General features: G+C 35.8%; 6 protein-coding genes and 3 pseudogenes across 9 annotated transcripts in view; 2 read left to right on the forward strand and 7 right to left on the reverse strand.

Annotated features, from left to right (window-relative positions):
* The first annotated feature begins 2,715 nt into the window (after window positions 1–2,715).
* LOC103331207 (copper transport protein ATX1-like) lies at window positions 2,716–4,900 on the forward strand. Its single transcript, XM_089051549.1, has 3 exons — window positions 2,716–2,871; window positions 3,668–3,743; window positions 4,504–4,900. Exons 1-3 carry the CDS (start codon window positions 2,860–2,862, stop codon window positions 4,710–4,712), a joined length of 297 nt encoding a protein of 98 aa, XP_088907675.1. The 5' UTR covers window positions 2,716–2,859; the 3' UTR covers window positions 4,713–4,900.
* A 2,844-nt stretch (window positions 4,901–7,744) lies between these two features.
* LOC103331211 (IQ domain-containing protein IQM3-like) lies at window positions 7,745–11,310 on the reverse strand. Of its 2 annotated transcripts, none has more exons than XM_089051552.1 (9): window positions 10,678–11,310; window positions 10,472–10,586; window positions 10,315–10,380; window positions 10,146–10,234; window positions 9,622–9,709; window positions 9,078–9,224; window positions 8,888–8,977; window positions 8,548–8,649; window positions 7,745–8,314 (listed from the first exon to the last, which is right to left on the reverse strand). In XM_089051552.1, exons 1-9 carry the CDS (start codon window positions 10,848–10,850, stop codon window positions 7,841–7,843), a joined length of 1,344 nt encoding a protein of 447 aa, XP_088907678.1. In that variant the 5' UTR covers window positions 10,851–11,310; the 3' UTR covers window positions 7,745–7,840. The 2 variants fall into 2 exon arrangements, with proteins under 2 accessions (XP_088907678.1, XP_008232045.2); XM_008233823.2 differs by having other exon boundaries at window positions 8,888–8,980.
* LOC103331210 (serine/threonine-protein kinase D6PKL1-like) lies at window positions 10,680–13,974 on the reverse strand. The gene is made up of 3 exons (XM_008233822.3): window positions 13,422–13,974; window positions 11,336–12,841; window positions 10,680–10,793 (listed from the first exon to the last, which is right to left on the reverse strand). The coding sequence occupies exons 1-2, from the start codon at window positions 13,949–13,951 to the stop codon at window positions 12,046–12,048; spliced, it is 1,326 nt and encodes a 441-aa protein (XP_008232044.1). The 5' UTR covers window positions 13,952–13,974; the 3' UTR covers window positions 10,680–10,793; window positions 11,336–12,045.
* Window positions 13,975–16,166: 2,192 nt separating this feature from the next.
* On the reverse strand, window positions 16,167–16,678 carry LOC103343693 (anaphase-promoting complex subunit 11). Its single transcript, XM_089051553.1, has one exon. The coding sequence runs from the start codon at window positions 16,622–16,624 to the stop codon at window positions 16,370–16,372; it is 255 nt and encodes an 84-aa protein (XP_088907679.1). The 5' UTR covers window positions 16,625–16,678; the 3' UTR covers window positions 16,167–16,369.
* LOC148916954 (pentatricopeptide repeat-containing protein At3g61360-like) lies at window positions 16,670–20,207 on the reverse strand (annotated as a pseudogene). The gene is made up of 4 exons (XR_016126636.1): window positions 20,146–20,207; window positions 19,215–19,288; window positions 17,363–18,535; window positions 16,670–16,770 (listed from the first exon to the last, which is right to left on the reverse strand). The product of XR_016126636.1 is annotated as a pentatricopeptide repeat-containing protein At3g61360-like (transcript).
* Window positions 20,208–22,104: 1,897 nt separating this feature from the next.
* Window positions 22,105–26,979, reverse strand: LOC103331208 (neutral/alkaline invertase 3, chloroplastic-like). Of its 2 annotated transcripts, none has more exons than XM_089051550.1 (7): window positions 26,707–26,976; window positions 25,312–26,141; window positions 24,292–24,457; window positions 23,977–24,188; window positions 23,144–23,637; window positions 23,010–23,058; window positions 22,105–22,744 (listed from the first exon to the last, which is right to left on the reverse strand). In XM_089051550.1, exons 2-7 carry the CDS (start codon window positions 26,017–26,019, stop codon window positions 22,418–22,420), a joined length of 1,956 nt encoding a protein of 651 aa, XP_088907676.1. In that variant the 5' UTR covers window positions 26,020–26,141; window positions 26,707–26,976; the 3' UTR covers window positions 22,105–22,417. The 2 variants fall into 2 exon arrangements, with proteins under 2 accessions (XP_088907676.1, XP_088907677.1); XM_089051551.1 differs by having other exon boundaries at window positions 22,574–22,757; window positions 26,707–26,979.
* Window positions 26,980–35,528: 8,549 nt separating this feature from the next.
* Window positions 35,529–37,253, reverse strand: LOC148916955 (uncharacterized; annotated as a pseudogene).
* A 1,245-nt stretch (window positions 37,254–38,498) lies between these two features.
* LOC103343573 (uncharacterized) lies at window positions 38,499–39,803 on the reverse strand (annotated as a pseudogene).
* Window positions 39,804–54,066: 14,263 nt separating this feature from the next.
* Window positions 54,067–70,407, forward strand: part of ABCD1 (peroxisomal ABC transporter 1) — an 18,830-nt gene continuing 2,489 nt past the window's right edge. The window contains exons 1-21 of the mRNA XM_089053678.1: window positions 54,067–54,304; window positions 54,866–55,145; window positions 58,677–58,901; window positions 60,393–60,590; window positions 60,733–61,187; window positions 61,409–61,535; window positions 61,620–61,698; window positions 62,982–63,220; window positions 63,354–63,658; window positions 63,754–63,862; window positions 63,954–64,112; window positions 64,682–64,781; window positions 65,148–65,256; window positions 65,848–65,938; window positions 66,199–66,323; window positions 66,525–66,674; window positions 66,764–66,836; window positions 67,507–67,687; window positions 67,778–67,936; window positions 69,438–69,614; window positions 69,709–69,945. Coding sequence (XP_088909804.1) covers window positions 54,243–54,304; window positions 54,866–55,145; window positions 58,677–58,901; window positions 60,393–60,590; window positions 60,733–61,187; window positions 61,409–61,535; window positions 61,620–61,698; window positions 62,982–63,220; window positions 63,354–63,658; window positions 63,754–63,862; window positions 63,954–64,112; window positions 64,682–64,781; window positions 65,148–65,256; window positions 65,848–65,938; window positions 66,199–66,323; window positions 66,525–66,674; window positions 66,764–66,836; window positions 67,507–67,687; window positions 67,778–67,936; window positions 69,438–69,614; window positions 69,709–69,945 — 3,640 coding nt within the window. The 5' untranslated portion in view covers window positions 54,067–54,242. The remainder of the gene's footprint in view (window positions 54,305–54,865; window positions 55,146–58,676; window positions 58,902–60,392; window positions 60,591–60,732; window positions 61,188–61,408; window positions 61,536–61,619; window positions 61,699–62,981; window positions 63,221–63,353; window positions 63,659–63,753; window positions 63,863–63,953; window positions 64,113–64,681; window positions 64,782–65,147; window positions 65,257–65,847; window positions 65,939–66,198; window positions 66,324–66,524; window positions 66,675–66,763; window positions 66,837–67,506; window positions 67,688–67,777; window positions 67,937–69,437; window positions 69,615–69,708; window positions 69,946–70,407) is intronic.

Below are 70,407 nucleotides of genomic sequence, written 5' to 3' on the forward strand. Positions count from 1 at the left end.
GTTGGCCATTCTATTTAATGAGTAGCAACGGCAATTGCGACACCGCACCTCACCGGATTTATTTTTTTATTTTTTATTTTTTTTTCTGTTTCACTTCTTTTTATATAAAAAAAAAGTTACATTTGAGAGAATCGAATCTTGAGCGTATTCTAATCCGAACTCATTACTCCATCATATTTCGTCACTAGGCTAATCACAAGCTTTAGTTAGTACCGTTATGTTCCGACACTAAGTATGTGAAGCCGACTATATATCGTTTAATAATCTGAAAATGTGTATTAGTATAGGGGGCATAGCAAAAATATCCCTACAACATTTGATGTGGCAACATTTAATGTGTTAATTATTTCACATTTTCAAACCACATAATGTGGTTTTACTAATATACCAAACGTTTCTAGGGATCAAAGAGGTAAATAAGTAAAGTTTTTGGGAAAGTTGGGATATAATTATTTTACTGTGTACTGCAAGTTCTTGATGCATGTACGATCCCTTGTACTGTTCTGCCAAGTTGGTGGTTCCTCTCCACAAGTTGTTGAACTAACCATTTTCTCTCCAAGACCCCTAAATATTGGAATCGACTAAAAAGCTTAGCCACTAAACTAGATTGCAAAAATTGAAAAGTTTAGGGTATGTAATTGTTAAAATTAAGAATATAGGGGCAAAAATACCTTAAAGGTAAGAGTTCAGAATGCTAAATTGAAATTAACCCAACTAATACAATACATATCTTGTTTTTTTTAGGAACTGACAAGTATAATAAATCATTCATATGTTCTTTTTTACTTTTTCTTCGAAAACAGAATCCCCATTTTTGGATGCTTATATAAACTGAATAGTATAAAGAATCTCAATTCTCTCCACACCAAAAAAAAAAAAAAAAAAAAAGGTATAAAGAATCCCCATTTATGTATACATGTGTGCTTTTGGGTTGTTGATTCAAAGATTTTAATAATTTTTTGGGTTATGCGTATTCTCTACAGATCAATTCAACTTGTTGCTTTTGGTCACCAAAAAAGTTATATCTATATTCGACATTTTAGTTACTTTGTACTTATTTTTGGTTATATATCTTATCAATAAAATATTATCGCTATTTTATAATAAGAAAAAAAAAACAAATAGAAACAAATTTATAACCTATTAACTTCATGTCAGTCGATTATCAAGTATCAAGCTCATTTAATGTTGTAAAGGAATATTGAGGCTACAGCTAGTTTCTACCAAATTGGTGGAGTCTTGTGTGATGTTTTCTATATCCTTTCCTAGTTGAGAGTTGAGACAAACAAAGAAAAACAACTGTCCTCAGATATTTTTAAATTGTGGCTTATTGGTGGTTCAGGATCGATATATTTAGTATGGTTAGCATCAAATGATTGGACTCCAGAATTTTGAGTTGTGTTTCTTGCCATGAGTTTTTATTTATTTATAAATAATATTTTTTTTTTTTAATAATCAAAGTCAACAAAAAAAAAATATCTTAGTGATAATAGAATGGTAACATTGGGGAAAACAAAAAAGAATCCACCACTCCTATGTTTTATTTTTGCCAACCCACAACTTCTATGTTTGGTGGATGGAATTGGATTGAATTATTTTAATAAATTAGATAAGTATCATGGCCGTTATTTGGTATGTTGAATTGGAGTGATTAAATTGGACAATATTGCAACATATTGTGTCTTATAAATCTCACTTAGAAGGCTGAGACTCATAAGAACGGACTTGGTCCAATCCAATCTAATACGTAGATAGACTAAAATTGAAGGCTACATGATATGTTTTAACGAAAAAATGAATGAAATCTAAAGCATAGGGAAGTTACTTACAACATTTTAAAGAGTGCAGGTGGTTAATAGTAGGAAGTAGAAGTTTAAGTAGGCACACACATTCCTAAAAGTTTAGATGATATTAATGCAAATTTTTCTAAAAACGATTAAAAAAAATTAAAAATATAGTTAGAGCCAAGTTAATTGATATGGCATAAATTCCCGTTGAGCTGGGTTCCCATCAGGTCCCCGACCCTAATGGGGGGAGATTTTTGGAGATAATTGGGGGCAGGTATTGTTAACGCCATCTCCAAACCCAGCCAAATAAGGAATATGTCTATTTTTAATTCATATATAATATAATATAGCCGTGTATGATTATGATATAATATAATATCTTAGATTATTTTGAGTTGTTGAGTTAAATTTTATAATTTAATTGAATGTAATTAAGTTGGAAGATAATTTAAAATGAAATTTAAGTATTATAATGTTGGATAAATATTTTTAATAAAAATTCGGAGATTCAGGCAGGTTTGGGAGATAGTCCCCTTATGGGACGAGGATGGGAATTCCTCGAAAAAAAATTCAAAAGACAACCCTATCCCGAACCAGCCTGTTATCATCCCTAATATGGGGATTGCCATATAATGTGTTACAAAATTAAAGTACTAAAATGTGAGAAAATTAGCATTTTATATAAGCAATATTAAGAAAGGGGGAATTGAACTCTGGGGTGAATGATAAATACTATTAGGAGAAGAAGAAAGAAAAAAAAAAAAAAAAAAAAAAGGATTCGTTGATGGCAAATAACAGTAATATAAAAGTAAAAAGTAACTGAAAACAACAGCTTTGCTTTTACGTTACGTCATGGGTGATAAATCCAAAAGTGCGGGTCAACCTTTCCAGAGCCTGTTTCCACTTACCCACCGCCTACAGCATATCGTTCCCTCAACTCCTTTTCCTTCCCTTATTATTTTTTTCTTCAATTCTATTATAAAAGGACCTTCTGGGTTTTCAGTTGCAGAACCATCCACAACAACAAATTTCTCAATTTTCCTCAGCTTTCCTGAAATCCATATACCCAGAGATGGCGTCTCAGGTACCTCGCTTAGCTTTTCTCCTTTACTTTCATACCAATATGTTATTTGGGCTTTCTTCTGCTTGTTTCAATTTCATATCTGGGTTGGGATTTTTGGTGCTTGATGTCAGTTCAGGCCCCTCTAAGTCAAATTTGATTGAGATTGTACAGAAATTTGTTGAAACTTATTGTTGGGTTTAATTTAAAATTTTACTCTCTCTCTCTCTCTGTTTACAATTAGTATTTTCAGCTTGTGTAGAGAATGTTATTTCAGTGGGATTATACAAAAACTTTTTGAACAAAAATTTTGGGATAGTGCAACAAATATTTCTCAGTTTTTCATAAGGAATATGATTCTTGAAGCTTGAAGCTTGTCCAAGCTACAATGATTTTGAAGTTTTTCTTTTGCTTATTGAATTTTATCACTGAGTTAGGTTTTTATTCTGACCAAAAGCAATTGAAGAAACACAGGTATTTGGTTCAATGGTCTCTTGGTTTTGTAGGAATTGTTTGATTTGATGATATATAAAGGAACATTTGGTCCACTTGAAAGCGTTCTGCATCTTCCAGATGGTGTCAATTTGTTTTATTTTGTTTTGGGATGGGATGTGATTTTCGAATGAACTACATAAATTGAGAGAAAGAAAAGAAACCATGTCTTGAGTTGGAGGATATCTCCAAAAGTGATTGGAGAGTTTGTAATTTTCATTAGAATGCCAATATGTTAGCATAAGTTTGATAATGTAAAGTGGGCATCTGTTGGTTCTTTGTTTTCTCTAATATCAGTAATTAAATCCTGGATTTGTTTTTGTTGCAGACTACTGTCCTCAAGGTTGGTATGTCATGCCAAGGCTGTGTTGGTGCTGTGAAAAGGGTTCTTGGAAAACTTGAAGGTTTGTTGACAGCTTTTTCATTTATGCAGTTCCATTGTCTTGCTCTTCTTCTTCTCTGAGACTGTGCTTCTTTAAATGTTTGTAATATATCATAAGAATAGTATTTGAACAATGCCAAATGCAATATTGATGATTTCCTGATTTGTATTTGTATTTGCCTGCCTAGACACACATTGACTTAACCCATTTTTATAATTACTTCTATATTGCAATTGAGTACGAAATCGTGTGCATGAATGTTAATTTTAATTTTGCAATGCTACTATCTTGTGAAGTTTGCTATATCTTTGTGTTGTATGTTGAAGCTGAACCTCTGTACACACTGGTTATCACTTTGGTGTCCCAAAAAGCACATAGAAAGAAAGAAGTAGGTCATTGTTCTTACATTTGACAGCTGGGTGTATGCATCACCTTCGGTTGAGAGACCATGAAAATGTTCCTGTTCAATAGGTGGTTTAGTGCTTTGAATCGTGTACCAATTCCCTTATTAATACTCATTTAAAAAGTTGAGGTAGAGATGTTGCTCTCCACCTGGATTTAGGTTTTAGATAAACAGTAGAACCAAGAAAAGTAAGATATCGCAGAGGAATATAGGTACCACCTATATTATGTACTCCAAAAATCGATGATTTAGTTAGTGCTTATTTGGAATCTTGCTATTAATCAGTTTTCTAGCTGTTAACAAAATGTAGAGTCCATACTTTGTTGATTTCATATTATCTTGATAATGATGGGACATGTTCTTTCTTATTATCTTCAGGTGTAGAATCATATGACATTGATTTCGATGCACAGAAAGTGACGGTGAAAAGCAATTTACCACCCGAGACAGTCCTGCAAACCATTTCCAAAACTGGCAAGAAGACTGCCTATTGGGAAGCAGAAGCACCAGCAGAGCCTGAAGCAAAGCCTGCAGAAGCATCAGCAGAGCCCGAAGCAAAGCCTGCAGAAGCTGTGGCTGCCGCTTAGTCTTTCCCTGTTTAATGTGGTATGAGTCATTGAATATGTCCAAGAGTAATGAACTTGGTATGGTGTCCTGTAAACTATCAAGTGCTCTTTCAGCTTTTGCTTGTTTGTAAGCGACAATGTTTCTGTCTGAACTAGTTGTGTGACTTTCTGTATAAATAAATTGAGGAGAGACATTGTGTTGTGTCGTGGATTCTTTAAGATCCTATTTTAGGCTTTGTTTTTCATTGAAATACTAATGCTTGCGACTTTTTTGGTTAAGAAAAACCTTAACTACATGGAGGAAAAGGCATCAGGGGCAAGGTGTTATGGTTATTAGAACAAGTCCTATCAACAATACAAGCGATTTGCAAGACATGGTCAACATTTGAATACAATAATTGCTCAAAAAAAAAAAAAAAAAATTCTGTTGTTGAAACTCTCTTCTTTGCTCTGTTTTAGGCTGCTCCCGGCTTGTTTGTCAAGTCCCATGACAAAGGGCTCAACCAAATATTCATAGGAAATGAAGTTGATTTTTTCTCAAAATGTGGGCTTCTAGGAATCTTATTGAACCAACAGGGTTTAGCTCAGTTGAAATAGGTTTTGACTTGCAAACCAATGATCTCAAGTTTGAACTGCCATGTGACCTTAGTAGCGTGTGTGAGAGAAAATTCTATAATGTGGCTGCCATATACGGACATGCTAAAATATGAATATCAGCCAGCATGATGTATTGTATAGATAAAGACTCAGGGACGGACCTATGCACATGCTAATTTAGGCTATAGCCTAGGTGATATGATCTTTTATACCCCAACGTTAATACCTAGCCCACCCAAGTGCACCCCACACACCCCCACTTAGGGGTTGCTTTACTCTCCTCATCATAACTGCTATATCTACTCGCTCATCAGCGCCCATGCACTCAACCAACCTTTGCTCATCCAATGGTTGGTTTTTAAAAAGTAATACTCACACTCATTGAAGCTACTCAAGCATGATTCGATACTGTTAGTGCAACTAATACTAATGGAAGAGCCCAATCAAAAAAGCATGAGTATACATGACAAAGCAAAAGAGGCTATTGAGCCGGTGATAGGCATGAATAAAGGAGGTTATTGAACCCCCTAATAGTATCATAACATCCATGATAGAATCTGGTAGTATTCTTGAGAATTTTTTTATAAGCATAAAGATAGCCTAGTGTCAGCCACATTTGTCAAGGAAAATACCAATAGTCGATATTTTCTCCAAGCCTTGACAAGAGAAAAATTCAAATTCCTTCGAGATGGTCTTAAAAGCCATATTATGAAACTAGATTATGAGAAGAGTACCTCTCTCCAACTAGCCATCTATCTCTTTCTTTTCCATCTTACAGTACTGTATATACAGCTCTTATGAATATGACTGAGTATAAAGAAGTTCATTTAGAGCATAACAAAAAGAAAATTCCAATTGCTCCAATATTTAAAACTGTGGACAAATATTTTAGTAGAAGTTAAAAGAATTCCTCCTGAATGGTTCGAAGACAATATATATCCGGAAAGAGCAAGACATAATATTATTCTCTCTCCCAGCCAGCAGTTTATTCCAGAACTAAAACCAGTAAATATCACTCCGGCGAAGCAAGACATAGAAAGACATAGAGGAGCTCAAATGGCATTTCACCAAGTAGCCACTGACGAACACCTCCATCTTCTTTATCAAAACAGAGTCAAGAAGATTTACTCTAAATTTCCAATAAAGAAGCCACAAGACTCAACTAATTTCAGGATCAGCAGAGCAAGAAAATAAATCTATGAAGTACTCTACAACTAGCTAACTGATTACATGGATGACCAAGCTGACAACCAAGACTATTGGGATAATTTAACAGAGGAAGAATTGCACAATATTGAGAACATGATGGAAGCCTAAAGACTATCTTAACAGCTCGAGTTCATGACTATCACTTATGCAAAGAAGACAAAATCCAAAAGGCAAGAATATGAACGGCAATGACTTCCAAAAGCAAGGATGAATTGACATCATACAAAAAATTCAAAAAGGGACTCCATTTACAAATAGCAAAAGCTTTGGCTCCACCGAAGAAGCCCCATAATATTTTTCAAAGACTAAAACAAGTATATAATGGTCAGTACAAAGAAGTTGGCAAGATCAAAATGATCCAACGGCTAAAACTAGGTCCACATATAAGTCACCCTTATTATAGAACGGCTCTGTGTGTGAGAAACCCCCCCTCTCCCTTGTATTTTAGATTATCGCTTGTATTAAAAAATAAAATTAAAAAATCTCATTGAAAGCCTTTGTGGAAATAAATGAACATCATGGTGTGACATGAAATGCACTGATAGTGTTGAAGCCTTTCAGTTTGAAAACCACATGCTATTTGAAGGGTTTGAACAAAGCCATTCACTCATTCCACCACGTTTAGTCATCTGCAGTGATGGTCCCGGCCTTAACACATGCAGAATTTGCTTTTTTCAGCACCCATTTAGATCACTATTGATGTTCTAAGCTAAAAACATTAACGTTTTATACTATAATGTAATGCTCCGTTTTGGATGAAGAGATTTGAAGGAAAGGACTTGGATTTGACAGCATAGCTAAATTTGGTACAAAATCAATAATCACTAGATTCAAACCCCCATGACACCTTGATAGTGTGTATGAGAAAACCCTCATCCCCGATAACGCATGTATAAGAATAATCACATTGGATTGAATGTATTTGAAATAACTACGTGTAGTATATTTAAAATGACTATATGCAAGGAATCATTTGAAATCCAGTTGTGTTTTTCCTTTCCTTATTTTCTAGATCTGGCCATACATGGATTGTAATAGTCTAAACAAACAATTTTACCACATTATCTCATCTAAATTCATAGATTTGGAATCCTTCCATTTAAATGAAGCCTAAATGAATTTCATTCAAGCAGAGAAGTTAAACGTTTTCTGAGGTACTTTTCCTTTACAACATTCCAAGTTTACTTTGTCTTCCATGAGACTATGTATCCTAGCACATGTGTGAACTCAAAAGAAAAACCAGGGTGTTCAATCCAGTAAAGTACCATTCATATATTTTCTTGTGCTTGAGTGCAGTGGTTTTACAGTCACATTCTTTAAGAAAGACAGACAGACAATGCCGGTCACATTATCCTGCAAGAAGTTGTAAATGATGTGAGACCTGATGGAGGTTCCGATGGGGATGCCGTGAGGGAAACCTTAGGCGAGAGGCTTACAAATTCTAGTGCTTGTAGCCTTAACTTCAGAGGGTAGTCTGCAACAGACCCAATCCTGGGGCCTGCTCCTGTTGACCACTTCCAAGATAGTTGGTCTCCTAGTTGACATGAACTTGCTTCCTTCTTGGAGTTGATCCTTTGCAATATTTCTTTCTCATGGACACTTGTTCGGAGGTTGAAGAGATTTCTGGATATGGTTCTTTGGTAACTACTTATTCTTTTTGTTTCTGAAATTGTACATGATTCAGACTGTTGATTGCTTTCTTTCACCCTGGAAGCATGAAGCTCAGGGTTTTCAGCTTTTGTTTGTCCGTATGTTCTTCCAGGTTGAATTGATTTGCTCAAACCATAGCTCTCATTGTCTTCCATGGGAGAAAGTACCTGCTTAAATGGCTAAAGCTCAGACGAAACAAGCCTAGCTAGAAACACAGATAAATGTCCATACATTATACAGGTTTTCGATTATTAATGGAAGCTAAAAGGTCTCTGTTTGAACCCTTCTTCCTTAAATTCTGAAGAGCTATGTCCCCTGGAATGTTTCAACTGCATCTTTATATTGTAGGCAGAGTAACCTGGAACAGATACAATAAAATTGAATAGGATGAGTTCTATACCTGAACTCCATCAAGGGCAACTCCACTTTCCTTAAGAAAGGTGAGGAAGCTGCCAAGGTTCTCATTGGTTGGACGGTAATGTCCGCTGTATGCTGATACAGACTGGAAATCAAAAGGACATACAGAATTCAGTTGGAAAAGCTGCGGGCTTTTCCTTGATCTAAAATAACACTCAAAGAAAGGAATTCTACAAATATTTTCTTTGTGGTGTGTGTGTGTCTTACAAAGTGGGTGCTGAAATCTTTGCAAATATACATATTCCATATCAGTAAACTATGTCTTCAAGAAGCAGAGACTATTTTACTGAGCATGCAGGTTGATGCATTAATGATTAATATACCTTGAGCTTTCCATGTTCTGCTCTAAGTCTTCCAGCAGCCAAGGTGGCCCCTCCGGCAAGGAAGCTGGAATGATGAAATAATCCCTTCTTCTTCTTGAGGGAAGAAGAAGAAAAGGAAGAGAATCAGTCATCTGCAAATTAAGATAGGAGACTGCAGCCTTAATGGTCTGATGTCCATATCAAATCTTACCTCGCCAGCATAAAGTTTCTTCGATGTGCTCATCACGAAAATCCATTTGGAATCTTCCATTCCTTGATTTGTATCAAGAAGATGTCCTGTTCCTTTGTGCACCAAGGTCCCTTCACAAATGATATATTCGAAGTGTTCCCTCTCTTGCTTATTTGCATGAAAGGTCACCACAAGATGAATGTGAACAAGTTAGCATACATTTTTCATGCAGAGTTCAGAGGGCTCTCTGAAGTCTGGTGTATAGTAATAAATTTCTCAATCAAATGTTCTCATAAAGGGAATTGGAGATGCAAATATCTTAAAAAAACAGGGCAACAATTAAAATTGAAATACAAATGTGATGGTGGCTGGAAATTATTATATCAGTAATGTGATATTTCATTAGATTCTAACACTAGGAGGGGTAGGTGGGATTTGAAGTCGAGACCTCAGGCATAGGAGTAAATGCTCGTAACCATTAGAGCTACGAGCCTCTGCAACAATTGGATTGCATTTTGACCGTGTATTGATCCTATTATATGTATGCAGCACAGAAGTATGGTACCGGTCCAAGATACTTGATGCATTCTTGTTGCAGCCTTGATCTTGGACAATCCTTGAGATCAACTTCCTTGCCATCTCCAACGTCCAACCTACAAAAGGCAGAGGTTCTTCTTTCTAAATCATCTTACCAAGTATATTAGCAAGTCTTTCTTTTAACTAAGTTGATTTTGAAATATCCATACTATTTTCATGGGATGTAAAGCTAACACAGTAATTTAGTAACCCTTATGGGAGCCCTTGAGTAAAAGTTCATGTTTTGATGTACTCTGGAATGCTTGTCTTCCACATATCTCTCCTCAGTGGACAGATGTTCTTATGTCTTACTAAAAAGTAGATATGTAATTACAAAAATAGGGAACTTTTATTTGCACCAAGCCAAAAACTCAAAACACCCGAAAAATAAGAAGGTATCACTTCATCTGCAGAGAAAATAATTACAAGAACGATGATTTTGACTGAAATAATTACAAGGTGTGCAGAGAAAATAGTCACCAAAAAAGAAAGAATGAAGACGGTAAATTGTACCAGTAGAAAAAGGGCTGTCCTGCATCACCTCTACACCACTCATCATAGTAATAGTTCAGGTTATGGCCATACCGATGTCTTGGATCAATCTGCAACAACCAGCCTCATGATGAGGATGAATACAAGGCACAACAAGAAGAGTTAAAGTCTAGATCGATTACGAGCTTACTGCTTCGATCCAATGTTGGAAAGCTAACTTTTGTGCCTTAGCATCCTTTGATAATCCCTTCCCCAGCTACAAAAAAATAATCAAATTCATGAAACCTTTGTTTTTTTTCTCCTTAATTTTATAAAAAGTTTGTGGTATGAAATATAAGCAAACATGCCTTGGATGCAAATAAGCTGATCCTACTCCACCGTGAAGCTGCGGTTTCAGATTTACGATAATCGAAGAACGAAATCGCACTATGATTCAACCTTGCATAATCTATAGCTTGCCACCTCCAATCCAAACATTAATCCCATAGATAGAGAATTAGAATAATATCAAAATGTTGAAGACTAGACGAAAATTAATTAACGGGGCACCAACCATAGCTCCTCAGCAACCACAGCCGAGTCTGCTAGCCTACGCCGGGTTCTATAACTCCTGTACACTTTCTGCAACTTCACTGCAGCCGTTGATTCATGGCCATGACCTGTATGCTGCTGAGGAACCATCACCGTCGATGCACCGTCATAGCAATCCAGAGATAGCTCAGCCATTGTAGAGAAAAATGTAGTAACAGTTTTTAAGTGCAGTGAAAGAGATTGAAGGGATCAAAACAAAGCCAATATGTAAATTTTATGTCTCTCAGCAATATAGTCTCCGATTTTTTTTTCATGGTTCTTTTTTTTTCCCCCCCTTTTAATGGATAGATGCAGATTTGGTCACAGCATTAATTGGTGGTACTACTGCAGTGACAACAAAAAATACAAGTTGTTCAAAGTGTTGCAGAGAGGTAGACAACAGTGGTCTCCACTCTTCCACCAAGAGTCATGTCAGGGCTCAACTTAGTCCTGGTTAGGATTGGACAGGGCTAATCTAACTAAAATGGAAAAACAGGCATATCCCTGCTGTTAGAAGAAATTCAGTAAATGAATTATAATATTGATCACTATATTAATGCAAGAAGCAATAAGTGTAGACAGAAACAAAAATACAAACTTGTATAAATGTATAAGTAGAAATTTAAGTGCAGAACACTAACGTTTATTGAAGATAGAGGCTTGCGGATTCACAATGTCCTAAAATCAAAATTTCGCCTGGCTTAGGAATTGTGGTTTTATAACACAAGTGCACCCCTTTAAAATAGTAGTTAGTATCAGTTATACATGTTCAAATTCACACGAAATGATAAAGACTGCTGGTTTTAATTGAACTTCTGCTATAAGAAACCCAAAAAATAAGAAACCCAAGGCCCAAGTCTTGATTAATTAAATATTATTAATCAAACCAACCATGTATAGCCTTTACTACCAACTCCATCAGCCCACCAATCTTATTTAATCGGTGTAAAAGTATCGTGCTTATAATGCTTGTAAAACTATTTGTTTCCTCCGATGTGGGATAATTTGCTTTCAAACTTCCAACACCTGTTTGATCAACTTAACAATATTTAATGCATATTATTAAATTTAAGTAGATTTCAACATTTCAGAAGTGAGATGAGAGAATTTGTGAAGGGCGATTCTTGGAGAACATAAGTAGATTTCAACACTTTGGGTGTTGGTAAGTCAATTTTACATGACCCAGAAAATTGAAAGGGTACTACATGACTGCAAATGGAGGGACTAGAGTTCTTCAATTACAAAAGGGAATTGAAATGACATAACCCAGAAAACAACTTCACAGCATCCAAAATTAAAAACCACATATATACATGAAACTATATTACAATTGTATTAAACAAACTCGTTGCTAGTAGTATTCTACTGGAGTGTCCTTACCTTTCTCGGCTTGCACAAGGTCCCGGTGAGCAACAGGCCGAGGAATGTTGGGTGGTCTGTTACATCTTAATAATGCCCAATTGACCCCATCAAAAAATGGATGGTGCTTGATTGCTGTCGCACCCATTGTGGACCCCAATCTTCTTGTGGGGTCCTTGATCAAAAGATGCGTGATCAAATCTTTAGCGTGTCCGGACACCGTAGGCTCCTTAGGGAACTCAAGGGCCCGGGCCACAATGTTAGCTAGAGTTGAGTCATGGTTCGTTCCTTTAAAGGGTGTGACACCGTAAAACATTTCAAATATAAATATGCCTAGAGTCCACCAATCCACTGCATTGCCATGGCCTTCACCTAATACCATCTCCGGTGCCAAGTACTCGTGGGTCCCGACAAATGACATCGATCGGACGTCGATTGGCTCCGCCACGATCTCGAGGGACACACGGTGACCTGATTTCTTTTTGCGCTTGCCTTTTGGGTGCATGCATGATGCCGTCGGAACCATACAACTAGGCAGGATGCATGGTGATATTCCAAATTGTGGTTGCTTGGTGGAATAAGAGGATCGATCGGTGTTTGGTGAGTCTTGATCAGAAACAAGCTGAGCCGTTGATGTTGAAGTGCTGCTTCTCAATGAGAGATCAAAGTCGGTCAACATGATGTGACCGTCTGATCTTATGAGTACATTTTCTGGCTTCAGATCACGGTATATTATTCCCATCATGTGTAGGTACTCTAGAGCAGCAACCACTTCAGATGCATAAAATCTTCAAGCACCAAAAAAGACTAGATTGTAAATTTGGAAAAAATAATATTATATCAAAAAACTTAATGTAAAATTACAAGGAAGATCCTCGACAGATCTTATAACCATACATATCAAAGTAAATGAGGCCTAATCGATTTGGTGATTCTTTACCAATTATATCACATAATTGAGTAATTCAATATCAATCCTAATTCATGCGTAATTAGGCAATAAACAAAAAAAGTAATCTAATCAAAATTTATCCTAATCGAGGCCTATTATAGAAACTTGCATTGAATCATGATGATCATGATCGAGTGCATGGCACTTACCAAAAGCATTGTGGGGTTGCAACATTCATAGATTGTCCCAGTCTCCAGCTATGGAACCCACACAAAATAATTCTCAAGCAAATATTGGAACCCCACTTATTATGACTCGTTTTATATTGTACCATTTTGCAAATTTAATCAACAATTTTTTATTTTTTATTTTTTATTTTTATGAAAAAGAAAATTCAAACACACATATGTATATATGTCACGCGTATGATCATGTAGTATAATTAAATTGCAAATTTATGTTCAAATTGTACGCACCGGACGGCCGCTCGACTGAAGCGTTTGTCCGGTTGGCATTGGCGGAGGACATGGAGGTCACCGCCAGGGCAAAACTCGGTCAACAAGCAAGACCATCTGTCCGACTCCAACCAGCCATAGAGCGTGGGCAAAAAAGGATGGTCCAAAATTTCTAATATTTCCCTCTCTATCCTTGCCCTATTTCCTTTATTCCTACTTGCCAAATCCTCCTTGTCCATCACCTTGGCAGCAAACATGCACCCATCACTGCCCTCTAACTCTACGAGGTACACGCTCCCTATGTCGCCGCACCCGAGGCGACGCACGAGGCCTAGGTCGTCAAGGCTGATCCCGGTGCCATTGAACTTCTTGCCTTGGATCGCGTCCCAACATGGATCGCGTGGCCGCGCGTGAGGCTTACTGGCGGATGAGATGTGGCTTGAAGTGGTTTTGACAGAAATGGCGGTGTCGGTGTCGGTGGCGGCGGTGGTGGAACACTCGAGATTAAGGTTGCCTATGTCGTTGACAAGTTCGTCGACGCATTGTTGCATGATTGTGGGAATGGTGGTGGTGAGTTAAGGTGGAGACACACTTCAAATGAGAGTGGAAAATAATAGAAATGAGGCATTTTGAAGAGGGGTGGAAAGGGCCGGCGGAATGGGGATGGGCCATGTGTCCGCATATTGTATTATAAGGGCCCACAGTGGGCCCAATTTCTGGATTTCCTTTCTGGCGTTTTGCATTTGCATATTTGGAATTTTGGATTTTATGCCTTGTTATTTTTCTCTGGTTATAACTGTTGCGTACGCAAATACACCTAATAAAAAAATTACTAGTTTTTTAAGTATTCATGTAAAATACCAAATCCTAAGAATAAAAGAAAAAGGGTAGTCTAAGAAAAATAAATATGGTCAGACCCAAAAAATTAAAAATTAAAAAATTAAAAATGGAAATTACTGATTTGCTATCGTGCTCATTAAAAAGTGGGCAAAAAAAATTACTGTGACATATAGCATATAAATTTAAGATCCGGTTTTTATTTTGTTCCCTTTTTATTAAGCATGACAATTTTTTTGGGATTCTGAACCTCGGCATTTAGAATTTTAGGGTTTGGGATTTGTTTAGGGATGGCACCTTTTTTGTTTGATTAGCTAGAAGATCATATGGTTGTAATCTTTTATTACAGTCCCATCTAAATTAATAGGAAAAATGTTGGTATTTATCAATTATGCTTAGATACCACTGGAATATACTCCCTCAAAAAGAGAGTAGGATAATAATAAAATAATACCAAGTTAATGTAGATTTCTTTTCATATAACCGGACCAACTGGTGATTACATACAACAATTACAAAATATTTAGAGAAAGATTATCAGCCGCAAGATCTTGGATAGCATGATGGATTAGCCCCGGAAGAAAAAAAAAAAAAAAAAGATGAATATGCAATTAGTAATTTGGTAGTAGCTTCTCATTTATCGTTTCATAAACCCTTTTGAGGCAAAGAGGAAAGGGAAAACAGTTTCTCAAATGCCACTTTGTCAACAAGAGAGAAGATGCTTGAGAATTCCTTAAAATTTTAAAGACATGATTACTTACCTGAAATTGGTATTGATTCATGATTTTACTTGATTTACTAACATGCAAGAATCAAAAAGTACATGGGTTTAACATTAAAATTCGTAGTCTAATGTGTAGCGACCCGCCCCACATTTTTTGTTTAAATTTCAAAATTTTAGCGTACTTCGATGAATTCGCCCATAGGATTTTGACTTTGGATATTGAGGCTCTTTTGTTTCAAGACTTATTTTGGAATTTTCTTTACACCGTGAAGGAGCTCAATTCCATGAGAGCATAGGAGCAAACGATAGGCAAATCGGAGTTGTAACGAAAAGTTATGAGTGTTTATTTATCAAGGGCATTTTTGGAAAGTGAAATTAGAAACCCTAACAAACGAAACGAAAACGAAATTGGAAAACGAAAAAAGTTACTAGTGTTTGTTTCCCAGCACCACTTTGCCGTCGAATGCCTGTTCCAAGCAATGACATCAAAGTAAGTTGCTCTGATACCATGAGAGGTGTATTTGTCATCAAAGTAAGTTGTGGTAATTGCATCTCATATTGCTTTTGCCGTCGGAAAGCGAATAAAATTGCAAATCAATCTTGGCTCCATATAGTTGATCACACATCCTTTCACAATATGTTCGCCATTTGTTGAACTTCAGGTCCGTATGGGGTGTTGTGGTAGTTCTCCATGGATATATCCCAATTTGTCTTTGCGTGAGATATGCATCTCAACAATTTGGGACCATAGGGCATATTTGATGCATACATATCAGACTGTGATTTGTCAGCAAGGAGGCTTAGCTCCTTACGTAAAGAGCTAGTAGTTTCCCTCAATGAGGCCTGAATTTTTATGTCATTTCTTTCTAAAGGTCATAAGCTGGACCCTTTTCCTTCCCTTTTGCTAGTGTATATAGTGTGTGTTCAGATTTTAGAGACGGGTAGTCTTGGAATGGTCTTTTAGGCCTGTAAATGTTTCCTTTGGGATGTAAGAATGAAGTCAGCTTCACTGCTAGGATTCACAATTTAGTTCTCAATTCAAATGCTGAAACCGATCTAGAACTTTTCTCTGAGATGAGGACAACAGCTGAGTAGGTCTCAAACCAAGTCAAGCTGGAAGAGCTTGCCCTTCATTGGCGTATCATTAAAAGCCTTGGTGATTGGGATTCTAAATTGTGCATAGTAAAATGATCTAATTGAGATGGTTTGCTAAATGTGTTATGGGGAATATAATAAATGATTGTAGCTACTGTTTACATCAACCAATACAAAACAAATACAAAGGAGGTGCTTGACTTTACATCAACCAGTATATAATCAAACAATTGCAAGCCTGCATTGGCAACCCCTGCACTTGAAGAAAGAGAAAGCAAGCAGGAAAACCCTAAGAGTGATTCCAGTTTTTCTCTCACCCTTTGAATTGCCACTCCCTGCGGCACATGGGGCAATGCGCCTGAGAAGTCTGTGAATTTACCCATTTTAAGATGCAATGAAGATGGAACGCATGGTTGCATGCACCCCAAATTAGTGGGCAATCATCCCCAGGGAGTTTACAATCAGGACAACAACCATCAAATGCCATCCTGCAAATCCCACATGTTTCATCTTGTGCATCCCATGTCCATGAAGCAACAGCATGCCACTGCAAGATGTTGACTTTCATCGTCTTCTCCTGCAACTGAGACAAACTCCTCGTTCTAAACTCAATGGCGATCTTAAGAGCAACCGGTATGGTTATCACTGCAACAGTCTGATTCCGGTTCTGGTTCCCCTTCTTCTTCTTTTGTCTCTGTATCTGCAAGCCCTGTGCTAAATCTGTTTTGGTTAATGATCCAAAGATGGTTTTCAAACAAATGCCAGTGATATCTGCATCTGTGTGAAATGGAAACTACATGTTCTTATGTATGTGGCTATGCATAGGCGCACCCATAGTACTGTATATGTGTGTATGTACCTTAGAATGAATATACTAAAAGCAACAGAAAAAAGAAACCTTGAAGCAGGAAGAGAGGTGAGTGTGGTGGTGGGAGGCGAAGGAAAGAGAAAGAAAGGGTAGGTAGGTGGTGAAGTGATGGTGGAATGTGGAAAGAAGAAATAGAGGTGAGGTTGGTGGGTGTGGTGATGGGAAGTGTAGCAGAATGAGAGGGGTGATGGGTGGGTGAAATGGTGGTGAGAGATGAAGGGAGTATGTTTCATTATACTAAGTGAAACCAGTCTAGTACTCTAGTCTCTAGTTAGCACTTTTGACTTCACAAGAGCATAAAAACAATAGTGGCATAAACATGGACAAACAATATAGTGACAGCACAGGTGCAAATATAACGAAGAAACACGGACAAACTGCAGTTTATATGTCAATCAGTTTGCATTACAAAAATAAGGTCAAACAACTTGTGCATACTTCACTTTTTTTTACTCCAGAGACAACTGGAATAAGGTGTGGGTGCATGGTGTAACTGAGATAGCCAGGAGCTGCATCGTGTTAGCTGGATGAATGAGTTTCTTTAACTGTGGGTACAAGGTCTGACTGGATAGCCAGGAGCTACATAATGTTAACTCAGCTGGATCAATTAGTTTCTTCTTATAAGATTGCAAGTAAATACTGAGAATAACAGAATCTATGACTTTAAGATCTCCTATATCCCTTGAACTTTGAAAGTAGATGCACATACTGCCCCTTCTCCACCATATGTGTTATCACTTCATGAGCTTTGGCAAGCTTTCCAGCACTTTGCAAATAACTTACTAGGGTGCTGTGTACGGTGAAATTTGGATTACAGCCTCTGGATTCCATATCCTTAAGCATGGAGCATGCTTCCTCTAACTTTCCTGCTATACAAACCCCACGGATCATAGCATTGTATGTAAATACATTCAGAAGCTGCCCATTAGTGATCATCTCATCAAACACTCCTTAAGCCTTCTCAAGCTCCCCAGCCTATACCCCGTGATCATTACACTGTAACAAACAACATCCGGCAAGCACTCATGCTTTATCATCTCATCAAAAAAATACTTGCAGCCTTGCAGGCATCCAGATTTTCAGCCCTGCTCAGTCCATCTATCAATGTTGTGAAGTGAAGAACACTTAGATCGAAACCCACTTCCTTCATGTGGTTCAAAAGATTAAGAGCTGCAAGTGGTTTGTCTCCCTAACCAAGGACATGAAGAAGAATGTTTCAAGTATGAAAATCTGGACTGAATCCACTTCTACCCATTTCCTCAAGGAGTCTCTGAAATTGATCCAATTTCCCCAATCTATATTTTGCATGCATCATAACATTATAAGTTAGAATATCTACACAGTGACCATCTATCAACATCTGTTGATAGACCCACTCAATCAACTTGTGCTGCTTCACCAAAAGAAGGGAGTGCAAAATTGCATTGTATGAGTATTTAAATGGCCTATAGTTAAACGTCTTTGATTTGACGAATCTTTCCACAACTTTTTTAGCCGGGCCTGCCTCACCACAAGTGCGTATCAAAATGTTGAATGTTTATGCTGTAGTTGGATAGTCTTTCTCAATCATCTCATCAACCAGCCTCCACATTGCTTTAAACTCCTCACAATCTGCAAATATCCTCATCATTAAATGATATGTGTTTGCTGTGTGTCTGTAATTTTCAAGCTGACCAGACCACATAAAAAACTTATACCCCAACTTTGCACACCAGATTTTACTCAAATAATTTGTTTGTTTCAAAATTTTGAAGAGAACTTCTCTCACAAGAAGACCTGAAACCTCTATATGCAACTCATCCAAAGCCGCTTTCGTATCAAACCCAGGGCCATCTTGTTGAAGAACTTCAAGAACCCTTGTGATATGAACTTCGAATTCTTGAACTCCGTCTCAGCGAGAAATACTCCCGGGGATGGTTCTCATACTCATAAACATTCTCTTTCTCTTCTAACATTGAGTCTAAATCCAAACTTCTCCATATAATCAGTTAATTTTCACGCTATGACAACATAACACGGAATTTTTTGAATAGCAAACAGGGATATACAGTTCATGGTTGGTACTTATTATCTGTGCAACTTTGCAGTACTTAATAAATCTATGAAGGACACCAATTAAACGAGAAGTAAACGCACACAGGACATTAAAAGCTCTGTATTCTCAAATTTAGGGATGCCCATTAAAATGCAGGGAGTAAATTGCACAACAAGTAGTGAATCGAACAGAAGCAGTTTATTGAGTTGGGTATCTCCAAAGTGTGAAAGAAGATGAGGGAGGACTGCGAGTTACCTGAAATTAAGCAATCTGATGAAGGCTCATCAATCTCTTGCAGCTTGGCTCCAAAGTCCTGCCAGGTGTACTTACTGCATATAAAATTATCAAACGAATTTTAGAAACTAATATCCAACATTAATCATTTTGGACCAAAATGAATACAGAAAACCATAGTAATGCCAACTAGTTGTGACTATATCCATAACAATAAAATAAAATTTTAAAATTTTAAAAACAAAACAAAAATTTTGGTGAATGAAACTTTAAGGCCTGGCGGTCTAACAAACTCTATGGCCTGCCAAGAAGCCTAACTGAATTTGAAAACGGCAACTTGAGTTCCAATTACATAGGGTTTGATTTGTGGATGGCATTGTAGCCAAATAGAAAAGGAAATTTCATTTGTAATCTTATCAGGACTTTGAATAACATAACAAATCATTCCACAGATGGTTGCATAATCATAACTAGGAGAAGAACTCTCAGATGAGTAAGGCAAACATCATATCTGACCAGAAGACCACCAACAGCAATGAGCTGGGCACTCAAACAGGAACAGTTATCTGCACACCTATTTCTTCATGGTCCTCCGTTTAAATGATATTGAGAAAGAAAACAAAAATGGCAAAATATCAAAACACGCTACGACAGTCATCCAAATGTACTCAGCATTTAATCAAACACTTGATGGGCAGTCACAAGAGTGTATCATTGCTTCAAATTTCAATTTCCTTACTGCCATCTCCACAATGACAGAGGAAGATAGAATTTAAATTCAAAACAATGCACAATCAAACAGCAAACCTACCTAGAGCAAAAATGAAAATGAGCTATAAATTAACCAAAAATAAATACAGAAAAAGGGAGCTACAGCTTAGAGCAGAGTGACATTCATATCAAGAAAAAACCAAAAAAATTTAACTGTAACAGATTAAGGGAAAAAACTCACTAGATGAAACCCACTCTCCACTTTATGAACGAGAAATCGAAACAAATGAGAAAAAAGATTAAAAAAATAATAATAATAAAAAAAACCCATTAATCCCAAATGTCCGTTCTTATAAATGAAAAAAGAGATCTAAGAACAAAACCCAGGAAATAATACCTGCTGTGCCTACAAATGGACCTGAGGAAGCTTTTTTATTTTCTTATGATTTTAGGAGGAAGAAGGGTATTGTCTCTGTCAAAGGTGGAGTTCTTTCTTCTTTCTATAAAATAAAAAGAAGATTGTCTGCTATTAAAAAAAAAAAAGTAAATTTAGGTTTTAGCCAAAAAAAAAAATTCGCTTTTGGAAAAAGTCAAAACTTTTTAAAAAGATGAAAAACCTATTAACTTTCAAATTAAAGACATGCAAATGTAAAGGATTAACTTTAGGAAATTCAAAATAAATAAGGATAATTTTGTCCATTTTGGCTTCTTTTACAAAATTTCTCTATCCTTTGTGTTTTTCCAAAGTCTCAGTTAATTAACCTAAAAGGAGCAATTTCTCTTTACGAACGGAAAAAATATATATTCTATTTGCGTTTTTAATGTGTTATATCTCTCTGTCCAGTTTTATCTGCTATATTTACACTACAACAAAATATATTTAAACTTTGTTACATGGGGCTTGTAGCTCAAGTAGTACAATGCAACAAAGAAAAATTAAAAAACGTCCGTATACTCAACATTGAACTTTGTTGCAAGCGACTTGTAGCTCGAGTAGTATAGTTAAAGAGCACTTACATAAGGTCCTGTGTTCGAATTATCACTTCCTCAAAGTTCTTTGTATCAAAAAAGAACAACCCTTTGTTGCTTAAACAGCAATTGCAAGATTTTGTGCTTTGTGAAAGATGTAGCACCAATCTGAAAGTCTCAGCAGACAGTCCTTTGGTTGTCACATGGCAAGATCAAATTCTGCTCTTATCAAGTTTAGAGCGATTCATATTTTCTTCCTTCGGGCTTCGGATTGGATGGGATGAAAGAAAAATAGTAAATTTAGGTTTTAGCCAAAAAAAAAATTTCACTTTTGGAAAAAGCCAAAGTTTTTTCAAAAAAGACAGAAAACCCTCTCAACTTTCAAATCAAAGACATGCAAATGTAAAGGATTCATTAGAAAATCCAAAAATAAATAAGGGCAATTTTGTCCATTTTGGCTTCTTTTACAAAATTTCTCTCTCCTTTGTGTTTTTCCAAAGTCTCCCAAGAAATGGGCGTTGGAACAAGTCTTCCTTGAATTCTCAGTTAGAGCATCCCTAATGGTATGGTCGAGCAATCTCCCGCTGGTTGAGTGCGAAACCCTCTGCTTGCGGAGATCGAAGGCAGGATTATAAAAAGTTTTCCAAGCTTTGGGTTAGGATTATTCTCTCGAGACCATAGTGGGAATTCCTTAACAACAACATTTTGTGTAAACATGAGGTTACGAAGTAAACGCAGTGAGGTGGAAGTGAAGTGGGCAGTTCACTTACCAGCGCATCACACTAAGAAGTTGATTCAACAGTTCATTTTTTTGCAAAGCTTTTATCCAAAGATGGAAAAACATGAGAAAAGCTTGTATTCCAGGGGCATCTAATGAAACCAACAGTAAAATAGTGGCAATTTACAACAACAAATAAACTGACAAATGAAACATCATTCGATTTTGTAACTCTGAGATATATATATTTACAAGGGATATTTTGGAAAAAGCAAAAGGAGAGAAATTTTAAAAGAAGCAAAAATGGACAAAAATGCCCTTATTTATTTTTAGATTTCCTAAGGAATCCAATACATTTGCATGTCTTTGATTTGAAAGTTGAGTGATTTTTTTGTCTTTTTTGAAAAAGCTTTGGCTTTTTCCAAAAGTGAAATTTTTTTTATGTCTAAAACCTAAAAAACCTTATTTACAAATAACTGTCTCTAGAGTTCATAACTTCATACCATAAAAGGATGCTTCAAATGGGTAACTGTAAATTTAAAGTCACCTTTCCACGAAGGTAAATCTTTGCCTGCTAGGCAAGAGAATAGCAAGTTACAAATTTTGTCTAGGTAAAAGTACATAATCTTTACAACAGAATTTAGTGTTACATGAATAAGCTTATGAAATATATCAGCTTATCCAAACGGAACAAGCAAAGTGCTATTTGACACTTAGCCAATTCCCAAATAATCACCAATATAATTTATTAAAATCAGAATAATACTTGGCCGTACGTAGACAATCGAAACTAGCAGTCTGGAGCTGAATCATAATGGAACCAGACTCATACAATGTAGGTCTGCTTCAAATCCTTTCGACCACGCTTTCTTCTTGGGTTAGCACTAATCATGCAGGAGAAGGCGTTGACCAGTTCAGAATCCTCTTCAGTTGTCAAAATCTTGGCTTTACTAGGATCAGCAAGCAGGAGCTTTGCCACAAGGTATCCTGCAATTGACCAGGTCTGGAACAGGCGTGCCTGTTTTCCAATGAACCTACCCTTTTTGGTGTCATAGTATTCTGGCCACTTATCTCGCGATATCCGTTTTTCAGCAACCTCAACAGCTTTTGCTGCAATTTCGGGTCTATTCATCTTTATGGAAGCGACAGTGAGCTGTGAAATACATCTATAATGTGTCATTATTTCGGACTACCAATACTCTAACAATATCAAGATGCCGTATGCGTTTGATAAACAATTGAAATGATATAAATTCCGCACAGAGTTCCAAACAGCCTTACACACTATTATACATTACACAAACTATTTACCAATACAGTTCTAGCCACAAATGGGTATTTCAAAATCAAAAGTTGATATATTGCCTCTTGGGTCCATCTATCAGTTAGAAGTACCTAACAACACAACATTAACTAACCTGCCATAGCAGAGTCGGCCAGGAACCTCCATTATGGTAGGACCAGGGCCTGCATAAAAAATATGAAGTGTGAGATGGAAAAACCAAAAATAACAACCCAAAAAAATAAATTATTACTAAGTTCGACTTATTACGTGTTCTTAGGATCACTTCCAGTGATAATCTGCCACTCCTGGCCTTCAAGAGCAGGATAACAAATCTTAAATGGCATGTCCGCCACCAAATCTCCCCATTTGGATTCAATTAGATCCAAAATAGCATGTGACTGATCTGTTGTCGCAATACTGCTTATTACAGACCACAAGTTTCCCAAAGAAAAAAATCGGAAATCCATATGAGCTGGTTGCAAATTTCCAATTAGATAGCCTCCTTTATTGGGCATCCATTCCACGAGCCATGAAGAAATTTGATCTGGGTAAATGTTGAACTTATTAACTGCATCATATGAGTACTCTTCAGTCTTGTATCGGTAGATTTCATTCAGTTTTTTCAAATCAACCCAATAATACTCTCTGATATGAAATGACAGAGCTACCAGACGGTTATTGAGTGCTCGAATAAGATCGACTGATCCATCCTCTGGAGCAAGCATCTCTCGTGCACAAAGTAATGCTGAATAGAAAAGGGACTGCACAGACGAAAAATGCAAATCACAAGATACAAAAGATTAAACTTTTTCATTCCATCTTGATTGTGTTTTTGGATCCTGGCCCATCATTCCCCTTTACTACAATCTCATACTTTGTTTTCTGGACCCGATAGATTATCTCTTCCCATCATTAATTAGTCATTTTCAACTTGGATAAATATGCTTGTTTCTTAAAACATTACTCTAAATTACAAGTTAAAACAAACTGGCACAGAAAAATGGTTCCTGGAAGAGGTCAACAAGACTGACTGACTACTTCTGTCCCCTTCATATTGATATTTCCTTGCCACATAAAATGACTGTTCAAGAATATGATACCTGGATTTCCAGTGGGTGACCATGAATTCCCATACGTCGATCTATCATACAAGAACCATCTGTTACCAATAATGTAGGGAACATATCAAAACCATCAGCTAGACATAACCTTAGAATCATCTTAATCCCTGTCTGCACATCAACTCTCTCCTGAACTGAGAGATCACCCGAGCATTTTCCATATGCACGTAACAAGATTATCCACCATAACCCTGAAAATTACGTAACAATATGAATAAGACTTCACCAATGTAACAAGTGGTAAAGAAAAAGCTATCTTTTTAACTTTAAAACACTTGATGATCTGGCAGATACCAGAATCTACCGGGGCAACACGGCCAATTGCTGCCTCTCCAAAGTCTGGATCCAGCACCTCTTCTGTTGCAGATTCATCACCATCCAAAGGAACAGTACGCACTTTAAAACTAGCAGGCATCAAACCCTGACCAGGACTATGACAATCCATTGTTTTCTCCCAGCTCTGAAATATAAGGAATACGCTTACTAAATAGGATAACAAGTACAGAAAACAAATTTACAAATGATTCATGATGCTAACAAACAAGAATACAAACATAAATGATAAAAAAAAATACACATGATATGATGTATAATTTGAATAAGTTCGGCGGCGGATCACGAAATCTTTGTGATCTTCTTCTCTATCTAATGAATGGGTGTCTGCTTTGAAATCGAAACGTCCTCTTACAAGAATGTAGTTACGTGGACAGAGATCCAAATAAGTTAACTCCTGGTTGCATATAACTGGACACACACACAAAGAAGCCTCAAGTAAGAGATCCTTAAGACGTAAGGAAAACATGGTGGGCCCCATCCCACAATGCAGTGCAAAAATCCAGATTGTCTATTTTTAAGGATCATCCTAGCAGAAATTAGCTAAATCAGAACCATTTAGACATCTAATTGGGATAAAATAAATACAGTGTTTTCTGATTAACACTGAAATAATTGTGATGATAATCACATGGCTAAATGTTTTCCAATTTGGATTATTTTTGCGAGCATTATTCTTCAAGTGGACCAAAAAATAGACAATTCCGCTCATTAGACACCATTGCAGGGTGAGCTCAAACATTGTGTCCCATATTTGAATCCCTCTCCGTACATATGCACGCATGAATACAAGCATAGACACACATATACATGAATTTGATCGAGAATCTAAACCGAATTTGATATATACAATTGCATACCACAAAAGTTAAACTAGGCAATGTTTCTAGTCCACAAAATTTAGTAATATGAGAATGCACCATTTAGTAATATTGACTGTGGAATAACAGAAGGTCTTTATTACCAGATTACAAACATTACCTGCAACTGAAGAGTATGAAGTATAAAGTTCCGAACAATATCATACTCCCCCTTCAAGAGGAAAGCTATGCCAGAAGGTACGAAGTCACGAATAAAGACTTGATCATAATTTAACACATTGGAACTGGTAGGATCCTTTGCAGCAATGGTTCCAACAGGACTTCCGCAATAATAAACCATAGATTCACGTAGTAGATCCCACGCTTCATCCTCGAGCGAATCAACACTAATCTTGTCAAAGGCATCTCTAACTGTTCCATTTATTCCATTAGGTGACAAGCCCTCCTTTTCCTGTTTCAACTGCTGAACATCTTGAAATTCCAAAGCATTCGGCACATTCACCATGTTGTTGATTGTGTTCAATTTCTTTGCACCATCCACAAACCATGTCCCATTCTCATTTTCTGTAGTTGCCCCACTAATACTTTCAGCTTGTTGGCACTTGCAACTCTGAATCCAAGTATCTCCTACGTTCATATTTCCAAACAAACCACTCCCTATCCCCCGAAATCGATAATTTCCTATACGACTTTGTTGCATACCTGAACAACTGAGCAATTGCATGTATCTTGAGACCCTTCTCTTCCGACATTTTAATTGATATTTAGAAGAAAATATAGGATCACATTTGCTAAAACATGAATCAGTACTACAAAGGCGTGGTACAGCCCCGCAAAAAACTTGAAGAACTGCTTCAGAAGTGCCCATCAGCTTAATGATTAACGAATTCACTGGCCTGTATCAAGCTGATAATCCTTTAAATTTTGAAATAGTCAAAGTGAATCCAAGACCACCACTTCAACTTACGGAGAAGAATATACACCTTAAATCTGAAAAGGAGAAAACTTATTCAAATTTACTTCAACAAAAGTGTATCAATATTAGCAGAACTATAAAAAATTAAAAAAAAATTAAAAATAAAAAGGAAATGGAAGTTGGATTATGCATTGTCAAAATAGCAATCACTGCAAAAGTAAAAAGCTCTCCTTTTTCTTTATATTCCTTATGAACCAAATTTCTCTAGTTCTTCAATCTCTCTGAATTAAGCATGCAAAATAAAATAAGAAATCTACAATTCACATCAAAATAGAAGTTAAACATATCAAAAATATATTAAAGGAGAAACAAAAGTTCAACCAACCAAACTCATAACTATTCAAGAATGTACAAGATTTTCAATCAACGCTACTAGATACAGAGTAAAACCCCAATAGGAAGCAACAAATATATAAAATAACTTATGCAAGCCGGTACAGAAAGAAAGCAGCGGATTAAAAGTAAACAAAATACAATAACAATTAAAGTTTTCAGGCAAAAGAAGACAGTAAACGAAAGCCCAGGCAATGATTTTCAAAATCACAACAAATTTAAAAGCAAACCAAATGAATTGCTTACCAAATTGCAGCTATTTCCCTGGTTATCCACAGAAAATCGAAGACTTTAAGCAATTGGGTATGTGGTATTTTCCCAGGTTCCAAATGAGAAAAGAAAATGAATGGCAGTTCTTCAATCTACGAAAGAGAAATGGGTTTTGTTTGTTCAAAACAGCAAACGTATCATGCTAGGAAATCACATGTACGTTCTCCTACGCTTCTGCTTTCTTTTCTTTTTGTTGTCCTCGCGTGCTATCTTTTTCTTTCTTTTCTTATATTTTTTAGCTTTTGGGGTTATTATTATTGAGGTCTCCGTTTTTTAACCTCTTCTTTTTCCTTGTACGAATTTTTTCAGCCTTCTATATATTTTGCTTTTCTTGACTTTCTTTTCTTTGTTCAACTTTTCTTCCTACTGTTTTTTCTTGTGGACAACAATAGAACATCGCAAATGTTATCTACTGAAAATAAGTAATAACGATATGGGGTTGAAGACATTGGGTTATTCACTTTGTTCAAATCCTGCTCTTTATAATTTAAATTAAATTAAAATAGAATATTATTTATATAAATAATAATAATAATAATGGATATGGAAAACATCTTTTTTTTTAAAGCCTAAACAGTTTGAATACGATATTTTATCTAGGTCTCCGTTAATTAACTTCTTCTTTATTTTCATATCCAATTAGGAGTGGGCGTGATGCGGTTTCTCCTCAAAATTGGAATCATAACTACAAATTTTTTTAGGTGCGGTCCGGTTTGGATATGGCTAGATAAACTGCCAGTGCGATTCCATTACAACACTGATGCAATTTCGCCGGTTTTCGATTCTCAAATGGTTTTAAAAAAAATTTCCAAGTTGTTTCAACATCTGGGTGTGTGAGATTCAATGCACATAAAAGAGAAAAGAACACAAAGTGAGATATATATATATATATATATATATATATATAATTGTGCTTCTTTGATCTCGGAAGATGGCTGCTGAAAATAATGAAGAGGTTAGATCGGGTGGTCGTTGGGCTTAGTTAGGTAAGGTATGTTAGTGGCGGATCCAGCATCTTGTCAAAGTGTCGGCATAAATATTATATAATAATATTATAATATTTATTTATGTAGCAATATTATATATTTATATAACTATTTATTTTATGAACACAAAATGCGTGTGTAAGGGAGGACAAACTAAGTTATTTCTTGAACTGGGCATTGATATTCTGTCAAATTTGGGGCCTTGATATTTTGAATATGGGAAATTTGAGTTAAAATCTTGAAGGTTTTATTTATTTGTTAGTCAAATGTCTTATTTATTGTAGCCTACATGGTTGAAGAAGAAATTAAGTGTATGGAGTTGCCCGCACTAGGCTCTAAGTAGGTCCGCTAGTGTTGTAGGCTTCAACCCTAAAAAATATATGGATTTTGAAGTTGGGCTGCTTAGTTGGGTTCAGAAGAGTTGAGTTGTATGGGATATTAAATATAATATATATAGTCCTTTTTTATTGAGAGACACCATTTGGGGTCATTTAGAAATATTTTTTTCAACGATCCAAACAATCTAGTTTTTAAGTCTACATTCATAAATCATCCTTGTAAAAAATTAGACAAATTGGAAATTGTTTCGGTATCCAATTGTGTTCGACAAAATCAATGAATACGGCGCTTCAAGAAAGTACTAAAATTGCAGTAATTCAAATGAGTGGTCAAATAATATCAGATTCAAGTGATTTTTTGTAAAGATGATCTTTGAATGAGTATCTACAAAATAGATTTGTTTGGATTAGTTAAATACAATATGGAGTGAGTCATACAAGGGTGTCCCTCAAATATGATCTCTTAACTGAAGCTCCCTATATATATATATATATATATATTAACTAAATCGATCCAGTTCAATGCAAACCGGTTTTTTAAGATGCAGTTTGGATTTGGAATTAGAATCGGGTTGAACCAGTTTGTTTTATTTATTTATTTACTTTCATTGACTTTTTAGTCAACTAGGTTTTTGACCCCGCCCCCTTTTCCAATATGGTTTCACTAAGTTTTCCGATTTTCCTGTCTCAATGCTTATCCCAAAATCTAACACCATATTGAATCTCTATTGAGGTTATATGGTTAATCAACTCAATATAATTTTTTTAAATTTCTTTTTCCCTAAAATGAAACAATGACTAATCAAGACACAATGGCAGTTTCATTATTTTAAGGCTAAACTAATTATTTTCCCTTGAAATGTGAAAAACTCTCACAATAAAAGAGAGTAGAAAAACTCTCACAAAAGATAGGTGGAAACTAAGCAGAAAACTCAAATAGAGTTTCTACGACTTATTCCAAGAATATAAAAACTACACAAGTTGGATTGCGACTTCGTTGTCACAAAGCCAACTTGTCCACAAACACCAAAAGATAACATATTCGCACCAATCGACTGTCCTCTTAGGAAAATAGAGCAAATACACCGAAAAAGGATAGATTCGCTAAGATTGTTATAGAATTAGCCCATAAACAAGCCCACAAAACAAAGAGGGAGGGACAATGTGGAAGGGGGAGGGAAAGAGGAGAAGGTGGAGAGGAAAGAGAGAAAAAAAAGAGGAAGACATGCAAAAAGTATGGCAGTCACCACTGTGGGAACACATTTTCGACAACCACTAAAATGGTGACACATGGAAAAAGGAATATTTCTTAGCTCAACTAATTGTGCTAATTAAATCTCATTTAATTAGGCAATTATCCATGATTTAATATAGAAATATCTCCCCAAATCAAGGATTTGATTTCAGCAAATCTCATTGATTTATCCTATCACCTACTTTTGGATAAAAATAATCCTAATTAAATAAGGATTATTCTTCAAACCCTAGCAAACAAGGAAGCTATAAATAGATGGCATCTCATCACACTTGAGGTAATTCTAAAACCCTAGAAATCTCTCTCTCTCTCTCTCTCTCCCTCCCTCCCTCACGGCTCTGGCCACCCAAACATAGACGGCTATGCGTCACCTGACTCTCCTTGTGAGAGAACACTCCGACCTTTCCATTATTTGTTGCATCTTGCTAAGAACCAATTAACTGACTTAGGCATCGACATTCTTCTTCTCCAACTCCTTGAGCTGAGCAAAAGAGGGGGCAACAGTAGACTGAAGGAAACATATATATTTTCTTGGAAATGAATTTTGCCACAACATATAACACACAAAAAATCATAATGGCAGATTAATTTTGCTTATTCTAATTGAGTTAAGCCTTTTTCATTTAACCCAAGTATCTTATGATCTAGTCTCTTTGTGCACAAAATAGAAAAGAAAGAAAGGTTAAGCTTTTACCCTTGATGACTATTTCCTAGAGAAGACAAGAATGAGTACCTTTGTGAAAATGTCTTCTTTTCTTCCTATTCTTACAAGCTTCTCAAGCCAAGACTCCAAGAGTGAAGTCTTCTACCTCACCACACTAAAATGGACTAGTGATAAAGAGAAATCAACCTAGATGACTTAGATGCTAAACTTTCTCTGGTTAGACTGATTTTTGGCTAAAGAATATGAAAGGGAGGATGTCTCATCTACACATCAAAAACTCAAGAGTGGAATGCCAAAAACCCTAACTAGGTTTTGAGTCAAGTTTAGCTTTCATAGGAAAAAATGAATGAAAGGATTTGTGTTGTCATACAACACTTATCCTTGGGCCCATTTGGCTTTTAGGTATTTTGTCACTCTTTAAATCATATTTAAAACACAATCCAATTCTTTATGTCAAATTTAATATCATAATTAACTTTAAATTGTGAATTATAACTTAACCATTAAGTCATACTTATAGTCTTGCTATTTGACTTGGTCAAACTATTTGACTCGGTCAATTGATTTGGTCAAACATGTCGATTTTGACTTTTGACTCATAGTTTCTTTTCTCTTCATTTGTTCCTCTAATCAAATTTCTCAGTGTGCAGTCCGTAGGTTCCTTTTAGCAAGATAGTGCTCAACTTCTCTGAATTAACTTGTGAATTAAATCTTACTATTTAATTCTTCGTACTAGTGAAGGTTAATTTATGATTGAACCTTTCAAGACTTCCACAAACCATGGTTGACGCCTAGCAGCATGTCATGGTTATCCGAACTAAATATGATGTAGGGAAGAACCTATTCAAATTGGAATGACCGAGGCAATTGAATCCTTATCTTATACAATACTCCTTTCACATTATTAGATAATGGAATCTAATGTCGAATATCCTAATATGAACTATTCCTTTATATGATTATCTTGGTAAGATTTGATGGCTTCTTTTTTCAAATCTTATCCACTACTCTGCACAGAGATTTGATTAATCGTATCCTTGGAGCATTCTTTTTCTTTAAGCCATGTCTTCTTCAATACAACTATAAAGTACCCTAAAAAAACAAACAACATAGCCACAAGACATCTATGATGTCTCATGTCTAAGGATTAGTTTGCCTCATTACAATTTATTAGTTCTAGGTTGACATGTGAGTAAAGACTTCCATTCTATAACTCATGTATTTGATTGCATTCAATGTACTTGTTCTCCTACAAGCACCTACACACATATCTTAATGTCACTACACTTAATGACCTGAGACCTCGCCATTCTCTACATATAGAGAAGATACTATGTGTATTAGTCTTGGCGGAAGATCAATGCCCAATTGTTATTCCCATGACCATGAACATATTTAGGATTAGGGATCATGATAAGTCTCGATGTATGCAATCTCATTACTTAGTTCTCTTATCCACACACACACACGCACACACACACACACACACATATATATATATATATATATTCTTAGGACTGTAGTTGTTTTACTGTTATGATAATAAATAGAATATCATAGTTGAAAACAACTAGTCTTGCTCATGAATAACTTAATAAGTTATTACATAAGATGTCCTTAATATTACTAACTCATATGAGCTCCAGATAGCCTCAGCAGTAAAAATCACTCATTTTTGAAGTAAAATGATAACCGCATCCTTCTGCTTCTCCAGAGAAAGGATAAAAAAATGGGCTAAGATTGTTAGCTTGATGTAGATGACCAACTAGTTTGGCACAAATAGATCAGCTCGACGAGAAGTTCATTTTGAGGAGATCAGACACGCTCACGTGCCCAACATAGCTAGGCTTGTCAACTTTTGGCCCATCAGGTCGTGCACTTGTTAAACTTTTTGCCTGAGCAAACAACTCTTTGGCCTTCTTAGCCATAACCATCCTCGCCTCGAAATGAGTCAACGACGTTGGATCAACTCTATACTTGACTTCTTGTAACTCGACAGATGGCATACACTTGCTAGATAGATGAGCAGTCTTCCCAGTTCAATCCTTATCCCTTGACTGATGCAGATGACTCGAGCTCCTGTAAGTAAAGTCAACTACCCTCTATTTCTCGATAGAAGAACCAGGTCTGGAGTAGACATCTTTATAGGGAAGATTACAAATTTGAGCTTCTTAGTTGATGACTTGAGCAGAATATCTTGAATGTTTTTAATGCCATTAATCTTCTTGTTGTTTAAGCCTAAGAGGTGCTTAACCAAGCAGACGACGAAGATGAAGTTCCATCTTTAGTCTTCTCAGCAGACGACATCTCTTTTGAAGAAGACTTGATCACAACAGAAGGAAGTCTATATTCTTTCTTAACAGAGACACATTTCTTGCTCGTGAGGTCGCAGCTTCATATTTGGAAAGCATGGGAGCAACATTCCTCTTCCCATTCGTCAAGCTGATCATCTGAGTCGAGGTTATATAGTTTCCACCTCTCAACATCTCCAGCCGAGGGCCAACCACATGTTTTCCTTCGATACTCACTTAAGAGCCAAAGTCATTGGCGAAACTTTGCAGGAATGTTCATGGCTTGGTGAACATTAGCCATGTCTGGATTGAGATCAATCTTTTTGCTGATGACATCACCTGAGAGCAAAGGTAACATGTTAGTTAGCTAAATAACCAAGAGAAAATCTAGTAAAGAAATGTATATCAACAGATCGTGGCATACCATGGCAATATGTTATAGGAGCCCGCGAATCGTCATTTACGTCGCTTTCCCATCTTCCGCTGACCTCCAACACATCCGTACTCCATGCATGATCACCAGCACTAAGGCTATTGAATAGCTTCTTTTTATGTGCAAGAAGTTGAGCGTACTTCTCATAATGCCTTACTTAGAAGAAGTAGAAGAACTCTTTCAAATTCAAGCCCAGCCGGAAGAAACGATTCAAATTATCGAAGTAAATTACAGCAAGGTAGGAGTTCGGGGTACACTAACTAGGAGCACACTCAATGGCATGAAACACTTTATTGAATAATCTTGACTTCAGGAATCGGAGGCCCAAAGGGAAGTAGAATGGGCGAAGCATGATGATCCTCGCATTTGGATCATTCGGGTCCGTACGAGCCACATCATCGTTTGAAGGCTTTACCAACTTAACATGCACGTCATATGGCATGGCAAAATCAAACGGGGTCCGCCACTTTTGGAAGTGTGCCTCGCTCGTGAGATAGTGCAAGTGGGCTACAAACCTCTTCTTATATACCTGAGAGCCACCCCACAAATACATGGGTACTTGTGAACTTGATGACCAACTTCCCTTGTCAGATAACATGATGGTGGAACAGCTACAAAAACAAGGAAAATTGCAAGTCAAAAACCCTAATTTGCAATTGAAAAAGAAAAAATAGTAGTGGCATCAGCTGCCAGTAGCTGCCAACAACAATCATCTCCATTGCTCTAGCTGCCATGTCAACAAGCAGCCATCCCCAGCCAGCTAGTCCTTGTCGTGAGAAAAATAAATAAAAATAATAGTTGCCAACAGTCTTAACGACAACCAGCTAGCTGGCCACTTTACTAAGTGGCGGCTAGTCCTCGCGAGAAGCCCGAAAAAATAAAGACGACAAAAATTATTTTTCAGCTTACCTTGGTGTGCACAACTCTTCTCCTTGACAAGCGATTTTCTCCTCCAAGATTCTTCTCACAAGTTAGAAAATAGAGGAAAGCAAATTTGCAAGATAAAGAGTAATGAAGAGGAAGCCTTGTACTTATAATGGTTGGGCATCATGGCAAGAGTTTACAAGATTGTGAAGAAACCCAAAAAATAAAATAACCTTGTCTTGGATGAAACTCTGTGCTCTTTGTCAATTGCTCCTCAACAATGGCGCCAAAATTACTTGGTCAAACTCAAGTGTAGGTGTCGTAAGCCATATAATGCAAAAGTTGATTGTTGAATCCACAAGTAGAGGAAAGAAAGAACACAAGTGTGTTAGAGTTTGAATATGAAAATAGATAAATGTGGATAAGATTTTTCTTTAGAATTACAATGGTTTTAAAACACTAAGGCATTGGGGTTGCACTTTCAATATAAACATGCAACTCATATTAATTTGATCCATAAAAGATGATTCTCAAATGTAATTGTTCAAACACTTAAAACTCTTTTTAATTTCCTTGAGAAATATTTTAAGCACAACATGTACCATTTGGCGATAAACTATCGAAAAATAATCTTCACTTATTATTTGGACCAAAATTAGCAAGGACCCACTCCCAAGCTATTTGGACAAACTATCAAAAAACAAAAAATTATTTTTATCTCAAAAAATACCCAATTCATTCTTGTTCCAAATTTCATAAACTAACAACCAATGTTAATTTACGAAATACGTGTCTTAAAAGAGAAATCAGGATGTTGCTCCAACACTGAAGCTTCATGATTGGTTCCGAAAAAGGAAATAGCTTGATTAAAATAAACAGAAGTCTAAAAGCATGTTTAGTTGAAAGACCTCATCAGCATCAACTTGTAAGAGCAAGCTAAATCACAAAAGATTAAGAAGAAATTTAAGGTCTGTCAATCTCGCCTGCAGAGAAGGAATTGGTACATAGTCAAAGCATTCCCTTACCAAACATGCAAAGTTAAGGAGCTAGAACCGCTATAAATAACAGCAAAAGATTTGATTCAATGGACAACTAATCTTTTTCAAGAACAAACAACTTATTTGAACAACTTTTAAATACACTAGACTTAAAAACCTTTGTGCTTCTCACAGCTAATCAAAGCCAAGACTTGAATCAAATCCTTTCCTACTCTTACCGTTCCCAGTAGACAACTTATGATTGGAATTCTATTTTTATTTTTTTCAAATACATACCATGTCTAATTCCCAGTTAACAACTCCGGATTGGAATTACATTGCTATTAACCCTTTTTTCACTAACACTTTCGTAGTTGACTTTGTAGTCCATGACTGATAACGTGATCTAGAAAAAAATATCCACATGTGGTATTGTTTGACCTTGAGATTTATTTATAGTGAGAGCAAAACTCAACTTCATTTGAAATTATTTTCTTATCAGTTCAAATGGTAGCCCAACAGTCTCAGTTGTCTTTAGAGGGATGCGTGGTAGAAAAACCATGCTCCTAGCAGATTATGCAGTTAGAATTTTAGCATCAGTGAGATTTTGGTATGACCCACCACATAATAATCCTGTACCATTATACAATCCAAATTTTGGGTCAGTATTTCTAAGAAACATGATTGGAGCACCTCTCTTCAAAGTTAACTTATGTGGTGGCAACCCACCAATGTAGATTGACGCTTTTTATGCTTGCACATATTTCAACATTAATGTGGTAGTTATACCTCAACAACAACCAAGGATTATATGGAATAACCCAACTGTTATCAACTATTATATTTCTTCGTCAACTCTTATATTTTCTCTCCTTCGATAAACTGAATATGAATCATTCCCTTGAATAGTGGTTGCAACAAATGATTTGGGGTACTTTCTTTTACAACTTCCATTTACAAGGAGATTATGGGTTTTGAATTCCACATGAATCATGAATCATGAATCATATGCTTTAATACCACATTGCAAAGTTGAGGCTCTTCATTTTCGTTTGGTATTTCAACTTTAACAATTCGGTAATAATAATCTGGGATATTGAACTTATCATTTTTATCCAACACAACCAACATATGCACATGTGGAAGACCCTGTTTTTGAAACTCAATAACATATGCATAAGCAACAACATTACCTAATAACTGTTTTTCATTGATATCTTCTTTTAGTTCCTCCAATTTTGCACGAAATACTCTAGTGAGTAAGTGGGGACAATCTTGCAACGTTTTTCCAGGGAGTAATTCTCTCTTAATTTCTTCCCAAATTGGGTTGCATGTCATGGTCATGAAAAGATCTAGCATGCCAAATTTTTGATATTGTAGTCGATCATAGAAGCCAACATAATCTTGGACGTTCCAAAGTCTTCTACTAATTGTCTCAACAATAATATTTCTTCCATTTCGATTCACCATATCATCCCCTCCTACTATGATTGCAGCAACTTGCGATACCGATGGAAATTGTATTGACGTCAATCAGAAGGTTGCTATTTTATAATGAGCCTGCATCTTGGCAAATCTTGGAGTTGTCTGAGACTTCTTAATGTATGCATAAAAGGATTGTGTTGATTCAAAATTCGTTGTATCTTCTCAACCACATGTTTATCTAAAACTTCACTTTGAGTAATCCGGTTTTCAACTTCATACTCGGTGTCGTATATGTAAGCCTATAGAAATCATTGCGTATTACCTTCATTGGGTAAAAGTCCACCAATCTTATGATATATTGCACTTTGCGCACAAAAGGTATAAATCCCACGTCCACCAATATTTATTTTTTCATCAACATGTACACCCATTGAAGTAAATGAAAAAAATTGTTCTAGACCCAAATGTTTTATCTGAAGAGTGTGCCCTCAGTTGTTTAGTCAGAAAAAAGAGCCAGCATTTCTGGGGGAGATTGTATATGAGGTAGAACAATTTTTCCACCTGAGCAACACATACTAAATGTTTCTCTAGGAATAATCGCACATTGCACTTTGAACATGTGGTTGAAATAGGTAATTAGACAATCTCCAACCCAAAGGGTGGAAACTCAAATTTTGAGTTTAGCCTCCAAAAAACTTCTCCAACCCATGTATTTTGGGAGGTGAAATTTTGAGAAATCTCAAAACTAGACTAGAATTCCAATCTGCATTCTGCCTGGATTGATAAATTCGTGAGGCCCAAATCTGCTTTAATTTATATTTTTTCTATTGAAAGCTAGAAGCCCACGTAATGGGCTATTGATGTTGGGCCGCTGTGACAAGTGGGAAAGAAGATTCACATTCCTTTATTGAGCACCAACAGCTACTTCTTCAAATCAAATGTTATGCTGTTTTTTATTATTATATTTCAACAGCTATAAAATCAACGATTCTGATTCATTTTAGGCAATCTCAACGGTAAATTTCACATCCAACGGCTCAAAATTAAATATTACGGTTAAATTAATATTTATAATTAATCTAAGTCAGATCCAACCCGAAAACTTATTCCAAATTCTATAAACAGCCATTCATTTGGTAAATAATCCACCAAAAATTAATTTTTTTTCCTTTCTCCCTTTGTTTTCCTTTCTCCCTTTGTTATAATTTTTCATTCTACATTCATTCTTGCTGAGAATGGCCCCAAAACTCCAAAGAGGTGTGAATGAGAAACCACAAGAAGATGAGGCATTGTGTAGAAGGTGGGTTTCTGTATCGAAAGATGGGGCTATTGGCACGAATCAATCAAACGATTCATTTTGGCTGCATGTATACCAAAATTTTTTGGAAAATGATCCAGGCATGAGCGGAGCCGGGGTATGATCACCGCAAGCTATTGCTTCTCAGTTCAAGATCATCAACCAACAATGTTCTCTTTGGAAGGCATGTATAACAAAGGCCAATGCAAGGCATGTGAGTGGCTCCAATCCTAAAGATGTGGCGAGTACCCATTTTTTCAATGCTTCAATTTATAATTTTAATTGTTTTCAATTATTAACTTGATTTTTATTTTATTTCATGGGTAGGATATGAATGCAAAAACACTTTTCTTGAATGATAATAAACCTCCAAATAGGCCTTTCAAGTTGTATCATGCTTGACAAATCTTAAAAGATTGCCCAAAATGGAACGATCTATGTGAATCTCCCACACAAACATTCAAAGATTCTTCTCATAGTGGCAATACAGTCAATTTGGAGGAAGATAAAGATGATGTGGTCATGCCCACTCCAAGACCGTTGGGAAGAGATAAGTAGAAGGATGAAAAAAAGAAAGAGAAAGGTGTTGAAAGTTATCTCAACCAAAGTGGTAAGTTCTTGTCTGAATAGGTTCAAAAAGGAAATTAGGCAAAAGAAGATAGGAGGCGAAGGTTAGAGCTCCTTCAAGAGCAACATACATATCAAATCCAACAAGATAAGGAGGCCAATGAACAGAGCATAATGTCCATGGACCTATCCAAATTTACTCCGAGAAAGAAGAAGTATTAGGGGAATAAGCAAGATGAAATTATTGAGGCCCAGATGAATACAAGCTCCCCCCACAATCCAGAAGACAACTCTAGAGACTATTATCCAAGCCCTCCATATAGTGGTTATTAATTTACGTTTATTTGTGATTGTTGTTTATCTTTATTTATAATTGTCGTTTATCTTTATTTCTAATTGTTGTTTAGCTTTATTTTTAATTATCGTTTACCTTTATTTGTAATTGATGTTTATCTTTATTTATAATTATCGTTTATCTTTTTTTTATGATTGTCGTTCATTTTTCTATGATTAGTTTTTTCTTTAAATTCAATGATAAACCATATAATTCGTTAAAATCACACAACCACTTTTTTAATTTAAACACACTTTCATAATTTAAACACACAACATAATTTAAACACACAACATAATTTAAAACACACTTACATAATTTAAACACACAACATAGCTCATTGCCCATCTCCTTCGCATCTCCAAATGTGGTTGATCAAATCATTTCTAAGATTGTGATGTACTTGTGAAGCACAAACTCTATTATGACGGATCATGTAGTCTGAGATAGTTTGTATGTCTCGGTTTATATCGTACGTGATAGTTGGCTCAAGCTCACAAGCAAGTCTTGCTCTTGCTCTTCTAGATGTTCGTGGACAATTGTCTTCATCATCAGATTCTGCATCTAGATCCTCATTCTCATCCTCAACAATCATGTTGTGCAATATTATGCACGTCATCATGATTGAATGAAGTTGTTCTTTGCGCCACATACGTGCAGGTCCCCTAACAATTGCCCATTGAGCCTGAAGCATTCCAAAGGCTCTTTCGACATCCTTCCTATAAGCCTCTTGTTTTTGGGCAAATAGTCTTTTTTTTTGGAGTATCCGATTGGGAAATCGTCTTAACTAATGTAGCCCAACGAGGGTAGATACCATCAGCCAAGTAATAACCCAGATTATATTCATTTCCATTGACAACATATTGGATACGGGGAGACACTCCATTCACTACATCATTGAACAACGAGGAACGAGCTAGAATGTTGATATCGTTGTTCGATCAGGCAACTCCAAAAAAGGCATGCCATATCCAAGTGTCAAACGAGGCCACTGCTTCTAGAACGATAGTTGGCTTATGCTTGTAGCCGGTAAACTGGTTTGCCCAAGCAGTGGGGCAATTCTTCCATTCCCAATGCATGCAGTCAAGACTGCCTAACATACCTGGGAATCCTCTACGACTAGCCTTGTGCAAGAGCACTGTAAAGGTCGGCCGGATTTGGGGAATGAAGGTACCACTGACCATACACGGCTTCAATAACATAACAAAAACTTTCACAAACATTCAAGGGCTGTAGATTCACTCAATCTACAGTACTCGTCGGTGGAGTTTGCCGAGCATCCATATGCGAGCATTCGACAAACGGCTGTTAGCTTCTGCTCTGGGATAGACTTTTTCGTCCACAAGCGTCTATTTTCTGGGTAAAGTATGGCTCATTTGCAGATCCGCCTGCTAAAGTCCACTGGGGGATAAAGTGGTCTTTCACAGAATTAGTCCTTAATAAGACTCTTATGATGTTTTTCTCTCTTCCGATTCTTGTATTCGCGCCCTGCAACAGAACCACCATGTTTGGATTGTTGAGCATATTGCTCCAACAAAAATGTATGGTGTTGAATAGCCATTTTAACCCTCTGTTGATAAAGGTCATGATCATCATAATCATCATTGAAGAAATTTTGTATAGCATTCTCACGTGAATTCATTGTAAGAAGGAGAATTGAAGTAGATTGTGTGGTCAGTTCAGTAGAATAACACTTCTTAAATAGACAAGAGAATGAGATGACCTACATGTTTAAAAATAATTGAAGGAAGATAGGAAAAGATAGGGAAAGATAAGGGAATCCAATAAAGTGAGATGAACAAAGATGAGCAATAGTTCAGAACGTGATTGAAACAAGACATGATGGGAAATGGTTCATAAAATAATTGAATGAAGATAGGAAAAGATAAGGAAAGATAAGGGAATCCAATAAAGTGAGATGGACAAAGTTGAGCAATGGTTCAGAACATGATTGAAACAATACAATAGGGGATGGGAAAGAGTTCAGAAAATAATTGAAGAACACAAGTGGAGGTGGGCAAAAGTTCAGAACATTATTGAATGAGAATAAAAGAATCCAATGAAGTAAAAGTAAAAGTAAAAATAGAAGAAAATTATGGCTATGGCTTCAATCAATCAAATTATTCCGGGCATACGTATGGGGTTGTACTTGTTTTTATTTTTAAGTGAAATTCTATTATGTTTTGGAATTTTAATTTTTTTAGGTTAAAATGTTTAGAAAATTAAATCACGAGTATTGAAACAAAAATAATGTCAAGAAAAAAAATATAGGGGTTAATCATTCTTAAACAATTTTATAAAGTTGCGGACTCAAATTATGAGTCTGCAAGGTTGGAGGGAAATTTTTTTTGAGTCCTGAAAATACATGAATAGTTGTATTTTGGAGGGTGAAAATTTGAGTTTAGCCCCAACATGATCAGAGATGGTCTTAACATCCGAACTAGGGCTGTCAATGGGTCAGATCTTGATCTGAATCCGATCCAAATCCGATGCAATTAATAGGAGATGGATCTAGTGGTAGAATTCCATGACCCAATTATGTGCCAAATCTGTTAACTCGTTAAGTTAACAGGACACATATGAATTTAGCCCAATCTGATCCTATTATATATATTATCACATTATACATTTATATAAATATAATATATATCACATCATACCCAAAAAAAGAGAGTAAGAGATTGTCTATCACGTGTGTTAGTTTTGTTTTGAAAGAAGTTTATTTATTTATTTATGATAAGTGATAGAATATTATTGATGTAGAAAATGTAATACAAGAAGTTTGAACTCGTATCAAGAGCAAAGGAAATTCCTTGGTCACAAATTGCAATCTTTGTACAGTACATCATAAATAAAATTAGGAGGTTCCTCGAACCAATATAGAGAACCCCCGATATGCAAGGCAAAATGCGCTAAATGATGAGCCACATCATTAGCAGTACAACGAATATGGGTAAAACCTTCCCTAATGATCAATGTCAGCAAGCTCTTGGTATCCTCCACCATAGGTCCTATGACGGACCTATCTATGGAGTGACTTCGAAGTGCTGTAACGATCTGGAGAGCATCACTTTCAAAGACAACATTTTGATAACCCCTTTCCATCGCCAATATTGTACCTGTTCTTGCAGCCAAAGCCTCTACTTGTGGTGCAGAGAAAACATTAGTCAAGTTAGTTGCACAACCCGCCGCAAATTTGCTGGTGGAGTCTCTCACAACCACACCAACGCCACCCTCCGTGGTCCTTGGCTTCCAAGCACCATCCACATTTATTTTAAGAGTGTTCTCATGTGGTGGCCGCCACATTTGTTTCATTTGACCTTGCTTACTTTGAGACCCCAAGCAATTATTAACTCGCAAAAAATCATGTAGCCTCAGAGATGCATGCAAGCTGACTTGTTCATGCCTACTTTTCTTATTATTCCATAGCAATCCATTGCGTGCTTCCCAAATTGCCCAACCCACTATGAGAAAATTTGCAAAGTCATGACAGCTTAGTTGCTCTGCATAGCGAAATACCCAATCCTTGGGTGAATAAGCATCATTGTTCCACTTGCTACTACTTAATGTCGAACTACGCCAGGCACAAATTGCAAACGGGCAGTCACGAAGGATATGAATGGAAGATTCAGTTGGGCCCCCACAGAACATGCATTCCTCATCTAGGGACACCTTTTTTCGTGCTAAATTTGCCTTCATAGGTAATATTCCAGAGATAACACGCCACCAAAAAGTCTTGACTCTGGCTGGCATGATGGCTTTCCAAATTAGAGACCAATTCCTAGCGACTGCATCCGGATTCGAAGAAAATGCCCTGCCAGTGGGGGAATGCAAAGATATGGCTACGTGGTAGGCACTCTTAACTATGAACCTACCTTTTTTTTAAAATCATAATGCCACACCAACATATCGGGTGTCAAATGCAGACTCAGCGGGATAGAGCGAATGAGCATCACTTCTTCAGGAAAGAAAAGAGTTTGCAGCAGCGGAACATTCCATTCTTGTGAGGCACATGAATTAAGTCTGATACTTTTGTGATAGCACTGTTCTCAGGCTTGGGAGAAAAGATCCGAAAGCTATTGGGTTGTGGCAACCACCGATTCTCCCATATGCTAATTGTATCACCGCATCCCACTTGCCATCTGGAGCCTTGAATAACAATTGTTCTTGCTTCACAAAAACTTTTCCACACAACAGAGGCATGAGGACTTATTGCAGTTTCAAGAAAATAATGATTTGGAAAATATTTGGCTTTAAGGACTATCTTGATCAAGGAGTCTGGATTCTGGAGAAGGCGCCACCCCTGTTTGGCCAACAAAGCCAGATTAAAAGCATGCAAATTTCGAAAGCCAAGGCATCCCTCTTCTTTTGGGGCGCATAACTTGAAAGAAGTTAAAGTATATTGAAAGAAACATCAATTAAAAGAAACACTAATGTTAGTATATTGAAAAAAGCTAATCTGGTTTTGGTTAAGGATATAGTATTGAAAGAAGCTAAAGTGACCCAAATTGCGGAGCCTTTGCCTACCTATTTCCTGCTGGTTTTATCTCCCACACTTATCTTCAGGTTATTTATTTATCTTCATTCTTCTTTAATCTCTCACACTTTTATTCCTAGGTAAGATGGTTATCTTCACTCTACATTTTATCTCCCACACGTTTGTTCCTCTTCATCTAACTCTTCTCTTACCCCTTTTTCAAGTAATTTTTTAGACTTGTAAGATAGATGAAGATCAGGGAAAAAATGATGATACCTAAATTGTTATATAGGTGAAAGATTCTCCTTCAAATTCTCCAAAGAAACGGAAATTAATATCTAAGGCATGGAAAGACTTTGTTAAATTTAAAAGGTCAGATGGTAGTGAACTTGTAAGGTGTAACCATTGTCGTAAGCAATTTGTGGGAGATAATATTAAATGAATTAACCACTTATAGAAGCATCTGCTTAGATGTCTAAAGATAAAAAGTAAAGACATCAGTCAACAAATGTTAGCCATAGCAAAAAATACTTCAAGCTCCTTTGCTATGGTTAAAAATCATAAGTTTGATCAAGAGAAAAGTAGAACTGATTTTGCTAGGATGGTTATTTTGCACAATTATCCATTCAATATGGCTAAGCATGAATACTTTGGGATATTTTTGAATGGTATTCAACCAATGTTTAAACTTGTGTCTAGAAATACAGTGAGGTATGATGTTTTTAAGGTTCACAAAACAAAGAAGAGAGGTTGTATAAGTACTTTGAAGAATTTTCTGGTATGATTATTCTTACTACTAATCTTTGGATTGCTGATCATCAAGATATTGGATATATTTGCTTGACATCTCATTTTATTAATGATAATTGGGAATTGGAAAAAAAGATAATTGCTTACAAATGTATTGAATATCCTCACGAGGTAGAAACATTGTTTAGATATATTATTGATTTGATTTTGGATTGGAAATTTGAAAAGAAATTATTTTTCATGGTTGTTGATAATGCTAGTGTCAATGATGCGATGACTAGAAAATTGAAAAGATTGCTATGTGACAAGTCTTCAATATCATTGTAAGGTGAGTTATTTCATGTGCATTGTAGTGCTCATATTCTTAACCTAATTGTACAAGATGGGTTAAAAGTGATTAGATATTTTGTTTACAAGGTTAGAGAAACTGTGAAGTACTTGAAAAAGTCTCCCTATGCAACACAAAAATTTAATCAAGCAAAGACTCAACTTAAGTTGAAGGATAAGAAAAAAGTGACGATGGATTGTCATACTAAATGGAATTCTACTTTTTTTATGATTGAAAGTGCATTTGAGATGAAAGATGTGTTTTGGCATTAGCATAAACTGATCATAATTATATATTTCATCTAAGTGATGAGGAGTGGAAAGTAGAAAAAGTGATATGTGATTGCTTGAGAATTTTCTATGTTGCAACTAATAATTTTTATGGTTCTTATTTTCCTACCTCTCGTATATTTTTTCATGATATTTGTAAGATTCAAATGCATTTATCTGCTTGGGAGAGTAGTGAGTATGATTTTCTCTGTTTGATGGCGACCCCAATGAAGTTGAAGTTTAATAAATACAGGGAACAATATAGCTTGATATTAGCAGTTGTATTTGTTTTTTATCCAAGATTTAAAATGAATTTGGTTCATTTTTATTATGCTAAGGTCCATGGGTCAGATGCTTGTCCTTATGTTGAAAAAGTTCGTAATGCTTTATTTGATATTTTAATGAGTATGCTGAGGATTCATCTCAAATGAACCCAAGTCAAGAAGTTGGTGATACTAATAATGAGCAGGGTATGGCTTTCAAAGATAATGACTTGAGTGGGTTTGATTCTTGGTATGGTGGGGCTTGATCTTCCAATATCAGTGCGCATAAAAAGTCAGAATTAGATGAATATTTGGATACGCTATTATTTCCAATACGCTATTATTTCCAAGAAGTGAGCCTTTTTGTGTTCTCAATTGGTGGAAAGTAAAAAATGTTAAGCTTCCTATTTTATCAAAAATAGCTCATGACATCTTAGCCATTCCAACAACTACTGTTGCATCTGAGGCAACATTAATGTAGGAGGAAGAGTAATATATGAATTACGTGCTTATATACTTCCAAAAACTGTTGATGCTTTCGTGACTACAAAAAATTGACTTCCTTCTAAAATATGCATGTAAGAATATTGATTATTTATGTGTTCAAAATAATTGGTCATATTTTCAAGATTAGTTATTATTATTATTATTATTATTATTATTATTATTATTATTATTTTTAAGGATCTAATTTCGGTTCTCTAACACAAAAAATGCAAAGAGCAAGATGAAAGTATTTTGGTGGAGTTGGAAGATTTTGGTTCATGTTGAAGTTAAGTTGAGTATTTTGGTTCATGTTGAAGTGTAATTGAATATTTTAGATACATGTATCATATTATTTTGTGGAAGATTTAAGTTTATATATGTATATATTCTATGTTAGTTTTTTTAGTTTGAAAATGTATGAGATAAAAGAATTCGAATCGTATTATCGAATCTGGTATATGATAATCCATCATATTGTATATGGATCTAATTATTTAGAATCCGTCGGATTATCGAATCAGATCAGGTTGCAATGTTTTTCATTTTGGATTGGATCGGATATAGATGGATTTGCTCCATCTTCGATTCGTTGACAGCCCTACCTAGCACACCCATGTTCTTGTTATAATTTCAGGCACAATTGTAGTTTCTCATTCCTCTCCTTATATGTTGCACATCATTGTGGTATTGTTGTGTTGGCCTTCGCGATGATGTAATGTATCGTTATTCACTTATGTTTTGTATTAATCAATATTGGTTTTTCAATATAAGATTTTAGTTATAAACTTAAAATTATTTATTACTTATGTGTTTAAAATAGGTATCTACTAAGCTCACTATTAGAAGTAGTAATTAAATGAAGACCATCAGAAAATTGCAACCTATTCGAACGTGCCAACTGTTTTATATGTGTTAAACGCATTCTAGTAGATTCTTCACCAGGATTGTTGATATGCTATACAACCGTTAAACTTGTACCTTCATGTTGAACTTGTTCTATTCAATTTATTGAATTTAAGTTTTATGAGTGTAAAATGTCAGTATTTGTATTAATTATATTCACTACTTGTCTCTAATTAGATACCATTGTATTAATATTGAAAATACACTAAGCGCACAAATATTATTTTGATCAAACCAATAATAAACAATGTACATGATGGTCATACTGAAGTAGGCCCCAGTAATAGAGCAACATCTAGGTATTTCATGCATTAACGGGTTGTGTGCACGCTCCATTAATAACTACAATATTTATTACTATAGTTGAACATTCAATGCTTACAAAGTAATTATGTTATTACTACTAGGTAATTAACAATAATTTAATTATTATATAATAATTACCTATGTATAAGATTTTAATTAGTATATAATAATTAACCATTTATAATATTTTAATTAGTATAAATACCGTTGTGAGTTTTAGTCACTGTTTTTTGATTAATTTGAACTTGTTACTTATATGTAAAGTTTATCATTCTTAGTGAAATATCTATGCAAGGCATTTATGCACCGTTTTATTTTTCAAAAAGCTTCCATGCAGCCTTTTGTGGCCTAAGATACTTACAGAAATGACCTGAAATTTCTTATATATAAGTATGTTTGATTTATATTATCTTTGAATATATTTGAAATTTACGTGGTGACATTTTATATCTCCTTAAATAATAGCAATGCATTAATATTTGATTTATGTTACAACAAATATATTTTTTACGTACAAATCACTTTCAAGCATTAATGTTATTCAATTATATTTTTAGAAATCACTTTCAAAATGGTTGTATCTATTTGTTTTGGGCTCTTTTTTTTATTCTTTTCTTAAAATTTGAAGTTAATGAATTAACTCATAGTTCAAAATGAACATCAAATAAGGGTACATCCATTATTAATACAAACAAATGATTAATTAGTTACAAATAATCAAATGGTTTGTGTAATAATAATCTAATACAAAGAAGGAGCAAGCAAGATGATTTTCTCTATTCAATGTTTTCATTGTTCTTCTTTTAGTTGCTTGTTGCTTTATTAGTTAAACTAGTATAATTAGCAAACAAAGAAAGTAATGTAAAGTTAGGTGAATGTGGGCGTATACCCATTCCTAGTAATGGATAAATCGTTGGAAGAGAATCTTGCAACATGAGATTAGGAGCAACATCAAAATGACAGTAATTTAAATTCAGAAAAAATAAAAGAAAACAAAACTAAAATAAATAAATAAATAACATATAAGCAATTGGACACATTTTTGTTTGGGTAGTGAAGATTAGGCAAAGCACTAAAGTAGAAGCAACGTTTGTCAGACAATATAAATCGAAATACTAAAAGACTCATTTTACAAATTTATATGAAACCATTTCCTTTGTGAAGTTTTTAACTTGAAGGCCTTCTTATAATTGTTTCAGTCAGCTTGCATTGTCTTCTTATATTTGTCACTCTTTTTATATTAAAAAAAACCTAAGCCCATTTTTTCAGTCACTTTGCATGAAAACCAACACCATTCTAAGTTAAATCAGATGGAGAAAAAAAAAATCCAAAAGCAGCCTGTAAGTCAAGCAGAAAGTATAAACAGCCACGAAGATATATAACAAATTTCCCAACTTCAACCAAATAAGAGTGGACATGATATCCATACTAAATTTACACAAACACTGCATAATTTTGAAGATAAAACTCATAGTTATCAACAAATAGGTACAAACTAAGAAGAAAAGAATATTACAAATACAAAACTGAATAAATACCCATGGGTAAAACCCAAATGCATACCTGAAAATTATAATTTAATCACCACAGCTTTGTTGATATGAAAAAATTGTGGTATAGGTGTTTACTACGAAAATGAAAATTCAAATGCAGTAACAAATGGAAGAAACTCAATAAAAAAAGAGGATGAAAACAAAGATAACTAAGATTTCGCTTGTGCAAGAGAAAAGTACTCTAAATCTATTTGAAACTGAACTGCATCCCATTTTAAGGAACAACGAACATTATATGAGTATTTGGATATGGTCACCAAATTCTAGCCAAGTCAAATGGTCTCAATTCCAAGCCAAGTCAAGGAGACCAAATCTCAAACCAAGTCAAGTGGAAACCCAAAGGCCTAGCCAAAACGAAGATATAGTTATTTATAATAACAATAGTCAAATAATAAATAAATTGAATGGCAAGACCCACAAGCTTGACTTTGGGTCAGCCAAGGGGTTTAAGGTTTGATTCCAAAAGAATTTTGAGGTAGCAGATGCAACAGGTAAAACATATGCAACAATTAAGGGTTTTCCTTCAATAACAATGGTAGGTGGAATGGTGAAAGAAAAATGGGTTACCTGAGCTAAGCTTTTACCAGAATAGTTGTTGAGTTCCAATAAATGACCAATCGGCTGGTGTTTTTAGAGCTGTGGGCATACTTGGGAATTTTAAACAATACGAAAGACCATAAAAGATCTTTTGAAAGAAAGATAAGGCCAAGGTTGGCCCACGTTGATCCTTGGTTGAAAAGTTTGCTATTTAATGTCAACTTTATGCAGATCGGTTTTGGTTTATAACTGTTGGACAATTCATATTAGTAAACGAAGAACAGATAGAATATGAAACTACCAATGAAATTGACTATAAAGATTGGAATATCCCCAAAGTCCTTGGTCAAGAAATTTATAAGAAAAAATTGTCACTTTCAAGTTTCAAGTCAACTACCCATGTGAAAACAGTCGAATCAATGGTTTTTTTTAATGGTGGTTGTGAAGATGGCCAAGTAGTTGGCTGGAACCAAGTCAAGGTCTTGGCCTCTCATGTCAGTGAGTTGGCTGGAGAATGGACGTCTTGGTTGAAGAGATGGTTTGGACATGAGAGGACCCACATAGGTTTACCTTGGTATTCTCAAAGTTGGTTCAAATTGGCATGAGTATTAAAAGGCTATGAGCAATATATATGTTGCATATTATACTTTGTATATGTATGTGATAATATAATAAAATTAAAGGCCTATGGCTTGGGAGGTTGGGGATAAAAATGAAAGGCCAAATAAGTGGCCCACGAACTCCCTTTCTCTATCTAAATATATTTAGGGTTAACTATAATAAACCCCCCAACTTATAGGGTCATTTACGAGTTCATACCCGATTTTGGAGACATTTATGGGAACATACTCAACGTCGCGAAAACTTACAGATCGCCCCCTCCGTTAGCGAATCCGTCAGGAAATTCGTTATCTGCCTATATGGCATTTGTGGGACCCTTTTTTTAACTGACGTGGACTCCATATAAGACATAAAATTAATAAAATTAAAAAAATATATAAAAACCCCAACAAAAAAAAAAAAAAAAAAACTCGTGTTCTCTCTCTCTCTCTTTCTCTCTGGGTTGCTAGGAACGCCTTGTCTTCCTAGACAGCGAAGAAGAAGCTATAAACGATCCATGGAGCCTCGACGACAACGCCGCCAATCCTCCACTGACCTACGCCAATCGCATCGAAGGCGGTCCTTCAATCACTTCGTTAAGAGATTCGCGCGCAAGTTTGAAATTGACTATAGACGTTTCTCAATCTGTAGCTTCATCAAAATGGTCATCAATCACAGCTGTGGCAACCCCAAGTTTCTAAAAATCCCCAGGATTTGCTGCTACTACGTGAACGCCACTGAAAAAATACTGGAGCGAGAGAGTCAGATCTGGGTTGGAGAGAGTCAAATCTAATAGAGGTGGGGCGGAGCTGTGGGGATGGTGGGTTGGAGGTCTCTCGTGTTCTTATTTCACCTTAAACTCTCTTTCGGCCGCCACTCTCTTGTTTCTGTCTCACACTCATACGGTGATTTGGTTGTGTTAAGAGGATTTAGGGATGACGCTGGGATTTGGTTGTGTTACTGTTATTCTTTATTCTTTTTCTGCAAGTGGGCTCTCAAACTCTGCTCTTTTTTGAATTTCATTGAATTTGGAGAATTGGGATTGTGTTTTTCCTCATGGGTACGGGTTCTACTAGGTACCCATATGGAATTACTTGCCATTACTGTGGAAAGTTTAGGGCTTTTCCTCAATAAGTAGAGTTTGTTGGCTCTAATTTTCCCCTTCATCTGGAATTTTTGAGAAATAATTTGTACCCAAGTTTTGTTTCCACCACTCCAAGGTAATCAGTAGTGCCTCTATCTTCTCTTTTGTACTTGCTTCAGAAACTGAGGAAAAGAAGAAAAAAAATGGCAAACAAACCAAATATATGCTTTTTGTTTATGGGTTACAAAATCTGTGCTATGTTCTGTGAAGTTAAAGACCAATTCATTCAATTTGGTATCTTGCAGATCTTTATTGAGTTGGGATGAGGGGCAATGTGTGGTTGTCGTTATATGCTCTGAGATGAAGACAATGTCGGTGGAGTCCTTGTTGAGGACCTTGAAGGCATCACGGAGCTAGTGTTGGAAGGGTTGTGAGCTTCTCCTCGGCGACTATGGATTTGAGTTGGGCTTGGGTCAGGGTAAAGGGGCGAGGAAGATGGGGTGGTGGGCGCACGACGAGGGTGGGGGTAGCTGCTGGAGCAGAGGTCGATTAGGGGACGGCTGGATCTTGGACCCAGAGGTGAGGTGGTGGGGAAGGGGAGGCTGCTAGGTTTTGGTGTTAGGGGAGGTGGGAAGGGAAGATGCAATCGATGAGGGTGGTTGGGGTTGCGACGGAGAGGGGTTGGGAAGGGGTGGGCAAGATCGTCGGGGTGGTTGGCTGGGTTGGTTTTTGTTTTTTGTTTTTTTGTTTTTGTTTTTTTGTAATCAATTTTAAAATAATTTTAATAATTTAAAACTAGTTTTGAAAAATATATAATTTTTTATTAATTTTTAGTCCACGTGAAAGTCCACCTCATTAAAAAATAGAGCCCACATTTGCCATGTAGGCAGATAACGGATTTCCTGATGGATTCGCTAACGGAGGGGGGCGATCTGTAAGTTTTCGCGACGTTGAGTATGTACCCATAAATGTCCCCAAAATCGGGTATGAACTCGTAAATGACCCTATAAGTTGGGGGGTTTACTGTAGTTAACCCATATATTTATATATGGTAATAGTGGCATCTTAACATATAATTATTTTGTCATATATATTAATATTGAAAACTAAGAAGTCATGTAGACCTTAGCCAAGTTTCTTGGATGGACTCATTGGAATTCCAAGTCACCCAACATCGGTGGATTATGTTTAATCAAAATTAGAGACTCTGGAACCCACAACGTCTCACCAGATGTTAAGCCCAAGTTCTCGGAGGTCCAAGCCCAACCCATGAAAGTAGGCCCAAAACCTCCGGATGTTTTCATGCATGTGACGAGATCCATCCAAGGAAAGCAATCAAAGAGAGTGATGTCAATTTGGAACGTTCCTAAGGAAGAGAGAATCAATTGATCAGATTTGCAACCGATGATCTCATTTGAATCAATTCCATGAATTTAGGAAGCCACACAAGGAAAGATTTTGAATGAAGTTGACATTTGGCCATTTAATGGCCAACCCATGGGCTGACGAATGACCCTATATAAACTACATCAGACAAAGAGCAAAGGACCCTGACATCAGACACAAAAACCTACTTTTTGTCTTTCAATTTTCTATCCCTAGACTAGGTTTTTATTTTCCAAGCAAGTAGACTAGATCAGTTCTTCACTCTCATTAGTGTAAGTTTAATTTCTTGTGCTTTCCTTTACGTTGTTTTAAAATTCAAGTTTATCGCTTTATTTTTAATTGTTATCGAATTCTCTTTATGTTTAATTTAATTTCAGATTGGTTTATTGTTTTTATCGTTTATATCGTTCTTATTTCGTTCTTCGTTTAATTTACGTTTATCTATTGCCTTGATTTACTTTGTCGCACTTTAATTCTTGTCTTTAAGTTTAATTGTATCTTTTAATTTAATTTACATCATTATCATTAAAAATCTCAAAAATACTAAAATACCTATAAAAAACCTAACCATCCTCGACCCCGAGGGAGTGAAAGAACCTAGGCCAAGAGGAGGTTCCTTGCTTGGCCGATCAATCAGCTGGTTAGAAGTCAGAAGCACGAACACAACAATTCAACTTTTTCCATTCAAGCCAGTCAATGGTTTGGTGGTGGCACGCATATGCAATCTAAAAGAAGAAGGACCAAAAAACTCCTTCAATCAGCCTACTCGGCTGAAAAGAGGGAAACAATGAGATATACCAATGCAACATGAAATGTGATATAGACGCAGGTCTAGTATTCCCAAAATGCAAGTACTTCAAATTGTAGCCTTAAACATTACATATAATATATTGATTCTCATCCCAAAATCCTACCAGAGCAGCAAACAAACATTACAACAACAAAGAAATCAGTACAAAAAAAGAAAAGAAAAGAGGATAAGGAATAGAGAGACAATCATAAATCATACCTTTCAAGTGAAGAATGGTTAGAAAATTTGGGTGAATGACGACTTCTCATATTTGGATTTCGTACTCAATTGCAACGAATAGTGCATAAGCTCTACTAAGGTTTCAATTAAGCAAGACAAAAGTACAGTAAATCTGTTTGAAACTGAAATGAACAGAAAACAAATTATCCATGCATAAAATATAAGAATTAGAAAAGAAAACACATCAACAAAAATATGGCAAAATATTTAACCCCATAAGCTCAAACTAAATTTAGTTTACCAAAATCAATGTCTTTTGAAGAATAGAACAAAGCACTTGATTGAAAATACCCCTTAAGAACAATTAGTCATATGCTATTGTGTTATTTACACATCATGGATAAACATATCATTTTTATTATAAAAAAACAATAATTGACAAAGCAAAAAGCACATAGTAAAACAAATTTCAGAACAAATATTGAATTGAATAGCATCCAATTCACTTAAAAGAACAATAAAAATAGATTACAAGAAATGAGATCAAACATTATATAAGGCATACCTATGCAACAAGAAGTTGTCAAGTTGTCAATGAACCGAAATATGATGTAGATGCACGTCTAGTATTCCCAAATTGCAAGTACTTCAACTTGTATTATCAAATATTACATATCTTATATTGATTCTCATCCCAAAATCTTACTGGAGCACCAAACAAACATTATAACAACTAAAACATTAGTACCAAAAAAATAGAAAGAGGATGAGCCAATATAGAGGCAACCATCACTTTTACCTTTGAAGCGAAGAATGGTTGGAAATTTGGGCAAACGACGGCTTCTAGTATTTGGATTTTGTACCCAATTGCAGCGAATAGTGTTTAAACTCTCCTCAAACAATCAAATTTTCAAGGAAGCATGAGATTACATAATAAAAAAACATACATATACAGGCATAAAAAAAAAAAAAAAAAAAAAAAATTGATGCTTTACCTTTAGTTACAAGGTAGCATGTGCAGTGCATGATGAGAAAGGAAGGTTTTTGGCTCTGACCAGTCAGTCTTTACACTGGGTGTTTACTTGCAATTTGGATTTCTGAAGTAGAAAAGGCTAGTTAAGTGGACGAAGAAAGTATAGGTAACATGGTGGTGATGGGTTGTGATAGCGTGGAAACCGCCAGCTTCGTGGGTTTTGAACTTGTGGAAGTTTTCTCCATGTTCTTCAACTCTTCTTTTCTAGGCAACCATTCTTCGTGGGTTGTAGACCATTCTTTATGGGTTGTAAACCGTTCTTCACCGATGTTAGCACAAGACGACACTTTTTTCGATTTTTGTTTTTTGTGTTTTTTAAAAGCCAGTTGTGTTTGATTGTTTTACCTAGTTTTAATTAAATTTGTGTGTTTAAAATTTTTATTAAAGCAATACTTTCGGGATATTTGAATATTTCACTATTTTTTGCCTTTTACTTTATATATAGATGATGATCCATTTTCTCAACCACCATTAATAAAGAAGCATGTACAAGTCACAAAACAAAATTTCTTAAAACTATGTGTTTTTACTTCTAATGAAATTAAGAATAAATCTCTTACGATTATCCAAATATGTGAAATCGTAATTTCTATAATTTCCTATTTTCTACATTCATGACATCCATCCGCACACTAAAATTTGCAACTGAAGGAATTTTAAATGATGGTTGGTCGGATAAGAAGCCGGTTGGTTGGATTGACAAATTGCCCACGCAAAGAAGGCAAACAGCCAATTAGCCACAGAAGGTGGCATTTCCACGGTTTCAGCAAACCTACACATCTCCCTACGCTGCTGCCCTCCATGAATTGTACATGATCATCAAACGTCACACGGTTAGTTTGATGATAATTTCTGACAAATTCGGCCAGCCCGGTCGGCTTTTTTATTTTCATCTTAAGCCCCTCGCTCATTATTATTATTTTTCGTTTTTAAACCCCATGGCTAGAGAATTTTAATTTCAACCCACAAACCAAAACAACAAAAGAGGAAAAGCCCAAACGGAGAAAAAAAGGCGAGGAGAGAAAGAGTGCTGGTTATGTCGGTTCATTTGGGAAGCTGAAGAGCCTAAGAGGTAGAAGAAGAAGCAGAGCCACCCAGTAGCTGTAGTTGGGTGCTTGATTGTTGAGTGGTCAGCCATGCCTTCGCTTCAGCTGCTGCAATTAACTGAGCATGGCCGGAGTTTCATGGCGTCGAGGAGGTAATCAATCAATCAACCAATCTATCAATCTCTGTTGACAGTTTTAAAGTTTCAGTGACTCTTATTGCGTTGCTAATTGCATCATTTTTAACCCTAAACGTTTCCTGAGAATCTCAATTTACTCTTTGATACCCATGTAGTGATTTGGGCAGTGTTCGTTTTTCTCTATTTCTGTTGATGGGGTTTGATTCTTTGATTGGTTGGTATCTGGGTGTTGCTAGATCCGATCTACTACACGATTTATGTCGTAATTTTATGTGCAGCCTTCAAATTCTTGCTTGTATTCTTTTCCAAATTACTAATTTTTGAATTTTCTTCTCCAAATTCTCTTCCTTGCGTGTTGATTTTTCTGCTTATGTTCTCATATAACTATTATGGTGGGTACTGGCATATGGTGCGGTTTGAGGGTGAAAGTATTTTATTTCTTACTATATATACTTTTATCTTCAACTTACTTATACTCAATGCCTTCAGTGTCTTCTCTAAGTTGGCAATGAAATTATTCTAGTATTATTGTCTTTTTGATAAGAGGCATTATGCTAATAATGTATTACTGCACAGGAAAACTTTACTACTTGCCACTGGTATCGTGGTTGCTGGTGGGACTGCTGCATACGTCCAATCACGGTTAAACCATAAAAAGCATGATTCTCTTGGTTATTATAATGGGCTGAATGATAATGAAGAAACAACGGAGAAGGTCATGATGAATGATCATAAGTTAAAGAAACCTCCACGAAAGAAAGGGGGATTGAAGTCGCTTCAAGTTCTTGCTGCAATTCTCTTATCTGAGATGGGCCAAATGGGTGTGAGGGATCTTTTAGCTTTAGTCTCTATAGTGGTAAGCTTCCGGTCTGTACATATCTTAGAAACAAAGCTTGATCTTCTTTGTTTACCTTTTTTTTTTTGGCTGTGAATTAATCTCTATTACGCTAAATTATGAGTATGCAAAAGAACATCAACAAGATTGAAATATCCCTTGCGGGAAATGCTATGTGGACAGAAGTAAACCACTCTTTGATTTTCTTTTACTATTTCAACTCAAACTTCATAAGTCAACCATTTCAATGTTTTACTGTACTTATCTCTATAAATGTGGGTGTTAAAATTAGAAAGTGTTGCCTAGTTGACAGTTTTTGTTTGTATTGTGGCTCCAATGTACTTTTAACTTACTTTCTGCACTTAAACCTTGACAAGAAACATTTTTAGTTATCAAATTGGTGCTATAAAAGGTTTGCACTTGAGCATTTGATTTTGAGAGGGCCTATGACTATGCGGATTGGGCTTTCTTGGAATTGGATTTGGAACGAAAGGATTTTGGGGCTGCTTGAGGAAGTGGATAAGGGGGCGTTTGAACTCAGTTAATTTTTCAAATGTAGTTAATGGGAGACCAAGGGGTAAATTTGGAGCATCAAGAGGGTTAAGGCAAGAAGTTTTGCTTTCTCCTTTCTTACTTAATCTTGTGGTTGATGGTTTGACTAGGCTCAGGGAAAAAGGTAAGGAGATGCATAAGTTAAGGGGTTTAGGGATGATTTGTTTGTATGGACTTTGGTGTCACAGGTGAATGAAAAAGAGGGTTTAGGTGTTTGGAACTTGGTAAGGAGAAATGAAGTTTACTTGGAAAGTGGATATGGAGGTTCCAGCAAGAGGAGAGTGGGGCTCTTTGGGTTGCAGTCATTAGAAGTAACTATGGGTTTCCCAATAATGGGTGGAATTTCATATTTGTGGTTAGTGGTTCAAACCAAGGACGAAAATATTGGCTTGATAGGACGATATATCGTCCAATATGTCAAATTTTTAGAATGCCAATACCAATACTAGGGGTAAGCCTATTTCTCCCCCCTCCCAGAAAATTTTCATGATTTTTGAAGGTAATACTAAAGAAGATGCATATTCAAACCAAAAACAATCTGGAATCATTGTTTTAACTCTCTAATTAAGTCAAATATGAACCAAATTAAATCTTAATCGAATAACCATCTACTAACCCAACCATTTAATCAAACTACATATCCAATTAATCTAATGATTATTGTAATCCAAATTAAACAAACAACATCAATGTACACTGATGCCGAAATGATATCGATATACCCCCTGAAATATCCTTAAATTGGAAGGCAGGTACTTCCTACATGGCCGACATTTTCATCATTGGTTCGAACTTGATGTCCTCAAAAAGATATCTCTCAAGGTCTTCCTTTTTTTTATTTCTTATTGTCAGGTTGGGGTGAGAAACAGAAAGAGGGTGAGGTTTTGGGAAGAGTGTTGAGTGGGAGGTAGTAGATTTTGTACATTTTTTCCTCAATTATATAGATTATCTCAATTCACATGATATTCCTCGCAAGTGTGTGTCCAGAGTCTTTTTCTTCTCCTTTCAGTTGGAACTTTTGTTTTTGTAGAAACTTGAATGATCATGGGGCGGGAAGCTAACAGACTTATTGGCCCTCTTGGAGAACATGCTCTTGGTTCTATCTAGGCCAAAGAGAAGACTATGGAAGTTGGAGTCTTTGGGAGTCCTTTTGTAAATCTTATTCAAAAAATTAATGGACAATTTTATCTCTGTTTATGGCCCCTTTCATGCAACTTGAGAGGCCAAACTGCTTCTAAGGTTTGAGCATTAGCTTTGGATGGGGAGGGTGAATACTTTTGAGGGAACACTTGATTATGTGAATCATCTTTCCAAACACATTTTCCAATTCTGTATGGATCTTCTGTGAACTGTAAGGCCACTATTTCTTCCTTTGTTTCTCTCACTACTGGGTTTTGTTCTTGGAATCTAATCTTTAGGTGAAATCTTAATGATAAGGAGGTTGATGAATTTTCTGACATATTTTTTGTATTAGTAACCTCTCTTTGCATCCCACCTGTGCTGACATGAGAATTTGGGTGTTCAGGGATCTGGGGTGTTTTCTTGTGAGTCCTTTTTTTGATATCCTTGTTGGGTAACCCAAAATTCCCTACCTTTGGCTCTCGTAAGTCCATTTTGAGTTGGGGTTAGCAAAGTTCAGTTACTAGCTTGGTTTGTGTTCCACGGAAAATTCAATACCCTTGGCATGCTTCAAAAGAGATACCTCTACTGTTCAAAATTGTAATAGTAATCTTGGTTGTTGGTTTGGATTGGGCGACTCTCATAAGCTGCTATTTTCTGCTTGAGGAACTTTTGTTGGCATGTGAGTCGAGATGAACAGTTTTACCCTGTGGTGTTGAACTGTTTTTGCATTTTTCTGGGTGGTTTAGTGTGACAGTAATATAACAATTGACAAGAATAGGGAGGAAGAGCTGTTTTCACTGTGGCAGAGTGGATTCCTTGTGTCCCTTCTAAACATTTTAAGGGTGTGGTAGGAATTCAAAGAATATAAGAAATCTAGGGACTCTTTAGAATCATACAAATTCTTCTAGGAGTCTCACCTTCAAGAATTTCAATGTGGCATCACCGTTAAAAGTAAGCGTAGTTGCTTAAAATTTCATTAATCAGCCTTGTTTAAGTTTCCTTTTCCAAAAGGAACTCTAATTAAACTGAAAACTACAAATTTTGATGCCTTTTTGAAGTAATTGTAACCCCAACCAAACACTTCCAAATCAAAAAATTGTGAGGTCTTAGAATCTTCTCTTGGACAGAGTTCATTTTTAGGCTTCCCTTTGGGCGTCAGTATCTTTAGAATTTTGGGATAGTTCTTTTCAGGCTATATTGTATGATAGATAGGTATGTTTCTCAGCTCTGTTTTGCAGTCTTTGTTAAATTGCCTATGTCCTAGCTACACCAGGGATGTATTGTGTATTGCTTTTGTAATTCTTATAAAAGGAAGAAAAAAATAATGAGAAGGTCACCATACAAATCAAACGACAGTTATGTCTCTGCATATAGCATATGGGAAATCTAAATATGATTGATTCTTGTAAGTATATTATATTATAATGTATGATCTATGGCCAACAGCTGGCCTTGTATTAGTCTTGAAAGTGCTCATGCATGGCCTCTACTTCATTAACATGATATTGCTACATGTATCGTTTTGACTGACGGTTTTACCTAGGTGCATTCCCTTACAAGCATGCATGCGTATACACGCACACACCCGTTGCATACCCATTGCCCTCTCACAACCTAATAACATGCACTTGTACTTTTACATGAAGCAAATGTGTATATTAGTTGGATTGGAGGAGGATGATCATTAGAAGTTGCAAAGAAAGGTTTCATGCATTTGTTAATCTTGGACAATATATGAATAAAAGAGAACTTTAATGGAAAGCGAGCTAAATTTCGATTTTCTGCTTCTATGGAATACCTATAGTTTGGAGCTTGGATTTGGTCAATCTTCTCAATGTGGAGCATATGTGCTTATCTCAACACTTATTTTGCTTGCAGGTGTTGCGAACTGCTTTGAGCAACAGGCTAGCAAAAGTTCAAGGATTTTTATTCCGTGCAGCTTTCCTTCGACGCGTGCCATTATTTCTTCGACTGATCTCTGAAAATATTTTATTATGTTTTCTTGTCTCAACCATGCATTCTACTTCAAAGTATATCACAGGGACCTTAAGTCTGCGGTTCAGAAAAATATTGACAAAACTTATTCATTCCCATTATTTTGAGGTAGTTATTTTTACTATGCACTGATGTTACCTTTTTTTAATTATTATTTGCTTATTACTTAATAATGCACTGTGTTCTAGTCTTCCTCTCACCTTGAGTTGCTTTCTTTATATTTTCTTTCAAATGGCTTCACATCTTTATACTCAACAAATATGGAAACCGTGTCAGTTTTCATGTTTGATTTGTTAATATTTGTGATCAACATTGGTTTTATTATATTATACTGGTGCCAATACATCAAGAAAAGGAAGAACTGTAAAGAAGTCATCAAGAATGAGATACCTAATTGACTTGATTTCTGTTGTGATATTATTTCCTTGAAGTTTGTTTACTGCAGTATTTTCCATTTACTCAAGCCTATGCCTGTGTTATTTAAGTTGAATCAACAGTGACTAAGAAATTTTTCTGTTTGCTTTTATTATCTTAGTGTAAGAATGTTTGCAAGGGTGCTACCTATCTTTTCATCTTGAGGGGGAAAGTCCAGCGGTTGTTTTGTTTCTCTAAGTATTGATTATTTGTTGATATATAAAAAGTTCTTTCAGTCACCTTACTGTACTTAATTTTGACTTCTTCACATAAATTTCAAATTCCCATGAAAATGTCAAGTAGTTTTAGTACATGCCTTGATTGTAATGGGTAAATCCCTCTGTGTTTATCACTAAATCCTTTCCATTTAAATTCATGGCCTTTGAGAATCTCTATTTGCTAGTCTTATCTGATTGATGAATGTACTTGGAATGAGAGGAAAAGTCAATAGATTGCATGTCTTCATAAAAAAATAGCTCAAGATAAATAATGAAGGGGGTTTATTGGAATAATGAATTGAATAAAGGCACAGCGACCAAAGATGTTACCAGACTAACTGCTTACCAGACCTCTATCTCCCCTTCAAGTTCCTCAATATTTTAGCATTCTCCAAAGCTGGCAACTCCTGATCTGTCCTCCAGGACTTTTAAAAAGTGGCAATCCTAATTATCAATTTGGTTTTGTAATTATTGCAACATATAAGTGGTGATCTGCCTAGTTTTTGGAAATCCTGATGACATCCTTCAGTGTAATTTTGAACTAGATTTTGAGTTGGGAGACTGGCTACCATTCATATCATGTTGTTTTGCGTCTTTTGACTCCTTAGAAACTTTTTTCTTCTTAGAGTGTCAATTTTTAGTATAGTCTCTAAAGAATATAATTTCTAGTCTACAAATAATTTGTACGTTGATTTGGTGGAGAGTTCAGTGTCCAGATGCCCTTTTCTTTTAATGATCTTATAGTTAATTTTCATTCGAGTTCGATTGCTATTACTCTTGAATATTGATTTGGAAGAAAATGGATTGTGTTTCATAAAGAACATGCAAATTTGCTTTAATATCTTTGCCTCTCACTGTAAGCTGACCAAGAAAATATGGGTCTTTATTGGTATGCATTATATTGTTGGGCCTTATCTGTGCATTGTGATTATTCTTTTTGGTGTTTTAATTCTTGTTTGATTCTCAGAATATCGCATACTACAAAATGTCTCATGTCGATGGTCGGATAACTAATCCTGAACAAAGAATTGCAAGTGATGTGCCAAAGTTCTGTTCAGAGTTGAGTGAAATTGTACAGGATGATTTGACAGCTGTCACTGATGGTTTGCTTTATACTTGGCGGCTGTGTTCTTACGCCAGTCCTAAATATGTTTTCTGGATATTGGTAATTATTTATTGCACTAATTTGCGAATCTTAGAGTAAATAGATTAGATGTCTTGTCAATCTGATCACCTTCTCATAACTTTCAGTTAAGATGGTAAATATCGTCATTTGTAGTTTGCCAGCTGAACCTCTTATCTTTCAGGCATATGTAATAGGAGCAGGGGCCACGATAAGAAATTTTTCTCCTGCTTTTGGGAAACTAATGTCCAAAGAACAACAATTGGAAGGGGAGTACCGACAACTTCATTCACGATTAAGGACACATGCAGAAAGTGTGGCATTTTATGGTGGAGAAAGTAGGGAAGAATTTCATATTAAGAAGAAGTTTGAAACTCTGATTGGGCATATGCGTGTTGTCCTTCATGACCATTGGTGGTTTGGCATGATTCAAGATTTTTTATTGAAATATCTTGGTGCTACAGTGGCTGTTATACTGATTATTGAGCCCTTCTTCTCAGGCCATCTGAGGCCTGACACTTCAACTTTAGGCCGCGCGGAGATGTTAAGCAATTTAAGATATCATACTAGTGTCATAATTTCACTATTTCAGTCTTTGGGAACTCTTTCTATAAGTTCAAGGCGGCTTAATCGTCTCAGGTAACTGATTTTGGGTGAATTGGAAGTAGGAAATTGTCTCTGGTAACTCTTGCAATTTCAAAATGGAACTTTTTGTATGAATAAAATAAATTGTAGTTTATTTTCTTATGAGTTACAAGTATAAGGTTTCACTCAAAGGTGTCTTTCTGTATGTATGGTCATAAAGCATGCCCTGTGCCCCTGAATCTTTCTAATTTGACCCATCTTTTTTTTCTTCACAGTGGTTATGCTGATCGCATTCATGAATTATTGGCCATATCAAGAGAGCTAAGTGTGGTCAATGGTAAATCTTCTGGGAGCAGAAATTGCTTTAGTGAAGCTGATTACATTGAATTTGCTGGTGTCAAGGTGTGTATAATTTACTAAAATTTCTACCTGTTGGTTGTACCATTTTTGTCCATTATATGGTTTTATAGTGAAGGTGTTTTTCAGGTTGTTACCCCCACGGGTAATGTTTTGGTGGATAATTTGTCACTTAGGGTCGAATCAGGATCTAATCTTTTGATTACAGGTAACCACTGTGTGTCCTATGGTGCTATTTCGTTCTATTTGCACTTGTTTCCTGTGTGTCATTGCTGTCTTTACATTCTTATCTATTGTGTTTCTTGCCAGTTTCTGCCTCAATTGTATTATTAAGTGCAAAGCAAAATTTGGTTTTACATGATAATATTTTGGTAGATCTATAAATGAATAAAAATTACCAGCATTTTGCAAAGCGTTCTTTAAGCACACGTCGTGACGTCGTGACAATGAGTCAGCAAATTGTCTCAAGGCACTGCCTGTATAGCAGATGTCAAATTTGGCATACATGACAGAGGCGAGGTGCACTGTTAGTTGCTGAGGTTCTATTTTTAATTTTTTGTTTTGAAAAATTTTAGACCCAAACGACACCATTTTGTTGTGCCCCTTTACTCCCTTTTTTATTTATTTAAGTGTGATTTGCTAAAAACCAAAAATTACTGTACAACACTGCGTAGCCTGAAACCGAACATTTAGCTTCATTTATCTCTTAATGTTACTTCTGGTGGTGGCTTGTTTAGTAGGTGGTTTTGAAGCATGGTTTCTGGACTAATTGTAGTCTTCCAGAGTATGTAATTAATGGTACAATTCACTTTGTTTTTTAAATTACAAAAATAAGTTTAGGGTGCTATATGCATGACTTTTGTTTACATTTTCTTCTTCTTTCTTCATAGTTTACATGCCTTTGGAATCAAAGTATCTGCTCATTTTGACATATTGAACTTATAAAATGGGTGAGTGAGTATGTGTGTGTTTATGGTAGTTCCAGGAACAGATCTAATGGAGATGGGGTGGGGCCTGTAGCTATGAGGGTTAGAGCATGTGGCTGCGAACCATGGTGTTGGGGCTTCAAAGCCTTCACGAACAATATCATGTCTCTCATTAGTGCTTGTACACATGCTTCTAGAGCTACTCGATTAGGTACGCACCGGGTGCATTTCCCTGAGGGTGTCCTAAAGTTCCTCTCCAGGAGCGGAACTTCTTTTCTCAAAGAGCAAATCCATCAAACTTGGTCAGCCATTATAGAACAAGCAATCCTAATGTGGGTAGATTTGGTTAGGGGGATGCAGAAATAGTACCTTAAGATTCAATCTGCATGTGTTTGTCTGTTTGTCTGTCAAGGTATATGCTGACTTTGACATGTTGTACTTATAATATGTGTTGTGTGTAAGTCAAAGTATCTATTGATTTTGATATGTTGAACTTTTACTATGACTATGTGTGTGTATGTTGATAAGTACATTGAACTTATAATATACTGAAATCTTACTGAAGGTCCAAATGGTAGCGGGAAGAGCTCACTTTTCCGAGTTCTAGGAGGTCTCTGGCCCTTGGTATCTGGCCATATTGTGAAACCTGGTGTTGGTACTGATCTCAATAAAGAAATTTTCTATGTACCACAAAGACCATACACAGCTGTTGGAACACTTCGGGACCAGTTGATTTATCCTCTTACTGTAGATCAAGAGGTTGAACCACTTACACACAGTGGAATGGTGGAGTTATTGAGAAATGTGATTTCTCCATTTTATCCTTTTCCTCCTTGTCATTTTTGTTATGTGTAGATCCTAAATATTGTGATGATTCCATTAGAAGTTTATATGCTGACCTAATTATTGGCGGGAATTTTTGTGTTCTGTTTTGAAGGTTGACCTCGAGTATTTGTTAGACCGGTATCCACCTGAGAAAGAAATAAATTGGGGTGATGAATTATCTCTTGGGGAGCAACAAAGATTGGGGATGGCTAGACTTTTCTATCATAAGCCTAAATTTGCAATTCTTGATGAGTGCACAAGTGCTGTCACAACTGATATGGAGGAACGTTTTTGTGCTAAAGTTCGAGCGATGGGAACGTCATGCATTACTATCTCACATCGTCCGGCTCTAGTTGCATTTCATGATGTGGTGTTGTCCTTGGATGGTGAAGGTGGTTGGAGTGTTCAGTTCAAAAGGTTGGGTTGCAAGTTTTGTTATCTTACACCATTTTTTTCTATTAGTTTTGATATAGTAGATCTTTCTTTCTTAGAATTTTCCCTTATAATTCCAGGGAGGATTCTCCTCTCCTTAATGAAGGTGGGGGAAATATGATGTTGTCTGAGACAACCCGACAGAGTGATGCAATGACAGTTCAACGTGCATTTGCCACGACTAGAAAGGTCTGAGTGAATTTGTTATTTAATTTTTTATGTTGATTCTGGATATATGACTGTTTTGGTTTAACAAATCTGTTTGTTAATTCATTTGAAGGATTCTACAATTTCAAATTCGAAGGCACAATCTTACATCGGTGAGGTGATAGCAGTTTCTCCTTCCGAGGATCATAATGTTACACATCCATTTGTTCCACAGCTCCAAAGGGATCCTCGAGCTTTGCCATTGAGAGTAGCAGCCATGTTCAAAGTACTGGTGAGTATTTTGTTCTGTTACTTCAAATCACGTTACAGATGAATGTTATGTGATGTTCTGCTGTCTGCCATCATAGTGATAAATGGTAGGTTTCTATTGTTGGCATTTTTAGGTATATTTTAATTCCTCTAGATCACATTTACTTCCATGTATCATCAATTTATAAGGATTTCTGTATGACAATAGTTTCATCAATGCCTCCAGTAACCCATCAAAAATAAATAACCTGAAATGACTAAGAATATCTGTTGCTGAGATTTTTTTTATTATGTATCTTTAAGGTCACATAACAATATGAAATAACATTCATGGTAAAAGACTAAAGGTTGCACTACCTTTCACCTTGATTCACTGCTAATAAAATTGTGTTCTGTTCCCTGTAACTTTAAATCTTTTGTCCTCTTGTTTTGTAGTATATTTGATGATTGTTGGTTGTATTGCTTTTTATTGAGGCATCCTGATTGTGGTTGTCACTTCATTTTCCTTTGCCCATCATCTTATTTATGGCAGGCTGTGTTCTAACTTCTAACCATCCTTTAAGACCCTGAAGTTATATTTCTTTATTTCAGATTCCCACAGTTCTTGATAAACAAGGAGCACAACTGCTTGCAGTTGCTTTTCTCGTGGTATCGAGAACATGGATTTCAGATCGTATTGCTTCCTTAAATGGTATTTTCTCTTCCCTTAATAAGCATATGAGTATTTGAGAGATCATGCAATTTTGTGGTTCATTTATTTGCTTGTTTATTTTCGAAAAGAAGACAAATTTAATTGCTGAAAACTGTACAGTTCGAAGGAAAGTATGACTTACTACAAAGAAAACAAAGTAGTAATACAAATGCATTAATGCTAAAACGAAACCCGAACAAAACAGAACACCTAACACACATCGACTTTCCAGCCTAACCAAATGGCAGTAACAGATAAACTCCAACCTTCTGGGGAAACAGAAGGCTATATTGAGGGCCAAAACCGAACTTTATCTTGTAATTCCTTGTTACACTCTCAATTTATGTGGTTAATTAATTTATGCAGGAACCACTGTGAAATTTGTTTTGGAGCAGGATAAGGCAGCCTTTATTCGTCTAATTGGCGTTAGTGTTCTGCAGAGTGCTGCATCATCCTTCATTGCACCTTCTTTAAGGTAATTTCAGTATTCAATAGATTCTAAAATTTTCTTAACCACTATAGATTTGTATGAATTTTTTATTTTTTGCAAACTATCTGAAAACCTTTATAGTTTTTGAACTTACTGGAATATGTTTTCTTCTTTTTGTATAACTTTACTGAAGTGTACATGTTGAAGCTGCAGAATATTTTTTTCCTTCTCTCTCTCCTTTTTTTTTTTTTTTTTTTTCCGAGTATCTTTTTCTGTTGCCAAAACTTCTAGAGAGGGAAGGAACACATTGTCTTCTGCATGTCCTTCCAGTATTCGATCCATCTATTCTTTTAGGCCCCCTTCAAGGATCCCTTCAAAATATCAGCGAAATTGGAAACTCTTGTTCACCTAGTTGAGGCTGTATATTCTGATGAACATGACCAACCAATTTCCAATTTGACTGATTTTTTGTAGAGATCATCCTTAAAGGGTATCTAATCATGAGACTTCATGTGTGCCACAACCCGATGGTGCTCTTATCATATGTATATGTATATGTGTGTTTAAAACTTGGTTCATGAAGGAACTAAGTGAGAATCCTCTTATCATAATGTGAATTCTGTTTTTGTTGCGTAGGCACTTGACAGCCAGGCTGGCTCTTGGGTGGAGGATTCGTTTAACTCAACATTTACTCAAAAATTACTTAAGAAATAATGCATTTTATAAGGTAGCCATACTGAAATGTTTGATCAATTTTCTTTTCTTGGGGTTTTTTCTATATTCATCTAATTCTGGAAGTGTTTATTTTTATTTTTATTTTGGTTGAGGATTTTTTAAAATGTTGCTTAAAGTTGTGCATATCCATAAATCTTTTCACATGCTGATATTATTTTGATCTGTTGGCAGCGTTTGTATGTTTTTTAAGCTGTTTAATAAATAAAAATATGAGAATGGTACCAGATTCATGGTCAATGCTATATACTGTAGGTATTCAACATGTCAAGCAAGAAGATAGATGCTGATCAGAGAATAACTCAGGACCTAGAAAAGTTAACTACTGACTTGTCGGGACTGGTTACAGGAATGGTAAAGCCTTCTGTGGACATTCTTTGGTGAGCTCTGGCTCTTTACCTAGTTTAAGTTCAAAATTGTACTGGGCTTTGTTTCTCGGGATCCTCTTATTTGAGTTTCTGAAAGTTGGATTGGCTTCTTTTATTGGTGGTTTTTTGTTGTTGTTGTTGGCGGATCGCCAAATGCTAGGTGTTTCATTTTTCTTTTTCATCTTACTCTTGGGTGCTGTTGCTATTTACAAGGTTCACCTGGAGAATGAAGCTTTTGACTGGTCGGAGAGGTGTTGCTATATTGTATGCTTACATGTTGCTGGGTCTTGGCTTTTTGAGGGCTGTTACCCCTGAATTTGGTGATTTGGCAAGTCGTGAGCAACAACTTGAAGGAACCTTCAGGTAACTTCATTTTAGTTGATTCCTATATTGCTGATGCTGAGCCAGTGTTGTAAACATCACTCTCAAATATGACAATTTTCTTAAACTAGGTTTATGCACGAGAGACTGCGTGCTCATGCTGAATCTATTGCTTTCTTTGGGGGAGGTTCTAGAGAAAAAGCTGTAAGCCTCCTGAAATCCTCATGTCTTTGTTTGAACTCTATGCTTTTATCTTAAAGAATCGTCATTGACTTGCTGCATACATGCTTACGGAATTTCTGTAAATATAAATTTATATTTGACTGTTGAACCACTGTTTCCCCTTGGTTGGATTTATTGATTAGTTTTTATATGATGCAGCCCATGAATTTGATACAAATATTCCTAATAGTTAAGTTTCATTTTTGTACTCATCTAATCAAACAAATGAGTATGAGACTAAACTTTGGCTGGAATTGGTGGGCTAAGTAATTAATGGTATATAAAGGTGATGAGATCGAACTGTGGGAGGCAACCATCTCCTTGAGCAGATCTAATTCAGTATTTTGTCCAAATCATATATAAAGTGAAACGATGCAAGTCATTCTGCTCCCTGATGTGTTCTCTTGTATCCCTTCATTATTTTATTCACTTTTCCTTTATCACTAAGTTAAAAGAAAAATAAATAAAGGAATGAATCACACAATTCAAATGACATTATAGATGAGTTGTTTCATCTCAAACTTAACAAATTATGAAACTTATATATGTTCACAAATAAATTTCAACATTGTTATGAATTGTTTGTACTTTGAGTACCCACTTACGCGTTATACGTGTAAATTAATTGATTTTCCTTTCTATTACTAAACAGATGGTTGAATCAAAATTCAAAGAACTTCTCGATCACTCCTTGTCTCTTTTAAAGAAGAAATGGTTGTTTGGAATTCTGGATGATTTTACCACGAAACAACTCCCACATAATGTGACTTGGGGGTTGAGCTTGTTATATGCCATCGAACACAAGGGAGACCGAGCATTAATATCCACTCAAGGTGGATTTACTTGTGATTATTGTAAAGATGCACTTACAATAATATATATATATATATATATATATATCACAAATGTTATAACATTTTCAGGTGAGCTGGCACATGCATTGCGTTTCTTAGCATCTGTTGTATCTCAAAGCTTTTTAGCTTTCGGTGACATTCTTGAACTGCATAGAAAGTTCCTTGAACTCTCTGGTGGCATCAACAGAATTTTTGAGCTTGAAGAGCTTCTAGATGCTGCACAATCTGGTACATTTTCTATGTTCCTGAACAACCGTGTTAGAGTTACATCATTTTCAGATTGATTGTATCTTCCTCGCTCAATGACTATCACTTTTATGAATTTAAATTACTGACTTGTATAGCAATTTTTTCCTTTTCTATAGAGTTTTTCTTAAATGCTTTGTTATTTAATTAGATGTTGACCATCTATTTCAGGATAACAGTTAAGATCTGTTCCTTGTGTCTCTTTGTAGATGGGAAGTTAATAATGATTTTGAGTGAGATGTAGTTAGATTCTAATGGATTGTTATAAATACAAGAAGGTGGTATGCTTCTTTAGTCTCCCAACATTGTGGGGTCTGGGAAGGGTCAGATTTGGGCTTCCTTAGCCACTTGCTGAGAGGCTGTGTCCATTTATAGCAACTGAAGACTCTTTTGCCAATTATTTATCTATGGTATTATTGATCCTAACAACAATCATGTCTATAGAATTTGTTCAAGGGTAGTTTGTCCAATAGTTTCAGATGCATTGATAAAACTTGTGCGCCTTAGCTTGGTGCTACTGGTACTCCCCTATTACTTGTGCCTCGGTATCTATAATTTTGAATTTTTCACATTCCTATGAGTTACCACTTACATGAAAGCATCTCCTGCTCTCCATCAAAGGTGAAATTCATTCAAGAGAGTGCTTATTTCAAATTAATGCCTAACATGATGATGGCTTCTATGATGTGAAGCATATTGTTAATTTGACAGGCTTGCATTTCCATATTATTTTAAGGGAGTTTCACTAAAACACCCAAAATGGGGACTGAAATTATAAAAAAACCCAACACCCAAAACACTTTATAAACACACCCAAAACCCATCATTACACACACTCAAAACCCATTTATAAACACACCCAAAAAATATACAATTGTTGATTTTGGGGTTGATTTTGGGTGTGTTTCTATGTTTAAATAATGTTTGGGTTTTTTTTTATAAATACATGTCTAGGATTGGGTTTATTTATAAATTTGTATTATTTTAACCAGTTACTGGATAAGGAAAACTTTGTGGGGCACTAGTTGCTCACAACTTTCCGTCAGCAGACAAATATACTGATCAAACAAGTTTTGGTCCTTACAATTAATGCCTTGGGCAATGGTGGTTTCCGTGGCCTGAAACATTGACAAATAACCTGAATAATATTTATGAAAAAAAAAATAAAGATCTTACAAAGGCATATATGAAACAGACATATGTAGATATATAGTTATTCTCTAAACAGGACATCCCATCTTTCTTCCAGACAGGACCCGTTGAGAAAACCTCACTTCCACTCAGTTTTCTTTAAGTTTTCTTCGTTCTTAATTTTTCAGGTGTTAAAGTTTTTGCATTTTGTAACATGTCAGGCCTATCTTCTTACTTGTGTTTCTAAGTGAATATTCTTTTATCGTTGTACAGATAATTCAATTAGAATAAATCTAAATTTACCTTTTTTTATATTGAGTTATCTGACATTTATTCATTCATGCAAGCATAGTTGTTGGTTATTCAGCGGCTTCCGAAGCTGACACTCAGTCACCATCTAAGTGGAGAGATTTTAATTCTGAAGATGTCATTACCTTCTCAGAAGTTAATATCATCACCCCATCACAGAAGATATTGGCTAGGGAGTTAACATGTGATATAGTACCTGGGAAAAGCTTGCTTGTTACTGGTTAGTGTGTAATTTTTTTTTCCTTGTTCTCATAGTATTAATATCTTTATCTTGCTACGAAAATCTATATCTGAGGCGTATGCAATGCTTGAAGGTCCAAATGGGAGTGGAAAAAGTTCTGTCTTTAGAGTTCTTAGAGGTCTTTGGCCCATCACGAGTGGAAGAATCACTAAACCATCACAACATGTTAAAGAAGGTGTTGGATCTGGTTGTGGAGTATTTTATGTTCCTCAGCGGCCTTATACATGTTTGGGAACACTCAGGGATCAAATTATATATCCTCTATCTTTTGAGGAGGCTGAGTTAAGGGCATTGAAGTTGTATCGAGAAGGTGAATTTCTTTCATAATATCAGCTTCTGGTATGCTTATTATTTTCTGTTCTCTCTTATTTAGACGTGGTTTATTAAGTATGGGATTGAAGTGTTCATTTCATTGTTTATATATATTTTGCACTCATTAACAGAATACGGAATACTTGCAAGTTTTTTTTTTTTTTTTTTCTTTTTAAAGGGAATGGATAATTTAATGAATTAAAATTATCACTAGCACTCAAATTTCTCTGTTATAAATAAAATGGAGTAGGTGCAAGGTTGAAAAGAATGAGCTATTTTCAAATTAGTAAAAGTTATGCTTTTCTGCAATGTTTAATAAAAACTTCATATGCTGAGTTCTAGAGATACAATTTCATATTTTTTATTAAAAAAGATTATAATTGTATAATGATTTTTTAGAAGGATAAAAGTGGTAATAAGCATATGAACTATCCTTAGTAGTTATTAGAAAACCCATATT

Source organism: Prunus mume, linkage group LG5, assembly GCF_029339155.1.
Source record: "Prunus mume cultivar Tortuosa linkage group LG5, ASM2933915v1, whole genome shotgun sequence".
Classification (NCBI taxonomy): domain Eukaryota; kingdom Viridiplantae; phylum Streptophyta; class Magnoliopsida; order Rosales; family Rosaceae; genus Prunus; species Prunus mume.

What these genes read in the sequence shown, in the direction of transcription:
- LOC103331207 (XM_089051549.1), top strand. An exon ending in GGTTCTTGGAAAACTTGAAG is followed by an intron (nt 3,744 to 4,503) that starts GTTTGTTGACAG and finishes TATTATCTTCAG; the next exon opens with GTGTAGAATCATATGACATT.
- LOC103331211 (XM_008233823.2), bottom strand. Translation starts at nt 10,850, where the DNA reads ATGGCTGAGCTATCTCTGGATTGCTATGACGGTGCATCGACGGTGATG. An exon ending in TCCAACATTGGATCGAAGCA is followed by an intron (nt 10,235 to 10,314) that starts GTAAGCTCGTAA and finishes TGGTTGTTGCAG; the next exon opens with ATTGATCCAAGACATCGGTA. An exon ending in AGAAACTTTATGCTGGCGAG is followed by an intron (nt 8,981 to 9,077) that starts GTAAGATTTGAT and finishes TCTTCCCTCAAG; the next exon opens with AAGAAGAAGGGATTATTTCA.
- LOC103331208 (XM_089051550.1), bottom strand. Translation starts at nt 26,019, where the DNA reads ATGGGCACTTCTGAAGCAGTTCTTCAAGTTTTTTGCGGGGCTGTACCA. An exon ending in TTCATACTCTTCAGTTGCAG is followed by an intron (nt 24,458 to 25,311) that starts GTAATGTTTGTA and finishes CTTATATTTCAG; the next exon opens with AGCTGGGAGAAAACAATGGA. An exon ending in TGTTGCCCCGGTAGATTCTG is followed by an intron (nt 24,189 to 24,291) that starts GTATCTGCCAGA and finishes CGTAATTTTCAG; the next exon opens with GGTTATGGTGGATAATCTTG.
- LOC103343693 (XM_089051553.1), bottom strand. Translation starts at nt 16,624, where the DNA reads ATGAAAGTCAACATCTTGCAGTGGCATGCTGTTGCTTCATGGACATGG.
- LOC103331210 (XM_008233822.3), bottom strand. Translation starts at nt 13,951, where the DNA reads ATGCAACAATGCGTCGACGAACTTGTCAACGACATAGGCAACCTTAAT. An exon ending in TTCAGTCGAGCGGCCGTCCG is followed by an intron (nt 12,842 to 13,421) that starts GTGCGTACAATT and finishes TGGTGCTTGAAG; the next exon opens with ATTTTATGCATCTGAAGTGG.